A 72,089-nucleotide genomic window follows, 5' to 3' on the forward strand; every position below is an offset into this window, starting at 1 on the left:
ATCCGGGAGTTTCATCTCTAGGAGTTGAAGAGGAGATACTTTTCTTACTATTATAGTTACATGAGCACTTCTTTGGTTAAAGGTGCGCCAGAAAATAGGGCAAAATCCGAAGAGGGGCTTAAGTAATCAATAAGCAGTGCCCGAAGGTGTTTTGAGTGGGATGAGGAGTACTCAATGTGAATCCATGGAATAGCAGTGTCTCCAACCCACCACCCCAGAAAGAGATTGGTTTATATCGCCAAGTTCGGTAGCCCCAAGCCACCCCCATGTTTAGCTGTACATAATGATGCGGAGGAGAAGGCCTTGAGCCTTGATAAAAAAGTGAGAAGGGACCTTAATCGGACCAATATTCGAATTTGTGATATTTCGCGAATATTTGGGCGAATATTCGCCATATATTTGCGAATTCAAGAATTAGTTATCTCAGTCATTATTTTCTTGATTGTGTAAATCGGCAATTGAAAAATTTGCAATAAAATTCGCAGTACGAAAATTCGCAATCAACACTACTCCTAAAGTCAAAGATATTGCAGCCTTCTCATTGGCCCACAAGCTAGAAGCAGGGAAGTATCATGTGTACTGTTTAAAAAAAAATCTTGAATATTCGAAATGACGAATATATATCACTATATTCTAAATATTAGCGAATTCTCGAAGTTTCGATATTCGCGCTAAAAATGATCAATTTGAATATTCATGATCAACACAATCACCTACCCCTGTATGTTAGCAGCACAAGTGCAATGTACATCTGTGTAACATCATTTCAACTATAGCTTTGTTAGCTTTATCTACAATTTCAAATTTCAGAAAATACTGTGTGCAAATGAGTTCCAAAATGCCCAGCAGGGTGTCACCAACTTTTCCAAGAGCCCAGGACTGCCTACTCCATGTCCACCAGCCCGCCTCTCACAACAGCCCAGGACCGCCTCTTTATCTCTATTAGAGATTAGTGAAGTATTCAAAAATTCGATTTGGCTGCTTCACCGAATTACTTCATCACAAAGCCCATTTCTTTGTAAGTAGTATGTGCAATGACAGGGAGCGGTGATTGCGCCACTCCCCGTAATTGTACCCCTTAGATGCTGCATTCATTACTGATCGCGGCATCTGACAGTAATAAAACAGTGTAAAATTGAAAAAAAATTACTTAAATCATCATTAATTCATCCATTTGATTGCAGTTCGCCACCCGCTACCATCTTAATTAAAGATCTAGCGCCAAATCTCATGCGGCCAGTGATAACCGGCGTCCGGCCTCATGTGAGATCTTTGATCAAGAAGGCGGTGGCCGGCCCGTCGCGATCAAATGGATGAGGTGAGGGAAAATCGATTCGCTACCACGAAGCATGAGGAAATTCGGCTTTGTGGCGAATCGAATTTTCCCTGAAATTCAGATCGGACTTTAATTTGCTCAACACTAATCTCTATCATTGCCTCCTTGTGCTTTCCACTCCGCCCCTCTTTTCAGACATCACTATTTCCCTTCAACTTTGCCCACAACATCAGTCTGTGTCTAACTAAAAAACTCACTCAGACGTAAAGCGTGAATGTGCCTGCGCACTGCCTTCCCAGCAATGGGCATTGGACTCACTGTAGGTATAGGACATGCACAGCTCCTCTGAAATTGCGGGTGGACTTAAAGGGAATAGTGCCATCTAGGAAGAGGGACGGAGTGGAAAATATAAGGGGATATAATGCTAGAGATGAAGAGGCGGTGTTGGGCTCTGGTAAGAAGCGGGCTTTGGCTCTTGGAGTAGGCGGTCCTGAGACCTTGAAACTGTTGGTGACACCCTGCTGTCCACTTTGGACCTCATCTGCATACCAAAAAAAATGCATTTTCTGGAGTTTGAAAGTACAGAAAAATCTAACAAAATGATGGTTGAAATGACGTTAGACAGATGTACACGGCATTGGAGTCGCTTAAATATAGTATAAGTAGTTTACAGATTCCCTTTAATAATTTTCAACATGTTCAGAACCGTTACTGTTTCCTAGAAACCCCATGTAAGACTTAGGCCTCTTGCACATGAACGTATTTTCTTTCCATGTCCGTATACGGAACCATTCATTTCAATGGGTCCGCAAAAAAAACGGAAGTTACTCCGTGTGCATTCCGTTTCCGCATGTCCGTATTTTCGTTCCACATTACGGACAAGGATAGGACTGTTCTATTACGGGACAGCTGTTCCGTTTGGCAAAATACGAAATGCACACGGACGTCATCCGTATTTTTTGCGGATCCGTTTTTGTGGAGCGCAAAATACATACGGTCGTGTGCATGAGCCCTAAGGGCTCATGCACACAAACGTATTTTCTTTCCGTGTCCGTTCTGTTTTTTTGCGGACTGTATGAGGAACCATTCATTTCAATGGGTCTGCAAAAAAACGGAAGTGACTCCGTGTGCATTCCGTTTCCGTATGTCCATATTTCCGTTTGACAAAAAAATAGAACTTGTCCTATTAATTGCCGCATTACGGACAAGCATAGTACTGTTCTATTAGGGACCAGCTGTTCCGTTCCGCAAAATACGGAATGCACACGGACGTCATCCGTATTTTTTGTGGATCCGTTTTTTGTGAACCGCAAAATACATACGGTCGTGTGCACGAGCCCTAACCGTGAACCTCAGGTCAAGACTAAAACAAACATTTGTTCTCATATTTCACATAATTATTTTGTAGTAATCCATCTGCCTGTGAGTTTAACTTTTAGTTGAACTTATAATAGCATACTATCAGTCCCTATAATAGGTTGCATTCGGACAAGCTACTAGATAATAATCTTGCTCAAGCAATTGCTATTTATAAAGCAGAAGCCTGTGTGGTGACGCCTGATTCATCTATTTTCCATGGTATTGTTCTGGCTGTTGATACATTTCTTTACTATTCATGTCTCTGTATGGAAAACACCTGGCTTAGCAAATGTCTCTTATGGATTAGACACAAAACAGTGGCTTCAGGGATGAGATGAACATTGCCACTAACCCCAGGCTGTCCAAAAAAAAGCATTTGGCATCATCAGCAGCAGTGGGAGGTAACAGAGAAAGGATTGGGCAATGGGAGTGACAACCCACCGGATGCTGTTGTCTTAACACTGTCCTCCACTAGGAGAACTTCTGTAAAGAGTTTAAATAAGACTGATTGACAACACTGTGTATTTAGTAGGTCGACTCTCCAGCTGCTCATCTACTCTCCTTACATAGGCTGAAGAGTAGGTAGACACTGTGTCCAGTCCTACTTTACAAATCTAGTTGAATTATCTTAGAGGAAAGAATTGTTCTTACTCTGCACTCTGTTTATTCAAGAAGATGGCCAATGCAGGCTTACAACTGTTAGGATATGCTTTGGCTTGTGTAGGGTGGATTGGGTTTATAGTAGCAGTAGCTATTCCTCAATGGAAGATGTCTTCTTTCGCTGGAGATGCCATCATAACAGCACAAGTGACCTATGAAGGATTATGGATGTCCTGTGTCATGCAGAGCACAGGGCAAATGCAATGCAAATCATATGATTCTCTGCTGAAGTTGGGAAGTAAGTACAATTATGCTTCATTTGTATATGAATTATTCTGAATCTTTCTTTCTTTCTATCTAGGTCTATCTATATGTGTGTATATATCTATCTATTGCTATCTATCTTCTATCTCTATCTATCCATATCTGTCTATCTATCTATCTATCTATCTATCTACTTATCTCAATATCTAAATTCATATGATGCTCACGTGATATAAAATGTGAGTCCATAAAGTATGAGAAATCATGTATAATGTACCACTACCATTACTTGTTTAGTCCTAGGATTTGGCATGTGACCTACTAAAGAGTAGGCTTCAGGTTACTGACGGGCATTTATGAGTATCAGGACTATACAATGTATAATATGCATTATGGGTTTACATACGTTATGCAGACTTGTATATAACATAGTACACCAATAGCATCAACATTGATAGACTGTAAAGAATAGTAGGTCACCTAACGCTTCTTTGAGTTTTTAGAAGTTAATAGGTTAAAACTTTATTGGGGACTCTATGCATTTACCATAGACAGAAACAAGTTCTAAGCAAGACAATAGATTACATGGCATACTGCCACCTGAACCCAATCTTCGCTGTACTGGAGATTGTTTAGAGAGATGAAGGATCCTGTCTGTTGCTTTTTCTATAAGATGATAAGTGCATTTTTCCTGCATGATGTTTAGTTTGGATGACTTGATGACTGGAAGAACATTTTGAGACTGAGCTGTGTTACAGATGTAGAGTGCATTATTATTCAGTCACGGCTTGCTGGCTATTACAAGTTGACAGAACTGTCCCACTATGATCATATTGATCTCTGCAGCAGTAGTTCAGCTCCAATGAAAGCTGCTTTAGGGCTTTTTTATTTGATGTTATTTGACTGCTAGATTTGTATAAAAGTTATGTCTGGGCAACTTGTAAGTTAGAATTCATCTTGGTGCTGATCAGGTATCCACCACGACAGGAATGCTGATGTAAAGACAAGCAAGGGCAAGTCAAGACAAAGGGGGAAATGTAATGGCTGTGAGCTACAGGCAATGATGTGCTTAGCCCATAGGAACCAATCACTGGTGCACACAACTTGAAAAGTCTAATTCAGTGTTTCTTAGATGAATGCCTCCTAACTAAACTAATGTAATTAGTATATACTCTGTGCCATTTTAAGTACAGCATGAGCACACTGCGATTATCCAGCAAACTTGAGATACAGCATGCACCATATGTCCAAACACCGCAGGTCCAAGATCTCGTTGTAACATATTTATACTAAGGATTGCATCTAATGTAATCATGCAGTTTTACACTAAATTTATGCTTCTGTGTTATTAAAGAGTATTTTATTTAAAATTGATAAAACCATCCATTACTGAGTGAAATGTGCAAAATTCCACTCAGCCATATGATTATGGGAAAGCTGAGTAAGGAACAATATGGCCACCATTACAACTCCCACATAGGGTTTCCACAACTGCTGACTATCCGTTATGTAGTGATACATCCTCCGGTTCTCTATTAGTAGATAACTAGCCTTTCCCATGATCAGTCTGAGAAACCTGCATGCCAATCCTATTGGGAATTATTTAGATGTGTGGTGAAACACAATCCAAGTGATGACCACATTTCCCAGACCAACTGCAGCTCATAACAGCCTAACCCACTTCCCTCATCATGATTTAAGATGCCGTGAGTTCCAGTCTGGTCACATGTCTACTTACGTACATCATCATTCGAATACAGGACGGTAGACCTCCAGTCGGGCTGGAACTCACAGCATCATAAATGATTATAATTGCGTTGAGTTCGGCTCAACAGTCAGTCTGGGAAATGCGTCCATTAGACGGACTCTGTTTCACAGACTACACACAGCCACAACCTTTTGGTGATCATTTTACTTGTTTAGATACACAAATGATATAGAACAGATAGGAAGATATTAAGCTACAACTTGTTCATTTACTGGTGATTTATTTTAGTTGGGGGGGAGGGGGTCTGTTTTATACATGCCTTGTAGTGTGTACAGAAACATAGGACAATTTAATGCGAAGAAGGCCCGTGTCTTCGGTTTTGCACATGCTTTTTGGGGTGCTTTTGCTGGTGCTTATTCAAGCATCTTCTTTTCTATGGCCAGATGTTAGCTGTAAGTCAACAGGCATATGTTAAATGCACTACTAACTCAATATTTTGTGTCACTTATCTTCACTTTGAGAAATTTGCATGTGGAAAGTGTGACTAATAAAACGTCCCCCAAAATGATTGTAATGGGGGTGTCACACACACATTTGTCTTAGGAAGTGAGTTCAAAAGTAATGGGAAATTTAAAGTAACAACATATACATCTCCTTCCTGCTGGATACACTTTTGGTTCAAATAACTTCATCAGAAACTGCAGTGGCAGGTTTAAAAAACACTGACCCATATTTACTAATATTTTTTTTCGTACATTGCGTCAAAATGTGGAACAATTTGATGCAATTTGGAGCATCCAGGTTTAGAGAAATTATCTGCACCTAGTCCAAAAAGGGGTGTGAATTAATGGAAAGGGGTGTGGCTTTGTATATAATGGGAGTGGCATAACAAGGTGACATTTTTCACCAATTCAGACATAAATATCTACCTCAAATTAAGTCAACCAATAGTTGCTATAGAGTTGATAAAAGTGCCTAGCTCTGCATCACATTTATCATTTATTCAGCCTGAGCCACTATGATAAATGTTTTGCAGGTCTAAACAGCCTGTCTCAGCATGTCACCGTCTATAGGATTAGTAAATCTTAGCGTAAAACCACCCTAAAAACACATAAAATTCATGAAAGCAGAGACCAGAGTCATCTCTCTCACAGCTTGCCTATGATTCTTCATTCTTTTTACTAGGAGACTTGCTAAACAGGAAATATTACAGCAGCCACAGAAGCAGTTGGGCAATTATAAAAATCTTAGCAATAAAAGTGTCAGCCTAAAACACTCTCGTATGTATAATGATTTTATCAAAAAGGCTATTCAATTTTATCTGCACTCGCTTAGGAGACAATTGTCAAGTGTCTTTTATTCAGAAAATGAACAATTTGAGGCCTGAGACAAAAAACGTGAGTTATTTAACAGTTATTGATTTTGTTAAGGCTGCTTTCACACTGGCATATTTTTCATGGACATATTTCGCTCAGTATTTTGAATCAGTAGTTGTAGGTCAAAACCAGGATTTTTCATCTGTTTTTGGCCCAGTCCTGGTTTTGGCTGACCAATACAATCTACAAAATGTCGATAATCTAAGGCTTACACAACCAAGATGGCTAGTTCACATCCTTCTCTGCCTACATGAGGATCTGAACAATACTGAACATGTCTCCTTTTGAAGATTGAAGGCAAGATCAGACCTGTGAAAATAGTCACCCTGGAGAGCTGCATATTTTCTACAAAGCAACTCTCCTCCCAAACATAAAAGACAAGAATTAACAGAATACCCTACCTTCCCAGCAGAACATTCCACCTACAATATACCGAGTTAACTATTTCATTCCAAACTGCAGTACAGTGGTGGACACTGACAGAAAAGGTCCCCTTGCTCTCCAGAAGATCATCATGAAGCACCCTCCTTTGTCTCTCAATCTACTAGTTTTTTTTTTAAACTATGAAATGTATTAGCATTTCTCCCTTACATGCATCTAAGGAGATGCTAGTTGCTTTTTGGGTAGCAATGGCTCCCTTTACCTAAAGAGCGGTAGGTATCCTGTTGGCTTTGCACTTTGTATTGATGGCAGAAGCAAACTAGTGCTAATGGCGTCCAGCAGTCCACCAAGATTTTTTATTTTTGGTGCTTAAGAGGATAATAAAGTAGCATACATGAAAATCACAGGATTTAGGTTATAAGCAACACATTGTAGAGTGTTGTCATGGGTGTCATATCCACAGGAGTGGCAGAGTAAAGGATTGGTAGTGAAAAGAACAATTTGGCTAAACATAAACTCTGTGCTGTTCATAGTGCAGATTATACTGTATGTGGGCAGTGGATGGCACATTGGATGGCAGGTTTCGAAGAGCAGAAATATAGATGTAGCTGAGCTAAAATTTACTCTGATAACTCTGATAACACATGGCACAGTGTTATCTTTGTGATAAAAGCCATTTAAATACATTTTGCGCCTTAACTACCAAGTTTAGCTCTGTTGCATGTGTACCTGTGTAACATAATACCATCACAGGCCCTTCAATATGCCTTCTTTTAAAGTTTTTTTTTCTAGGATTTTGATATTGATAGCCTATCCTCAGGATAGGTCACCAATATCAGATCGGCAGGGGTCTGACTACCAGCACCTGTGCCAACAAGCTGACCTTCTCGAAGCTTACCACGCACTGTGCCATCCAATAGGTAGTGGCAGTGCTTAGTATTGCAGCTTAGGCCCATTTACTTGAATGGAACTGAGCTCTGCCTAGGCCATGCCACCAATGAAGGTGACGTCACGTGGTCTAAGAAAATGTCTAAGCACTCATGGATCACCATGGCCTCTTCATACAGCTGGTTGTCGGGGGTATCAAGAGACGGACCCCCACTAATCTGATATCCACCACCTATCCGGAGGATAGACCATCAATATAAAAATCCCAGAAAAAGCCTTTAATAGTTCCTTAAGGTCAGTATTTCTGCATATGGAATTGAGAATGTAAGCAATCTTCAGTTTCTTCCGTATATTACGGTCAAAGGAAAGGTTGTGTATAAACATGGCAAGGGCTACAAATAAATCTCTAAGAACAATATCAAACCACAGTGAAACTCAACCTCACAAGAGGAAACATAAAATAGTGTTGATGAACCCTCTCAGGAGTGGCTAGTCTGTAATTATTATCCCAAGGGGACCATAAGACCTCATGCTTAAAGTCACAAAATATCTTGGAGGACTATCCAAAGAACTGCTGGCTTCTATACATTAGCTAATGTCATTAATGTGACTCCAAAATAAGAAATATGCTTGGAGCATGAGACTTGTAATATTCTATAGACATATCAATAAAAAACTGAACAGAAAAGGTTTGGATATATCTGGCATTCCAATGTAAGAATGTACATACATAGTACAGACAAACATGGGGGTGTAGCGTGATCGTGTGGGAATGCTTTGCTGCCTTAGTAATATGAATTTAGCCCAGTAATGTGAAGGACTCATATGAAATTACAACTGGTTGCATAAAGTGAAGTATCACGCTATAAAGTTTATGGGGGCATAGGCTTTTTCTCATAAATATGGGAATAAGTATACAATATATGTTCTCTTGGCTACTAGCACAATTTTTTAAGGATCAGTAATTATTCAGTATGACAAAATATAATAATGAGGTATACCTGGGGGGACATAAAAAATAAGTGGCAGCCAGTAAGTACAGGGAGCCAAGGAAAAAGGGCGAGAAGAATGGGAGTTATAATTGTGGCCTTGAGAGTAGTAATAGGACTCTCACAGTGGCAATCTCCTCCTCTGGTGCTCCCTGGGGCTGTGCAGTCAATGGAGGGGGCATCCTGCCTGATGGTAGTTGGGGTGCCCCTGATGTTAGGTGTAGGTCTGGGTGCAAGGCAAGAGGGCAGGTGCAATGGTCAGCAAATCATGGAGTCAGTAACCAGGCCAGTTGGTAATAACCAATAACAAAGCACAGTTCCAAAGCAGTACAATCTTTCCCCAATAGCAGCAATAGGAAAGCAACAATGATAGAGGTTGTAGTACTCCTCCCTGTCTCTCTAAATTCTTGACACAGAACCGTAGGCATGCAATGAGGCTCTTGTTAAAAGCTGCTGCAAATTTCCAGGGTGAGGGTTGCAGATTTTAGATATGGCTTGCTAAGCCATCACAAAATGTGGCACAGGTGTGTTAGCAATGTCCCCTCTCACAGCATTCTCTCTGCCATAAAAGTGCACAATACCTTGCTAACTAACTCCAATGCACAAACTTGTACAGTCTTGATCTTTTGAACTTCCATCTCTCTGGAGTACTTTTGATAATAAAGTTGCTTTTTTGACTGTTGGACTCTCAGATATGAAGGTTTTATGAGTTCAGACCTAGCTCTGAGGAACTTGCACAAGTAGGTCCTCAATGTAGCACATCTAGAACCCAACTTTTGATAATAAAGTAGCTTTTTTGACTGTTGGACTCTCAGAAATGAAGGTTTTATGAGTTCAGACCTAGCTCTGAGGAACTTGCACAAGTAGGTCCTCAATGTAGCACATCTAGAACCCAACTCCCTACTGATTTACCAGGGGGTTGACCCAGGCCCATCTCCTAGCAACCTAACATGATGAGCCAAAGTGGTTTACTCTAAACTGTCCATACAATACTATTTAGCAGACAAATGCAACAAATCAGAACAATATAACAATAAGGAACAATATAACATCATATCAATTACCCTTGTACAGTAACCCTATTATGGAGTACTGCATAAGGGCCAAAGTGGTTGCCATTCCAGAGCAATTACTCTTTAAAATCAACACAACTTAAAACAACAGGTTGTTATGAATGTGATGATGACAAATATGCATTTTTTTGTCATTTTTAAAATTTTTGCAATATTAGTAGATTTTATTGTTTTTTTTCTTTAACATTTGTCAACTAAATAAATATTTACGGTAATTTGGTAGTCTGATTGTGTCAATGATACAATAAAATACTCCATTGCATTGTATTATTTCCAGTCAACGTTTTACTAGGCCTAATAGAGGCATACACATGGCAGATACGGGGACCTTTGCAAGGTCCCCAGCTGCTATAATAACTCATCACCACACACAATCCTAATCCAAGGAAAAAAGCCATGGGGTACAGAGGGAGCCCCCTCTCTCTGCTAAACTTCTTATATGTTGCATTTCTAATTGTATGTAAGTCATGATCTTTATTGTTGCGTAGGTACTTGAGCCTCTTAAAAAATTTCAAAAAGATCTGAAACAAAGGTCATGTCCCATAGGTTAGTCGTACAAGGGCTGTATAATAAACTGGAATATGAATGCTGGAAATTGATATATGTTTATTCTTTGATATACGTTACATCACCAGTAAAATATATTAAAACATACAAAACAAGATAAAACACAGATTTATAGACAGACAGGCACAGATAGATATATAGACAGACAGACAGACAGATAGATAGATAGATAGATAGATAGATAGATAGATAGATAGATAGATAGATAGATAGTCAGAAAGCAAGAATGTGACTAAGAATTTATGTTCCTTTTTTATTTTAGCATTGTAATCTAGTGGGGGGAAAAACTTCCATAGATACACAAAGAGTACATCAAGGCTGGGTTTCCGTGCTTCAGGAGGTAGAAGAATCTTTTGGATGAACTTACAAAGAAAACAGTCGGGTTTTAACTTGTTACATGTTAGAAATGTTGCTACTCTTCAAGTTTAAACTTGGCAGAGAATTAAAAACAGGAAGATTTTCAAAGATGTTGTTATACAGTCACCTAATCTGGGATGTGTAGAGACATAATAACATTGGCTGACTAGTAAAATAATACAGTGTCAGCCAAGCATAATAAATGACATGCAAAAAAAATGGAAAAAAAAGACATTCAATATGCACTGCTGTTTGACAATAACTATGGTTTTAGGTATTTACTTTGAGAACATGTAACCAGTTGAATATTTGCTAAACATTCTCTTACCAGCGGCTATGTTAGTCACAAGGTATTGCATATACTTTACTAGTCTCTTTCTGGGGTTAGAAAAACTCACGACAACCTTTTGTAAGCGGTCGTATCAATGATACAAAGGATATTATAATGTATATACCGATACGGAACTAAAGCCAGATCTGACATGTAGAGAAGACGCCAAAGCCCCATGTGACATGTACAGCAAAGCTATGAATTATGTATTTTAATTTATCATATTTAAAAGCACCCAAGGCTATATACTTTATGTATTGCTGATTACATTGTGCAATATAAATACTGGAGGAGCAAAAAAAACACATGGGGGAGTAATATGCAAGGAGCCTGTATAGAGTTTTTGCAGCTCCTTACTACAGCAAGATAGGCATATTGTATGCCACTGTATAGTGTCTCTCTACAGTGGTACATTATAGAGGTATTGTCCAATGGAAGCAATGTTCCTAGGGGAGAATACCTCCCTAATATAGCATACCCTGTTGGAGTCAATTTGGTAGTGTGCACCAGACCTTACTTTGCAGCTTAAAGGGACACTTCCATCAAAAAGGTTACTTTTCTAAACTCAATATTCATAGAAAGCAGTATTTTTTAGAATGTTTGGATGTTTTTCATTTCGGTAGTATACAGTACCACTGAAGATGAAGTACAGAATATTGTCCTTCTGTAACGGTCAGCACAGAGAGATAAAACTTCTATACAGATAGGTAATCCACTGTCTGTTTACTATTGCTGTGATGGGAATATGTTATCTGCAAGTATAATAGTAGATGTAGAATTGGGATGGCAAATCTATTGATAGGACTAGATAAGGATGCCCACAGAAAAGCATTGCACTTATCAGTTTAATGTGTGATGCTCTAATTGAGTCACTCACCCCATTCCCACTCTGGTCTCAGTAAATGGTCAGTAAATGCCCTACTAAAAGTCCAAACAAAGGAAGAAGGACAGGAAGTACAATACATGGAGTGATGTAAAATAAAAACATAGAATATTCACATATTTTCTCTTAATATGCAATAAAACAAATGTGATGGTAATGTCCCTTTAACTCTATTTGGGTTTCGACTGGAGTCTAGCATCCCATTCACTTTAAGCCATACTTACAGTATCTCAAGAAATGAGTTTTGGGTTGCTCTTCTGCACATTGCTTGCACTTAAAGGGCTTCTGTGAGCAGATTTGTGCCTATAAAATGGGCTGACCTGTTGCATGTACTCTTAGCAGCTGAAGGCATCTGTGTTGGTCCCATGTTCATTTGTGCCTGCATTGCTGAGAAAAATAATGTTTTAATATATGCAAATGAGCCTCTAGGAGCAACGGGGGCGTTGCCTCAGCTTTCTCTGAAATTGCCACACCCTCTCCACTTTGATTGACAAGGCCAGGCAGTGTAAATGTGATCACGCATGGCCGTCAATCAAAGTGTTAACAGATGCCTTTTAAGAGCTACTTTAGCTGCCATCTTGCTTGTGAAACTGACAAGTTTATGTTTTAAAGGGGTCTTCTCAAAGATTAATGATTGAAGAGTATAATGTAATTATGCACCTATCTAATATACAGTACTTTGAGATTCAATTCCACACAATTACTGACCATATTAGTCCTCATTGTAACAAGACCACAATTTGAGGTCTACATACAGCAGAAGAGCAGCCCAGAATCCAGCTCACTGCAGCCTTATTATAATCATCATGGCCAACGGTGTCATTCTGTATGTAACTAATGTCATTTCCTATCTCGTCTGTATTCTTTACTCAGGCACTATGCAGGCCACCCGGGCACTGATGATCTGTGGGATTCTCCTGGGGTTTTTTGCTGCTTGCATTGCTGCAGTCGGTATGAAATGTCTAACCTGTCTACAGGATGATGAGGTGAAGAAAGCCAAGGTTGGGATCGTAGGTGGCGCTCTCTTCATTATTGCTGGTAAGAATCCTTATTTTTCAGATGGTGCCCCCTATTCTAACAGAGTATACAACCATTTTCCACCTACTCATGTATTAATAGCATAGTAAATAGTTGTAACTATATATCTTCTTACAAACAAAATGTGAGATGTAGTTAAATGATGTAGTTTAATTATGTAGTCGATTTCTTAATTAAATGAACAGATCACTAACCGGAGCACACACTCATATAACCATATTTATTTATCAAAATTCCCCAAATAACGTTTAAATGTCCTAAGTCAAAACTAAATTATGTTTTTCTTCTGTTTCTTTAGGACTTTGTGTTCTTATTGCTACAGCATGGTATGGAAACCAAATTGCCAGAGATTTCTACAATGCATTTACACCACTCAACTCCAAGTAAGATCATAGTAATATGAATTTGAATACATTGCATTCTTTTCAAGCCAGTTATTTAGCTCAAATGTTAATTAATAGAATTCTTATCTGTCAGCGACCAGAGCTAAGGTCAGGATATGAGGTATTTCGACATGTACCACTTAAAGGGGTTGTCCGGGTTCAGAGCTGAACCCGGACATACCCATATTTTCACCCAGGCAGCACCCTGATTTTAGCATCAGAGCATCTCAGGCTCCAATGCGCTCCCTTGCCCTGCGCTAAATCGCACAGGGAAAGGGCTCTTTTGTTTACAATAACACACTGCCGGGCAGAGGCGTAACCGGCTCTGATGGGCGTGCTTTAGCGCTGCCCGAGCCATTTTACTGGCTAGGGCAGTGCTAAAGCCCGCTCATCAGTGTCGGTAATGTCACCGGGCTTCCTGGCAGCCCCATGGAGAGTCCAGTTCATCACTGGAACTCCTGAAAATGCCTTTGCCCTGCGCAATTTAGCACAGGGCAAAGGAGAGCATCGGAGCATGAACTGCTCCGATGCTCAAGTCAGGGGGGCTGCCTGGGTGAAAATGGAGGTATGTCCAGGTTCAGCTCTGAAACCGGACAACCCCTTAAGTTGATGTTAGAGTTGTTCCGTGCTAGGACTCACTTGGCCTTATGTATTAAAGGGGTTTTCTTGGTCTTTTACACTGATGATCTTTATATTAATATTAGGTTGACGAGGATGTATCTCCCACGACATGGCTTTGTACACTGTGTAGCACTCATGCAGCACTCTCCCCACTCACTTGTTTAGGACTGAGCTTCAATAACCCATTCAATTCACTGCACATTGTAGGGAGCTGTGCCTGGTTCCGGTGCGCTGCAGCATCTACAATCAGTTGATTAGTAGATGTACCGGGAGTCAGACCAGCACTGATCTGATACTGATGGCCTATCCTAAGGATAGCTTATCAATTTAAAATTATCGGAAAACTCCTTTAAAACTGTACTAGAAAAAAAGTTAAAATGGTCTTGTTACCCATAGCAGTCAGTTCAGCTATCATTTTTTCTGACTATTCACTATGGAAAATTAAAAACCCTGACAGCTTTAAAGAGGACCTTACACAGGTCAGAACATTATCATATAACTAGAGGTTTGTGTAGGGTGTACTGATGGCATGTTACAGCACTTACTATTTCCTCTGTGCGCTGCTCTGTTCACCTGCTATCCCCCCCCATATTGGTTTCCTGCCTGGTATGTAAATTCAGAAACAGGGCCATCTCCTCCATGTACCAATGGTATGAATTTACATACCAGGTGGAAAACAACTACAGGAGACACAGCGGGCGAACGAAGCACATAGAGAAAATAGTATATAGCTCTGTAACATGCTATCAGTATGCCCTACACAACCCGCTAGTTATATGATAATGTCCAGACCTGTGAAAGGTCCTCTTTAATAAAAGAGGCTCAAGGCGTACTAAACAGCAGATACAATAAGAGTTGTATCACAATCCTAAAATAAGGTAATGAAATACGTTGACAGAGAAGGACATGTGGTTTCAACAGCTGTCCAAGTTGCATGATACAATTTTCCATCCAGGTCTACAGTACCTAAAAATTACATTCTATAAATGCCAATACTGCAGAAAATGATATTTCTTTTTTATGTTTTTTTCCCCAGGTATGAGTTTGGTCCAGCTTTATTTATTGGTTGGGCTGGTGCTGCACTGGCCATTTTGGGAGGTGCTCTTCTGTGCTGCTCTTGCCCCAAACGAGAAACGTCTTACCCACCACCAAGAAGCTACAACAAAAACGCACCTTCTACAGGAAAGGACTACGTGTAATTCAGAGTGATACTGAATATTTCACTGGGACTTGACAATCTTTTCTCTTACTGCCACCAGAAAAACAAAACCACTTGCCAGAATTACCTGCTACTTTACCAGCAACACAATCCATTAGTCTAATAATTGGATGAAAGTGGTTCAAAACCTCTTGGCCAGAAAGTAAAGCGATGACGGTTGTGAACTTATTAATTGAGCTGCGGTTAAAGGGTCAAAATGCAACTATTAGTGAAGTCAAAAACAAAACAGCAATTCCATTGATTTTGTCTTTATAATGTGTTGCATACACTAGAGCATAAGAGTAGATAGGCTTATATATGGAAATGTATGCATCAGTCATGATAAAGTACATTGCAAATCCTGCTAAATAGCCATTAAAATGTATTTCTATATGAATAACATACACACCATCACTAATTACTCTCCTATACACACATTAGTAAGTATTAAGTACTATTACATATCAGAATCTCAAAGGTTATTTTTTGCATAATGAGGAATTACGGGATGTACAGCTCATTTGTCATAGTTAAATGGAGCTAAGCAACTATTTATTGCATTTAATGAACCACTATGTAGACCAGCAGCACTATATCTTGGACTTCATGAACTGGGGCCAACAAAAACGGCATAGTGTGAGACCATGGCATTTTATGCAGTAGTTTTCTTGGAATTAAATTTTGCATGGATTTTGATAAGGTACTCCCTTCATTAGTCTACACAGTACATGCACCAGAGCAACAATTAACATTGGGACACTTTTTGGTGCATTAATCACACCCTTATGAACAGGAGGCAGGAAGAACTGTTACTTGTTAGCCCCATTTCCTTGGTCCTTTGGTTACTTCTCCATACTCGTGATTTCTAATGATGCAGAACCTGTGAAGAGGAGATTCAGTCAAGCTGGCTGCACCTCTCTCCCCAGGGGCCCCATACTTGCTTCATAGACCTATTCTATGGTACGTACACTGTTGACTCTCTTAAAGCAATGCTACACAATAGAAAATGCACAAACAATACATTAGCACTTCCCATACTTCCTTGTTGTGATCCTGATGATCAAGAAGATCATCTATGTCCCTTGTCTTCTTCCTCATTGCCTAACATTGGGTGAACCCATAGGAACATTGATGTAGAAGACCACCCAAATGTAAGAGACCTGCAGCTCTCTATTCATTGTGGATGGACAATAGAGTCTGTGGTACAAAAACCAATGTAGAAACTTCCTCTGCCATCTTCAAAGAGGATCAATGCCACTACATAAGTACATAGACACTTTGTAACCTATTTATGCCACTTTTGTGGCACAAATACAGCCGGTTTCATATTTTGTTGCTCGCTATTTGTGTGGCAAAATGTGCGATATTTCCCCTTTCACGCCACTTTTCAGAAGTGGTGAGAAAAAGGGCCCTTCTGTGGGCAGGCAGCGGACAGCACTGCAGGCCTGCCACATTTATCCTTCTTCAAGCCACGTGAAAACTTAAATCTACGACAGCTAGGAGGCTGCCTTAGATTTAAGTGTGTCTCACGACACAGCCGGAAAATGCCCCAAATATATGAGAGACGTGTGCCTCTGCATAAATTTGGCCCATCCTCCAGCAGCACAAAGGGAATTAAGACTGGCTTACTGATAAATGTCCAACATAATCCTTAAAACTACGGTGTTTATATCAGTGACATTTGCCTTACATTTTTTTGGAGTATTAGAAATATGTATTGTCTAGAGTCAGCATGAAAATTTCAAGGCCCGAAATGCCCAAGATATCCAAATATAAATGGGCTTTGGAGTCTGTGCATACTTTAGTATAATAAACCTGATTTAATTGATTTTGTGATTTTTTAATAAATAACTTTTTTGTAATAGCTGAATTGTATATTATTTATTCGCTGGGGTATTGTCATATCTGTGAAAAAAGATAACACATAAAAGTGCCACTTTGTCCTCTGCATGGCCTTTTTATAGAGATCGCATGGTAAAGACAGTGGCTGACTATGTCACCTCTGGAAAAATCCAAGAGGAAAAGAGAGGAGATGAAGAAGCACAGCTGTTTCCTAGATCAGTGGGGGACACAGCTCAGACATTGAGGGCATATCCTGTCAAAATACCTGGTCTGCCTAGAGACCATTTTTATGGTTTCTATATGTATAAAAACCTGGACTTAAAATGCTCAGTGTTTTCAATGGGACAACATCTAATATGAATGGTCCCTGATATGGATGGTCCCTTTTTAACTCTTTGCTAAAGATTAGACCACCACCTTAAGGCCCTAATACATGGGCAGATTATTGTTAAGATGAATGATGGTATGAAAGCTCGTTAGCGATCATATGGCAGTGTAATACTGTCACCGATTACCCGATGAACCGGCAAACGCTCGTTCATTGGGTAATCAAGATCGTTTAACATGTTAAAAAATTCTGCTTTGCCAGCAGCAGATTGCGCCATGGACTAGGGGTTTTCCTGCTGGCAAACAATGAGACAGTATAGGGACGAGCAATCGCCAATGCATTGAGGAAGAGAACGCTGCATGTAATAGCATCGGTCTCCTCCAGCGAGAAGGCGATTGACAGGAGTGAACGCTTCCCTCCCGACAATCGTCTGCTTTATCTGTGAATGTAATAGGGCCATTAGTCTAGGAAGGCCTCTTCAAGCAGCTGATCAGTGGGGATACTGGGAGTTGAACCCCCACCGATGGCTTGGAGAGCATTACTGCGACATGTCTTTGTGTAAGGATCATTAACTTTGCCTTAATATTTTTCTTATTTGCCAACCCTGTTGTCAGGTCAACTTCCTAAGAGTTTTTAGATGGCACATGGGTTGAATAAAAATGATGTGTTGAGAAAGGTTTCGGGATCAATAATCTCTAGATGCCGAGAGCCGTAAGATCAAACAATGCCTGCAACAAAATAAATGAATGCCATTTTTCCTCTACAGTTCTGTACCAGCGAGTGACACTGAATGAGATAAAATGAGTGAGATTAAATGACCCCCACATTCGGCTATGTGCAGGCTGGCCTCATGCATGCTATTCTTTCTAATCAATATTTCCTATGGCTTTTCGGGTGGATATTGTTTTTCTTTTTTTGACACATATAACAGCAGCGGAGGAAGATGCATGGAGAACACTACTGCGCACAAACCATTACCGTGTAGAAATATTGCCTGTGGTTTCTTTACTTTCCAGTAATAGATTCTGCAGTTTGTTACTGTCTGCAGTCTGGCCTAATAAGTACAGTAAGTAGAATCATCAGACCTACAGCCATTTCCAAGAATATCAGTGAATTCACATAACATAATCTGTAATATATCTGTAATGGTACGGCCACACGGTCAGGTTTCCTGAGTTTCGGAAGCTAAAATCAGGAGTGGGTCATAAAAAAAAGAGAAAGTATAAAGGACAGATACCACTTTTCCTGTTTTTTTAATTCACTCCTGGTTTTGGCTTCCAAAGCTGCATGAAGAAACCTGACTGTGTGGACCCTAATACACCAGCACCCGGGACCCCGGTGGATCAGCTGTCTGAGAAGACAGCAGCACTCCAGTGTCATGGCCTCCTCACAGCTTCCCAAGCATAGTGCTGTCCATTGGATAGCGGTTGTGCTTGGTATGGCAGCTCAGAGAATGGGACTTAGCTACTCCTTGGCCATGTGACGAGTACATGGCACTCACTGGAGCTCTGTGCTTCTTCGAGCAGCTGATTGGTGGGGGAACTGGGAGTTGGACCCCCACAGATCAGATACTGATGACCTATCCTACTCCTATAACACAATGTTTAATATAATCATTGTACAATTAACTATGAATCTCATTAGAAATTATGATAAGAGGTGGTAGAATGGATTTCCCAGTTTTGAGATTTGTGTAGGGCACATAGCTGGTCCTCCAGTTCCCTTCAATGGGAACAGTGCTGTAGTAACCAGCTGCGTCTACTGCACACAATGGATGAAGTAGTGCTGATGCTGAATTTCAGGGCCCAAACTACTTTGGAACATCTGATCAATGGGTGTGCAAGGTATTGGACCCCTCCTACTTTTAAGATATTTCTGGTCTATCTCATGGAAAACCCCTCTAAGGCAGTGTATTTGTCTAACTCTAGCAATGTCTGCTGTGACATAGCAAGGGGATTTGTTTGGGAAGGCAGATATTTTCCTCCCAACATGGGCGGCTGGGCTGATTTCCAGCCAGGTGAGATCAACTACCGGACCGGACTTTAAGTGCCAGTCCGGGTTTTGGCAGCACCTGGCTGTCCTTTAAATAGGCAGCTGGGCTCAGTAGCTGAGTCTCTGTATTGGGATCTGAAGCATGGTGCTGTGCTGGAGGGCTGAGAGCCGCATGAGGGCTGTATGCTGAGAAACAAGCCCCCTAAAGCCTGCTGTGAACTGCCGGGGATAAAACGGCTAGAAAGGGGACGTGACTGTTCTATGGACTTTGCATTGTGTGAATTTAACACCAAGACTGTAATAAGTAGTGTTTCTTTTGCCTTTTGTGTGAAATAAACACAGACGTTTTGATTTACGAACTTGTTTTGCCTCTGTACTGCGTCCACTTACCCTGCCTACCAGAGCAAATCCTCACACTGTGTATCTATAGATGGATATTTCCCGGACCTGCTGTCCAGCTAGTCCATCAATTTCAGATCAGTGAGGGCCTGACTCCATGATCAGCTGATTAACAGGGCCGCCAGGCACCAGTAAGCACCGCCAGGCAAACCGCCATACATTTTAGGCTACTTTCACACTGGCGTTTTGGCTTTCCGTTTGTGAGATCCGTTTTAGGGCTCTCACAAGCGGTCCAAAACGGATCAGTTTTGCCCTAATGCATTCTGAATGGAAAAGGATCCGCTCAGAATGCATCAGTTTGCCTCCGATCAGTCTCCATTCCGCTCTGGAGGCGGACACTAAAATGCTGCTTGCAGCGTTTTAGTGTCCGTCTGACGAAATTGAGCCCAACGGATCCATTCTGACACACAATGGAAGTCAATGGGGACGGATTTTTATGACACAATCTCGCACAATAGAAAACGGATCCGTCCTCCATTGACTTTCAATGGTGTTCAAAACGGATCTTGGCTATGTTAAAGATAATACAAACTGATCCGTTCTGAATAGATGCAGACGGTTGTATTATCTGAACGGATCCGTCTGTGCAGATCCATGACTGATCCGCACCAAACGCGAGTGGGAAAGTAGCCTTAGTGGCTGTACCCGGAGCTGCAGTACAAGGCATATCCTGTAGGCCATGGGAAAAATACACTGGAATGATCATTCAGCCTAGAGTGATCAGGCCAAACGTCGCCTCTATATGCACATTGAGATGAGAGAAGAAGTTGCCAGACGTGCCTGGCACCACTTATCACAAGAGACAATGCATGAATTAGATATAACCTATTAAAGCTAATAGATTCATCCAGCAGTCTGTAGTCTCTGCAGACAATAGATTGTTGGTCCATCATGAAAAAGACTAAAAAACAATAGTAACCTAGATATGGTACTTTAAGGAGCTGTTCACACAGTCACTAGTTTCTCTTCAGGTTTCTGGCATTTCTGAAAGCAAGAATAGCGCAGCATATTCTATTTCAAAACCGATCAGTCAAAGCTGTCATTAATAACAAAAGCCTTAGAAATTATGTGAACAGATAACTTTGGATCTTCGTTCCTTGGCCATTAGTCTTGTGAGTTATCAAATTTGTATGTAAGTCAGTCCTTTAAAAAAAATGCCAGACTAATGTGATTTTCTGTTCTATGCCGTGCCTAATTAAATTGGTTGTCTCATGAAAAATATTCAGCATTTCTCAAAACTACCTCTAAAACTACCTCTAAAACTACCTCCTGAGCTGTATTAGGAAGATTGCTGCAGCAGAAATGGCATGCCCCTCAGCTGCAGCAGAAAGGACTTACCCCCTGAGCTGCCAGCAGGGGTGGATTGGCCATAGACCTTACAGGGAAATTTCCTGGTGGGCCGATATTCAGGGGGTCGTTTGGACCCCCCATTCCCCCGGCCAGCCAATGGAAGTTTTTGGGGATGTATTTTGTGCTGCTGGCAGTCATTTGTGATGGGCTGTGGTCTTTGGCTCTGTTGGGGTGGTATTATGTGCCATAATATGGTATTGCTGGCCCTGCCTTCCATCAATTTGGACCCGACTACAAAACGGGGCCACTTATAATATTTATTCCAGGGCCACTTTCGGCCCCAAGTTTCCGGCCCGCTCCTGGCTCCCAGCTTGAGATAAATCTAGCAGAGTAATTGGAACAATGAATGGTGAGATCTTTAGATCCATGTGAGATACAGGGCGGGTTCTGGCTTTGTTAGAGATTATCATGCTCTATATGATGTCTGATTTTTATTTTTTTACATTAATCATGGGATAACCCCTGTAAAGACAAACTCTTACTGTACTATATGGCAAAAAGTAGGCAGTATATCCTCAGTGCAAATGTTATACAATTACAGTAACCCATGTAATAATCTGTCTTGTGATGGCTCCATGCTCACTTGCAGTAGATATCACTAGAAATCTAATTTTCTGGCATATTACAGTATTGATCATGCTTATATACATTCTCTTCCACAAATAGTTCTAGGCGATCCTCATCAGTCTGTGACACTCACATGATGATTATGTAAAGTATAAATCAAACATTAAGAACCATTTATCAGTATTAGTATGACAAAGATTATGAAGATTATGAAATGCAAGTAATGATATATCCTTACCCTGAATTTATTAAAGTGAATAATTTTGAACTTGTTTTCTATTTATCTATACCAGGGATGGCCAACCTGAGGCTCTCCAGCTGTTGCAAAACTACAACTCCCAGCATGCCTAGACTGCTTACAGCTATCAGCCTACAGCAGGGCATGGTGGGAAATGTAGTTTTACAACAGCTGGAGAGCCGCAGGTTGGCCAGCCCTGAATTCTAAACTATGACAGTATTATGATACTGTACAGTAAAGCTCTGTTCACACCTTGTTAGGCCCTGCATTTAGCATATGCAGTGGGAGGGCGTCCAGCACATGCTCCCAGATTATCCATTGGGCTTTATTATTGACGCAAAGGATGCCAAAAAGACACCCATTTGGCCACATGTTGGGTCAATATACATCAGTATTTCGTTTTAAAGTGGTTTTTTGAGTGTTTAATACTGAAGACTTATTGTCAAGATATATTATCAGTGGTGGTCCGACTCCTGGCACCCCCACCAATCAGTCGTTTGAAGAGGCCATCGTGCTCTGGCGAGTGCCGTGATCTCTTCCTTAGTCAGTAATGTCACATTTATTGGTCATATGTGAATGGGGCTGAGCTGCAATACCAAGCACAGCTGCTATCCAATGGACAGGGCTGTGCTTGGTAAGCTGCAAGGAGGCCACAACGCTCACCGTAGACCCGCTGTCTCTTTAAACAGCTGATCGGCGTGGATTCTGGAAGTTGAACCCTGACCTCTCCTGAGGATAGGCCATCAGTATTTGACCCTCAGAAAACCCCTTTAAGAACTATATACAAAAGCATAGTTCTTCAAACAGCTGATCGGCGTGGATTCTGGAGGTCAAACTCTGACCTCTCCCGAGGATAGGCCATCAATATTTGACACTCAGATAACCCCTTTAAGAACTATATAGAAAAGCATAGTTCTTCAAACAGCTGATTGGCATGGATTCTGGAAGTCGAATTCTGACCTCTCCTGAGGATAGGCCATCAGTATTTAAAGTGGACCTTTCACCGGATTTTATTAATTGAGATAAGTACCTGTACTTGCGGGGTACCCCCTGCTGATGCTGCCACCTTGCCTGTTTTGTTAAAATAGCGCTCCTACGCTGCGCTGTGCCCCCCGGTATTTTGACCACTCAGGAGCAATGGGGAGGAGACGCCGTCTTTCTCTGTGGGTATCTCCTTCTCCCCTGGCTGTAGCGCTGTCGGAGAGCGTCACAGCCAGAGAGGTTTTTTTCTCCCTGGCTGTGACGGTCTGCGCTGCGATTGGAGAGCGCTACAGCCAGGGAAGAAGGAGACACCCATAGAGAAAGACTGCGTCTCCTCCCCATTGCTTCTGAGCGGGCAAAATACTGGGGGGCACAGCGTGACGTAGGATCGCTATTTTAACGAAACAGGCAAGGTGGCAGCATTAGCAGGGGGTACCCCGCAAGTACAGGTACTTATCTCAATTAATAAAATCCGGTGAAAGGTCCTCTTTAACACTCAGAAACCCCCTTTAAGAACTATATAGAAAAGCATAGTTCAAATCACTACCCTTTCTTATACAGAGACTAAATTATGGCATCACTGTATGACAGGCTGGACTTGTTCTGGCTTTTCTCCAGGTCTGGGTGCAAAAAAATGTCAATGTCAAATAAAATCTGCCTGAATATGCTTCTCATTCAGAGGCATCACACCTGAAACAAATGCATTGTAAGAACAACGCTATTGATACATGACCCCCATTATGTTTAAGATTTTCTTTTGCTGTCAAGTCAACCAGAAGCAGGGAATATATGCCAGTATCTGTAACACTTATCAATTCTCCCCGAGGTTCAACTGGAGCCTGATGAAACATTCAATCTTCCACACTGGAGTCACTGTGCGTGACAGATTTCAGAATGCCTTTCTCTGATGATTTAGACTTACAAGGTCTAAACTCTGAACAAGAATCACACAAAAACATTCACATATAAAATAACGTCTTATTTATTCCTTACCATCAGTCATCTTAGGCATGATCACATGTCTTTAACCAGAAAATGTTTTAAAAAGATGTATTTCATTTTCATCTGTGGTTATCAAATTTAGGATATCATAATTTATCTTTGCAGTCATTTTCAACCTTCCTCAGGTGAGGTCCATCAGGTACAGTACGCAGCATGGTATAGAGATGTTATATTTCCGGAACTGGTTACTATTTAAAGCGACACTTTCTTCAGAAAGGGATATTTTTTTAACTCCTCATTCATAGAAAATATTTTTAAGGAATGTCTGGCTATTTCATTTTAGCAGTAAAATTGAACTGAAAATTAAATACAAAATACCATCTTTTGTAGCAGGCATCACAAATGACAACACCTTATACATAGCTGCTGTGAGAGGGAGATGTTATCTGCAATGCAATCCTCATATAATATAATAGTAGGTGTAGAACTGGTAGCATAGTATTATGCATTTATTGTTCTCTTGATAGGCCTAAATAAGGATGCCTAAAGAAGAGCATTGCACTGCTCAGTGTAATGTGTGATGGTTTAATTGAGTCATTCATCACCTGTCTCCTTCTGGACACAGTGAATGATCTGAGTGAGAAAGTTAAGCGAGGCTGTTTGTCGTACTAAAAGTCCAAACTAAGGAGCAAGTTTAGAGACAGGACAAAAGGTAGAATACATGGAGTGACTTTAAAAAATGATATCCAGAAAACCATCCACCTATTTTTTTTTTATAAAAAAAACAACAAAAAAACAGTAGAATATTCACATATAGGCTGTTAATATGTAATTACAATTGTTGATAGAAGTGTCCCTTTAAATACTTTTAATTACTGCCTTGAAGTAACTCGTCACTAATTTTTCCTATAATTATTATTAGAACTAATTATTACACCACGCAACAAAAAAAAACTTTTCGTCTGCTACTGGGCAAAAACCATTTGTCCTATACTAAATCAAGTGTGCGGATTACAAATCCAAAGTCAAATGAATTAAGCACTTGGAAAGCATTCAATAATTTTGAACAGAGCGAGTTTTACGCCAACAATTACCTGATCTACAAAGTTTGCGTATTAAACATTGTATGAAAATGGAATGGAATAACAAAATTACAAAAAGCCTAGTTTTTTCTGTTTAAAAGTCTTACTTGGGAAATGCCCAGTACTGTTCAAAGTGCTTCAGGCATCTGCTTTTGTGTTTGTGAGCAGTCATTTTTTCCCGTTGCAAAAACCAGCAGTGGTCCCCCATCATGTTGGGATTCCAGCGGCCTTGATACCTGTTCTCCATTGTAGAAATATCTTTATGGAACCGCTCTCCATGTTCATCACTTACATGTCCCAAATTGGGTGGGAAAAAGTCAAGATGAGAATGTAAGAAATGCACTTTCAATGACATTCGGCAGCCAAGTTGTCATATGCTGTAAGCATGTTGTCTACTAATTCAGCATAGTTTGCAACTCGTCTGTTCCCAAGGAAGTTCTGCACTACTAGCACAAATGCATCCCAAGCTGCAAGTTCCAGAGGGTTGAGTTTTGTTCTGAATGTGTCATCATGCATTAGTTTGTTGATTGCAGGGCAAATAAAAATTCTGGCCTTTATTTTAGCATAAGTTTTCAGTGTGCTAAACTTCTCCTTCAAATACTGGAAACGATCAAGTGCAATTACAAAATTTTTAATTAAACCAAGTTTAATATGAAGTGATGGAAGATAAACTTGAAGTGGATCGACCAGTGATTTGTGTTGTACATTGTACTGACCAACTGTGTGATCGACTCTGAGAGGCCACTGTCTCATTTTGAAATGATTGTTGTCATCACGACTGTTCCATAGGCACAAGAAACACATATGCTTTGTGTGCCCTAACTGTAGGCCAAGCAGCAGTGCTACCACTTTCAGATCAGCACAAATTTTCCCTTTATTTTCTGAGTATTTGATCATTTTCAAAATTAACTCCATAGAAGCATAGGTCTCTTTCATTCCAACCGCATGAGCCAATGGAACAGATGGTTTTTCATTACCATTGTGCAACAAGACAGCTTTCAAACTTGTTTTGCTAGAGTCTATGAATAGCCTCTATTCATCGGGAACATGTGTACCATCTAACTCCACCATAACACCATTTACATCAGTACAGAATCAGACATTGCTTTCCATTGCATAGTATGCAGCTAATTTGGTGCGTCGATGAAAGTGTGGAATTGTGGTGCCTCGTTGTAGCAAATTCCATTCCTGAAGTCTAGAAGCTAGCAGTTCTGACTTTTCTTTAGATAATGATAGATTTCTTACCAAATCATCAAAATCTGATTAGCTCAGCAAGTGCGGCTGACCCTCTAGTTGTTCTGGATCAGGAAATACATTGTGACAATCAACATCTTCTTCTTCATCAGGTTTAGAACCGTCTGTTTCAATTTCCATTCCTGCTGTGAGAGGGGCAGGCACTGGATTCTCTACATCGTGTGGTCCTGGTTTAAGAGCAGGCTCAGTCAGGATACACAATTTGTGACTTGTTTCTCTTTGAATATCCGGCGATTTTAGTCATGCAAAAGTAACAGTCTGAATGGTGATTTTTCTGCTCACGTCAAACCTTAGGCATTGCAAAAGCCATTCTTTTCCTTTTACCAATCAACCACTGCGTTAGCCCAGAGTAACACACAGTGCAACAAACATGAGGTGCCATCTTTTGTCTTGATCTCCAATTTTACAGTCAAAGGGTTCATTCACACGTACGCAATTTTGTTCCGCATTTTGCGGAACGGAATTGCGGACCCATTCATTTCTATGGGGCCGCACGATGTGCTCCGGAAACTTCCGGGTCTGTATTTCCGTTCCCGAAAAAAATAGAACATGTCCTATTCTTGTCCACAATTGAGGACAAGAATAGGCATATTCTATTAGTGCCGGCGATGTGCGGTTCACAAAATGTGGAACGCACATTGCCGGTGTCCGTGTTTTGCAGATCCGCAAAACACACTACGGACGTGTGAATGGAGATAAAGTAATACTTGTAAGCGAGATGCACTTGCTTTGACAGATTCTTGCGCTGATCATAAGTAGTGTATTTGCCACATATGTAGCAGAAATTGTCTGGATCATTACCACATTTGCATTTATCCATCTTGTTTCAAAACTGATAGCACCATAACAGATCACATTATCAAAATCTGTCCATCTTGCCTTATATACTTACTGCTGACATCAGCCTGAGTGCGTCCGAACAGGTCTGGACATGTCCATTGGAATATCTCCAATATAATGCATTAATATTATAACTGAATAGGCTTTGCATGTATAACTTCAAATCTAGATGTGTCAGGCAAATTCCGAGTTCATATTTGGAATCAGCACGCTCATTTTAGTATAAATCACATGTTTTTCTCTCAGTAGCAAAATCATTGCTGCGAGGGTGTTATAATTACGAATAAATGTATTAAAACTGGTCACTGACTCCCCCAGCCCCCTCTGATATACAGTCCAATGTAAATAACATCACTCCCTCCCACAGCCGCCTCCAACATACAGTCACATGTAAACAACATAATCCCCTCCCACAGCCGCCTTCAACATACAGTCCCATGTAAATAACATCACCCAGCCCCCTCCAACATTCAGTCCCATGTAAGTAACATCACTCCCTCCCACAGCCCCCTCCAACATACAGTCCCATGTAAATAACATTACCCCTCCCCAGCCACCTCCAACACACAGTTCTATTTAAATAACATCACCCCTTCAGTCCTAACATACAGTTCCAGCTAAATAACCACAACTCCCAACATTGCTTTGCCTCTCCCTTCACTTACCTCTCCTCATGTATCAGACATCACCACAGCTTCTTCCCCAGGACTTCTCACCTTCACTGCCGTCCTCTCCTGCACTGGTCACATGATGGTGACATCATTGCAGGTCCTTCTCAACCACTGCCTGTTTTACTGGTCATAAGACCTGTGATGTCAAGACAGGTCCTTCAGCTCTTCCAGTGCATTAGATTCAATTGTATTGCCATCCTAAGGACAGCAGGAGATTCGGGGCCTGGGCCAAAACATCAGGGGCACAGGTCCTGAATGTTTTACCCTAGCAACGCCCCTGTTTTCAAGGTTACTAGGGGCCTCTTCCTCGGGTGCTCTCAGAGGAAGAGGCCCAAGTAGTCTCAAAAGCTTGTGCTGTTCCTTTCATATTGAATTTCTGCACTGTATTATTTCTTGTTTTTACCTATGTTGTTTAAATCTATTGTTCTCTGCTGCCATCTGCTGGCCGGAATTTGTATGCTGCACGCTTCGTTCGTTGTCTATAAAGTTTTCTCTGGGCGTGGTTTTAGCAGCCTTGGGCCTGGTCACTTCCTGTAGCCTTTTTCAGTGCTGCATCCTTTGTGACTGGAGACACACACCTCGGCTTGTGAAGGCATCAGTTTTTGACCAGCAGTTGCCTCAGCAGTTGCCTCAGCAGTTGCCTCAGCAGTTAGCCTCAGCAAAGACATCCACATCACAGCATCTACTGCATTCCTGTATTGTATCACTGTATGTCACTGCTCTGGATCAAATAAACCCACGTTTGATTGCATCCTCATGTCTACGTCTGGATCCATCTAACCTGAGCATCTGCCGGTCCGGTCTGCTCCACTGCTTGGATACGAAGGTAGGCCAGTCACAAAGTCATTATCAGTTACACCTTCAATCGCCTTCATGTGGGGACAGAACAGTCAAAAACTGCCTTAAAGCCTTATACCCCAGTCAATATCCGTCTGAATGTCCAATGCCCGGCTGCAGGTTCCCTCAGAGCCCAGTGCCACACTCAGGAACCTCCCCTGCAACAGGCCCACTCCCAGCAAATCTGCCCGGCAACAGTGCACGTCCCATAAGCCTAAGGGGGAGCACGGCGTGTCCGCAGTAGATATAGTCTCGCCTGGAAGTCCTCCACTACTCGCCAAGCCACTTTCTACATCCTATATTAACCCTTGCTCGCATGATATAAGAACTGTTCACGCACGCGGGGCCTCCCTCAAACCAAAACCCCGCAATTCACTCAAAACACCTTGGGAAACTCATCGGGGTGCCTCATCTGAGCCGCACAGCAATTTTCAGCCCCCAATTCAAAAGTTCATTTTCTTAAAGAGACAGCGCACCTTAAATAAAAATGGCCGAAAAGGACCTCGTACAGTTCCCCAGTGATGAAACAAAACAAATGCAACCTGATACTGATCATTATGAAGAGCTCGAGGTAGAAACCACACTTCCAGCAGACCAAGTCACGCGACCAAGGCGCTCTCTCAAACCAACTATAAAGATCACAGAAAACTATCACACCAGGAAAGATGAGCTATGTGACAACCTGGAAGAGCTATGGGAACGAGTTTCCTCCCTCATATCAGGATTTAAGTCCTCCTCAGGCGATGCCACCAGTTTACAAGTTGCCGTCGGGCGGCTGAACGCAGCCCATGAAAGATACAAGAGACTGTCCACAAGGTATATAACCTTTCTAAAAGACTCTAATATTGAAGAAGCCCCGTCAGAATTGTGCAAGGCAGAATCAATAGACAGACAAAGAGACGCCATGGTGCTGGATGCTAAAGATAAAGTGGAACTCCGTATCTCTCATTTGCAAGAAACTAGATCACACAGATCGCATTCATCCAAACATTCCTCGCGGTCCTACAGATCATCATGCTCTAGAAGCTCCACCCTGAGCGAAAGATTACTAGAGGCCCGCATAAATGCAGAGCAATCCAAAGTGAGGCGTTCCTTCACCGAAAAAGAAGTCCTTGCGAGGGCAGAGGCACAGACGGCGGCCAAGAGGGCTGAAGCGGAGGCAGAAGCCAAGAGGGCAGAAGCAGAGGCGGCGGCCAAGAGGGCTGAAGCGGAGGCAGAAGCCAAGAGGGCTGAAGCGGAGGCGGCGGCCAAGAGGGCTGAAGCGGAGGCAGAAGCCAAGAGGGCAGAAGCAGAAGCCAAGAGGGCAGAAGCACAGATGGCGGCCAAGAGGGCTGAAGCAGAGGCGGCGGCCAAGAGGGCTGAAGCGGAGGCAGAAGCCAAGAGGGCAGAAGCAGAGGCAGAAGCCAAGAGGGCAGAAGCAGAGGCTCGAATAAAGATCCTTGAATCAGAGAGGGAAGAGGAAATTGCATTAGCAAAAGTAAGACTACTTGAGCAAGCATTGAGCCAAGGCCTTGATTCAGTCTGCTTACCACCAGAGGAGATAGACGATCCAGCTGATCGCACCAGCGACTACATACTGAAACAGTTATCTGCACCACCCCCAGTGTGCAGTACTGTCCAAGCCAACAACACTGAAACCTCCAAGTCAGCTCTACCTGCAGTGGCAGCGATACCCACAGCACCCGAGCAATCCAATAACAGTTGCCCAGACGCGCCCTCTCAAGGGCAGTTATTACAGCAAGATGGCTACCAGGTGTTTCCTGGCCTACGTCCACAGCTCAAGCAGCAGTTATCAAAATCTACAGAGGCTAGACCACAGCTCAACCCTGCAGCAACATCATTCTACCCGGAAGCATCTCACCCTTTCACGCCACGCAGCCTATACGCCCCAGGGGCATCACAAGTTGTCATGGCAACAAGCAGTGAGAAATCAGATATGTCTGAGTTTGCCAGGTTTATGGTGAGCAGAGAGCTAATTAACACCAGTCTCTCAAAATTTGATGACCGTGCGGAGAGCTACAGAGCCTGGAAGGCAACCTTCAAAGCTGCCATCGCCAACCTCAACCTAACCGTAGAGCAGGAGCTCGACCTCTTGATCAACTGGCTGGGCCCAGGCTCCACAAATCGCATCAAGAGCCTTAGAACTGTCTATGTGGGACAAGCAGAAGCAGGTCTCGCTGCAGCCTGGCAGAGACTCGAACGCACCTTTGGCAGTGCAGAAGCAATAGAGAAGGCACTATTCAGGAGACTGCAGAACGTCCCCAAGATCAGTCTCAAGGATGTCCACAAGCTTCAGGATTTAAGTGATTTGCTCATGGAACTGGAGCTTGCCAAAAGAGACCCTCGTCTGTCTGGGCTGTGCTACCTGGATACAGCCCATGGGGTGAACCCAATTGTCGTGAAGCTACCATACAGCCTGCAAGAGAAGTGGGCGGCATCAGTCTCAAGGTACAAAAGAGTGCATGACGTCACCTTTCCCCCATTTATTCATTTCTGTAGATTCATCGATGAACAGTCCCAGATGAGGAATGACCCCAGCCTCGACTTCCTGGAGTTCAATACTACAGCCTCAGTGACACCATCATCAAGGTATGAAAGTATTGTACATAAACACAGAGACTTTAAGAGCAGCGTGAATGTTAGAAAGACTAACCTACCATCATCTGCAGTACCCACTGGTAGACAGTACACTACCTCATCAGGAGACAAGGCCTTCAATCGTGAATGTCCCATTCATAAAAAACCACACTCACTGAACAAATGCAGAGGATTTAGATCCAAAACCATACAGGAGCGCAAGAAAGTCCTGACCGAGCTTGGGGTATGTTTCAAGTGCTGCGCTTCATTGGAGCACATGGCTAAGGACTGCAAATCCATTATCAAGTGTGAGGAGTGTCATAGTGATAGACATGCCTCAGCTATGCACCCAACTCCACTCACAAGGGATTCACCTGCTGCCGTCACCACCAGTCCTGCTCAAAGTCATGGCGGGGAGCCCCAGAACCACGCTAACACAGCCACTGCTGTTTCCTGCTCATGCTTGGACGTATGTGGGGAGGGCCAGAGTGAGAAATGTTGTGCCCGCATATGCCTAATCAAGGTCTACCCGGAGGGGCTACCAGAAAAGGCAGTAAAAATGTATGCCATCATTGATGACCAAAGCAACCGCTCCCTAGCAGGACCTAAATTCTTTGAAGCCTTTGGAATAAAGGGACCGTCAGAACCCTACATCTTAAACACCTGCTCGGGTCGCATAGAGACTAGCGGCAGGAGGGCACAAGGATTCATCGCTTGTTCCGTCAGTGGAAATACAGAAATACCTCTACCGACGCTGATCGAATGCGATCAAATACCCAACCATAGGGATGAAATTCCTACCCCGGAAGCTGCATTTCACCATCCACACCTAAGGCACCTAGCCAACGTTATCCCACCTATGGACAACAACGCCGAGATTCTACTCCTGCTTGGCAGAGACAATCTAAGGGTACACAAGGTGCGTCAACAGTGTAATGGTCCCGACTATGCACCATACGCCCAGAGACTGGACTTGGGATGGGTAGTCATAGGAAATGTATGCTTGGATCAACCAAAAATCCGCTCATTCAAAACGTACGTGCGTGGAGATGGACGCACAACTTGCATTAAGCCTTGCCCTCATCACTATGAGGTGAAAGAGAAGCCTCCAGACCTCATACAACCACCTGACGACATTCCTCCCTTTGCTGACAACTTGGGAAGATTAGTCTTTCACACAAGCAAGGACGATGATAAAGTAGCTTTGTCAGTAGAGGACAGAGAATTTATCAAGATAATGGACAATGAGTTCCTTAAAGACGAAACCAATCACTGGGTTTCTCCATTACCCTTCCGAGCTACCAGGGTGAGACTCCCGAACAATAGGGAACAAGCTCTGTCTAGATTTAACTCTCTTCAGCGTACCATGAACAGTAAGCCTGAGATGAGAGAACACATCGTTGCCTTTATCGACAAAATATTCCGCAACAACCATGCAGAACCAGCTCCATCCTTAGGGAAGAACGACGAGTGCTGGTACTTGCCTTCATTTGGAGTGTATCACCCACGGAAACCTAATCAAATTAGGGTTGTTTTCGACTCAAGTGCCAAACATCAAGGTGTATCTCTTAATGATGTCCTTCTCACAGGTCCTAATCTGACGAATAACCTAGTTGGAGTGCTGATGAGGTTCAGAAAAGAGCTCGTTGCCATCACCGCTGACATTGAACAGATGTTCCACTGTTTCGTAGTCAGAGAGGACCACCGGAATTTCCTCAGGTTTCTGTGGTACAAGAATAACGACACCAACGCAGAGATGGCAGAATATCGTATGAGGGTACACGTATTTGGAAACAGCCCTTCACCTGCCGTGGCAACTTACGGCCTTCGGCGAACTGCCTTAGAGGGAGAATCCGAGTACGGTAAAGACGCCAGAGACTTTGTAGAAAAGGACTTCTACGTAGACGATGGACTCAAATCACTACCCACTGAAGAAGCGGCTATCGATCTGCTCAAAAGGACTCAAAGTATGTTGTACCAAGCTAAACTTAGACTACACAAAATTGCTTCAAACAGCCTGGCCGTTATGAGGGCCTTCGAATCAGGCGATCATGCACCAGGATTCAAGGACATTAACTTGGGACTGGACAGTCCACCTGTGCAGAGGAGCTTGGGCCTCAGATGGGATCTCTCGGCTGACTCCTTCGGTTTTCAGATAAGTTGTGCAGACAAGCCATTCACAAAACGAGGCGTCCTATCAGTGGTAAACAGCCTATTTGATCCGCTGGGATTTGTAGCGCCCATCACCATACAAGGTAAATCTTTACTGAGACAGTTTTCTGAAACAGTCAAGGATTGGGATACCCCACTTCCCTCCGTGAAAGAGCAACAAACCGAAAGGATTGACTGGCCTATCGGACTAATTTCAAAGGTTTTCCCTAGCAAGGATGGCAAGGTCCGGAAGGTGGAGTTGAAGATCTTCAGGAAAGGCGAGCTCAAAACGTTCTCAAGACCAATCAACGAACTCATTTTAATATTGCCCATCGAGAACGTCCCTGCAGGGTGAACAGGACTGTATCAAGCTTCGCAGATCTTCTCCATTCCAAGTTGGAAAACAGGACTAATCTTTTTTGCATTCTAACATGTTTTTCTTTTACAGGTTGTTTATATTTTATGGACATTCGTCATAGTGAAATCCCCAAAGTGAATTTCAGACGGGGAGTGTGCTGTTCCTTTCATATTGAATTTCTGCACTGTATTATTTCTTGTTTTTACCTATGTTGTTTAAATCTATTGTTCTCTGCTGCCATCTGCTGGCCGGAATTTGTATGCTGCACGCTTCGTTCGTTGTCTATAAAGTTTTCTCTGGGCGTGGTTTTAGCAGCCTTGGGCCTGGTCACTTCCTGTAGCCTTTTTCAGTGCTGCATCCTTTGTGACTGGAGACACACACCTCGGCTTGTGAAGGCATCAGTTTTTGACCAGCAGTTGCCTCAGCAGTTGCCTCAGCAGTTGCCTCAGCAGTTAGCCTCAGCAAAGACATCCACATCACAGCATCTACTGCATTCCTGTATTGTATCACTGTATGTCACTGCTCTGGATCAAATAAACCCACGTTTGATTGCATCCTCATGTCTACGTCTGGATCCATCTAACCTGAGCATCTGCCGGTCCGGTCTGCTCCACTGCTTGGATACGAAGGTAGGCCAGTCACAAAGTCATTATCAGTTACACCTTCAATCGCCTTCATGTGGGGACAGAACAAAGCTTACAATTGTGTCATCATCCTTTTAGTTAGCCATTAAAAGGTATTAACCACTGAGAAATCTCAGTCTTTTTTTATCTTCTATTTACTGGCTAACATGGTACAAATATATTTTTTATTTTAGTATATAGCATGATGTTCACACATTGGTCCATATTTATGAAGTGTTTTATGCCATGTCTGTCATCTTCTAAACTGCTATGGTGTTTTCCCTTAAAATAGCCTTTTAACTAATGAAACTGCTACTTTTACTAGAGTTAAAGGGGTTCTACAGGAATAAAGAAAATGAAAATACTTAAATATTACTTTATTATGAATATATTCTCAAATACCTTTCATTATTTATAATGGCTTGTTTTGTCTGGGGTGCAATCATCAGGGGAAACAAAATGGCCACTGTCTCATTAGTTCACACAAAACCTGTCCTGATCACACAGCAGGACGAGTTACCTTACAACACTGAGGTAAAGAGCTGCCTCGTCCTCCCTGCTCTATTTGTCAGGAATTATGATCCTGAATTCAGATGATAAGAACTTTAGCTGAATCTCTGGGGAATTTAGTTTATGAAGAGACACGAAGTACAAAGAGGACGGACAGGACAGGTTGTGGTAATGTGTTGCTGTGGTAATGGAGACTGCATACAAGTGCTGTTTCTCATTACCCCCACCCCATCCTCCTCTCATGTCTCCTCATCTTCTCCATTTCCACAGAGATTCACCTGTATTCAGTATCATGATTCCTGACAAGCAGAGCAGAGAGGAGGATGAGGCAGCTCTTTAGCTCAGTGTTGTGAAGTAACTTGTCCTCCTGTGTGATTAGGACAGGTTTTGTGTGTACTTATAGGACGTTGGCTATTTTATTTCTCCTAATCATTGCTCCCTAGACAAAACGAGCCATTATAAGTAATGAAAGGTATTTGGGAATTTATTTATTATAAGATTATACTAGCTGATAACCCGGCGTTGCTTGGGTATTTATTTATTGCAATTTTATATTAAATAACAGTGACTTTCACAATGGTCGCCCCTTTAACGCTGACTGTCCTTTTAACAGTGACTTTCACAGTGGCCACCTCTTTAATGGTGACCGCCCCTTTAACAGTGACTTTCACAGTGGCCGCCCCTTCAGCTGATGACCCGGCGTTGCTCGGGTATTTATTTATTGCAATTTTATTAACAGTGAACTCCACAGCACCCGTCCGTTTAATAGTAGCCCCTGCCCCCCATGCATGTAGCAGTGTAGTTGTGCCGTCATACGTCATATGACTGAATATTTCAAGACCTGCGAACTGCTAAAACCTGTGATCAGTTGTTATGGCAACCTGTAGTAGGAGTATGACCTGCGAACTTCTATTGGCTGATAAGGGACATGTGACCGTGTGTATGGCAGTTAGGATCTAAGTTAGAGGCTGGCAGGCTTGTATTGGCTAATGCAGGTAATTTTTTGGCAATATCTCGGGAACGGTATGTGCTAGAGAGCTGAGACCCCCGCATGATTTCTTTCCAGGTAGCAAGGGATGTGTATACCAAGTTTTGTTGAAATGGATGGTTGTGTTTTTGAGTTTTCGCGGAACATACACGGATACATACATACATACATACATACACACATACATACATACATACATACACACATACATACATACATACATACACACATACATACATACATACACACATGCATACACACACATACATACATACACACATACATACATACATACACACATGCATACACATACATACATACATACATACATACACACATGCATACACACACATACATACATACACACATACATACATACATACATACACACATACATACATCCACACATACATACACACATACATACATACATACATACACACATATATATATACACACATGCATACATACATACACACATATATATATACACACATGCATACATACATACACACACACATACATACATACATACATACACACATACATACATACATACACACATGCATACACACACATACATACATACATACATACATGCACACATACATACATGCACACATACATACACACATACATACATACATACATACATACACACATATATATATACACACATGCATACATACATACACACACACACACATACATACATACATACAGTGCAGTTTCTAGGTAAAAATTATGTCAGGGCGAGTGTCAAAAAAACTCCCCCCCCCCCCCCCCCCCCCCGCCACCAAAACTGCTCCATGAAATCATATCAGAAGGGTACTTGCAACTGTCTCACCATATATATATATATTTTTTTTTTTCTGCTTAACACAAGATTTATTGAGAGAAAAAAAAATCATAAATTACTGCTTAAACTGCTAAAAGTCGCAGGCAGAGTGGTACAGGAGAACTGCAGTATAAATGAAGGCCATACCCTTAGAAGGGTAGTCATGAAATATAATCATCAATAATGTGCAAAACCAAAAAACTGTCATGTTAGCATTTAATAAATAACTAAACCCCAATCACAGCAGGTCTCAACTAGCACACGCAAGTAAATGTACAAAAACCAAGTAACATATAAAACCAGATTTAAAGCATAGATGGCAAGGCGGATTACTGTATACTGTACATAAAATGTATGAAGGTTACACCATGCCGGACAATATAACCTCTGTGCCATGCTGTACTATAAACAGTATAACCCCTACACAGTGTAGTGGTATACTGTATATTGTGTGGCACAGTGTAGGCTATATGTGTATAACATAAACATACTCCACATGAAAACTTACAATTACTTGGCTTGGCCCTTGGGGATCTCGGACACCACTTCAACACTTTGGCCGCAGGCTCGGTGGAGCTGATGTTGTGCTTTATCCTAATGAGAAAGATTTCATAATAAGGATTTGGAGAAGGGGCAGAGGGATAGCAGAGCAGAGAGAGGCTGGTGCTGCTACTAGGGGCTCATACCATGGGGGAGTAATAAAGCCCACCATAATGCCCCCCCCCCCAGTAGAAATAATTCTCCTTATAATGTGCAAAACATACACCCCTGTAATGCCCCCAGTTGAGCTAATGTTCCCATAATGTGCCAATATAAAATACCCCTTCTCAGTGCCCCCGTAGATGACCCCATAGTGCTCCTTTCCCCCCTTCCCCATAGTATCCACCATAATGTGTCCCAGTATAAAATGCCCCTATACAGAGCCCCCCATATAAAATACCCCTTCTTTTTAGCCTCAGTAGATGCCCCTATAGTGCCACCAAATAATTGCCAGTAATAAGTGCCCCAATAGATGCCCCCAATCATGTGCCAGTAAGATGTGCCCCCATAGATGCGCCCCATAGATGCCCCCAATCATGTGCCAGTAATAAGAGCCTCCCCACAATCATGTGCGAGTAGCCAGAGTGCCCCCCTATCATGTGCTAGTCACCCCCCCTATCATGTGCCAGTAGCCCCCCTATCAAGTGCTAGTAGCCCCCCTTATGCGCCAGTAGCCCCCCTATCAAGTGCCAGTAGCCCCCCTTATGTGCCAGTTGCCCCCCTTATGTGCCAGTAGCCCCCCCTTATGTGCCAGTAGCCTCCTATCATGTGACAGTAGCCCCCCCCTTATGTGCCAGTAGCCCCCATTATGTGCCAGTAGCCCCCCTTATGTGCCAGTAGCCCCCCTTATGTGCCTGTAGTTCCCCTTATGTGCCAGTAGTCTCCTATCATGTGGCAGTAGCCCCCCTTATGTGCCAGTAGCCTCCTATCATGTGCCAGTAGCTCCCCTTATGTGCCAGTAGCCCCCCTTATGTGCCAGTAGCCCCCTCATGTGCAAGTAGCTCTCCTTATGTGCCAGTAGCCTCCTATCATGTGTCAGTACCACCACTTATGTGCCAGTAGCCCCCCTTATTTGCCAGTAGCTCCCCTTATCTGCCAGTAGCCCCCCTTATGTGCCAGTAGTCTCCTATCATGTGCCAGTAGCCCCCCTTATGTGCCAGTAGCCCCCCTTATGGGCCAGTAGTCCCCCTTATGTGCCAGTAGCCTCCTATCATGTGCCAGTATCCCCCCTTATGTGCCAGTAGCTACCCGTATGTGCCAGTAGCCCCTTATGTGCCAGTAGCCCCCCTCATGTGCCAGTAGTCACCCTTATGTGCCAGTAGCCTCCTATCATGTGACAGTAGCCCCCCCCAATGTGCCAGTATCAAGTGCCTCTCTCCTTCCCCCCATGTGCCAGTATCATAGTGCCAACCCCCCCATGTGCCAGTATCAGGTGCCAACCCCCCTCCCCCATGTGCCAGTATCAAGTGCCTCCCGCTCCCCCATGTGGCAGTAACAGTCGGGTATTTAAAAAAAAACAAAACACTTATACTTACCTCCATGTCAGCGATGCGATGCAGGCCTCTTCCTGTGTCCCGCGCTGTATGTCCATATAGGGAGTCAGTGCTTGTGTATTCTAATTTAGCTGGTATTTCAGAAAAGTTTCTGCTGGGACTTAAGCCCACGACCTTCTGTATCAGAGGCAAGGCACTTAACGACACAGCTATAAGAGCTGCATAGCCACTGACTGAAAAAATATGAGACTTCTACTGTAGACTCGTTTATAGCTTTGATAGCTAGTGTACATCCATACACATGACAGCTGCCCCAGCGCACTCAGCTCTGCTATATCTCTATATATGATAGCTGCCCCAGCACACCCAGCTCTGCTACATCTATACACATGACAGCTGCCCCAGCACACCCAGCTCTACTATATCTCTATATATGACAGCTGCCCCAGTCCACCCAGTCTGCTACATCTATACACACGACAGCTGCCCCAGCACACTCAGCTCTGCTATATCTTTATATATCTATCTACTGTATAGTAATACTTAGAGATATATAGATATAGCAGAGCTGAGTGTGCAGGGGCAGCTGTCATGTGTATAGATGTAGCAGAGCTGGGTGTGCTGGGGCAGCTGTCATATATAGAGATATAGTAGAGCTGAGTGTGCTGGGCAGCTGTCATGTGTATTAGATATAGCAAAGCTGGGTGTGCTGGGGCAGCTATCATATATAGAGATATAGCAGAGCTGAGTGTGCTGGGACAGCTGTCATATAGAGATATAGCAGTGCTGGGTGTGTTGGGGCAGCTGTCATGTGTATAGATGTATGTATAACAGCTATAGCAGAGTCTACAGTAGAAGTCTCATATTTTTTCAGTCAATTGCAATGCAGCTCTTATAGCTGTGTGGGTAAGTGCTTTGCCTCTGATACAGAAGGTCGTGGGTTCGAATCCCAGCAGACACATTTCTCCCTCTCCTGAGGATGGCAATACAGATGACTATGCCTGGGATTCGCCAGATTCAAATCTCGTAAATGAGAAGTGTGCAAGTTGTGACACAGGCAGAGCGTCTATAAAGTAGTAAAGGTGCTGCCGGGAGGTGAGGAGAGAAGGCCGCCGCCGTCCTGCATGTCATTACAGTGTGTGGTGTTTGTGGCAGTCGCTACACCGGCCAAGGAGCCTCCTCGCTGCCGGCGCCCCCCTTCTGACAGCGCCCCGGGCGGCCGCCTGGTCCAAGAAATGGCCCTGCATACATACACACACAAATATATACATCCTTTTTTATTTAAGTATTTTCATTTTTTTTATTCCTGGAGAATCCCTTTAAATCCGCAGAGCTCACGGCTTGTTTTCATGGCTAGTCCTGGTTCACAAGTTATTGAATATAATTAGGTACTATAATTGTGGGATGGAAACTTTTGTAGCAATCACAAAAATGTCAGCATCTGGCACCAAAACTCAGACATGTTAGAAGAGAAAACAGTGCAGATACCAGCTCACTCTAATCTGCAGAACGGATATACCCGCGTGCACGGTGCCCGGTTTTTCAACCTCCTTTGAAGGGTACAGCAAATAAATAACAGAATGTAGGCTCCAGCACTCACTTTTGTTGAATTGTCTTTTTTTCTCCGTACTTTATTGGCAAAAATTGACAGACATGTAGGACACAATAACTCTCCGGTGTATTGGCTGTTGACGCGTTTCGAAAACTTCTTATTCGTAACAGTGGTGTGCGTCTGATGTTCTCAGGTATAAATAGCCATATGAATGTGTGTAATTGGATGTTAGTTCACTCCCACTCCAAAAACATGGGAAGGGGGAGGAGAGGAGGGAGGTGGGTCAGTTTAACCACTTCCCAAAACACTGATTGCTATTAATCATCACCTGGAACATCAGACTCATTCCAGCTCAATATCTGACATACAAAAGTTAGCATTAAAAACATTATAGTAGGGTTGCATCGAAATAATTATTTCGCCGCTTACCCATTGTTTCTCATATTGTTAGCATAAAAACTAAGGAACATACAGATAAAAGAAAGAGGACCTCTGCTATGTGCCTCCTGCGTTTTGTAGATACCTATTCACATTGGGATTCAGGGAAAAACCACACCCCGCTTTCCTATGCTCTCCTAATAGAAATGCATGATTTCCCTTCTCATATTCAAACCCTTTGGATACCTTGTCTCCAATTTGAATATCCAGAAAGCCTCTCTGAGATTTACTAAGTGCCTGATATCTCCTCCTCTAATAGGGGTTTTAACATGTTCTATCGCATATGATTTGAAATGCTTTGCACTGCGATTGTGTTTGTCTATAAAATGTCTTGCGGCATTTGATATGTTGGTGTATGAGGGGTTGTCTATATAATTTAAGTGTTCCAGAATTCTATTTTTAAATTTTCTTATAGTACACCCTACATCCGACAAGGTGTTTTACCTACAATCATGGGTCCAGGGAGGGTTTCTTGAGTATGGGTGTAATGGTGGCATGTCTAAAAGAGGAAAAGAAGATACCAGTGGCTAATGATAGGTTGAAGAGGTGGGTTAGGGCGGGGCAAAATCAAGGGAACAGGGGTGAAATGTAACATAGTTTATAAGGCTGAAAAAAGACATTTGTCCATCCAGTTAAGCCTGTTATCCAACAAGTTGATCCAGAAGAAGGCAAAAAAATCCTGTGAGGAAGAAGCCAATTATCCCCACTTAAGGGGAAAAAATTCCTTCCCGACTCCAATCAGAATAACTCCCTGGATCAACAACCCCTCTCTAGTAGCTATAGCCTGTAATATTATTACGCTCCAGAAATACATCCAGGCCCCTCTTGAATTCCTTTATTGTACTCACCATCACCACCTCCTCAGGCAGAGAGTTCCATAGTCTCACTGCTCTTACCGTAAAGAATCCTCTTCTATGTTTGTGTACAAACCTTCTTTCCTCCAGATGCAGAGGATGTCCCCTCGTCACATTCACAGTCCTGGGGATAAATAGATGATGGGATAGATCTCTGTACTGACCCCTGATATATTTATACATAGTAATTAGATCTCCCCTCAGTCGTCTTTTTTTTAAAGTGAATAACCCTAATTTTGATAATCTTTCAGGGTACTGTAGTTGTCCCATTCCAGTTATTACTTTAGTTGCCCTTCTCTGAACCCTCTCCAGCTCTGCTATGTCTGCCTTGTTCACAGGAGCCCAGAACTGTACACAGTACTCCATGTGTGGTCTGACTAGTGATTTGTAAAGTGGTAGGACTATGTTCTCATCACGGGCATCTATGCTCCTTTTTACGCATTATCTTATAGTGTTCGGCAGCAGCTGCCTGACACTAGTTTCTACAGCTTAGTTTGCTGTTTATTAAAATTCCTAGATCCTTTTCCATGTCAATGTTACCCAGTGTTTTACCATTTAGTATGTACGGGTGACTTGCATTATTCCTTTCCATGTGCATAACCTTACATTTGTCAGTGTTAAACCTCATCTGCCACTTATCTGCCCAAGCCTCCAATCTATCCAGATCCCTGTGTAGCAGTATACTGTCCTCTTCCGTGTTAATTACTTTACACAGTTTAGAGTCATCTGCAAAAATTTATATTTTACTGTGCAAGCTTTCTACAAGATCATTAATAAATATATTAAAGAGAATAGGGCCCAATACTGACCCCTGAGGTTCCCCACTAGTGACAGTGACCCAGTCTGAGTGTGTACCGATAATAACCACCCTCTGTTTTCTATTACTGAGCCAGTTACTTAACAAAAATGCATACATTTTCTCCCAGTCCAAGAATTCTCACATTCAAATGTGATTTCAAGATTAGGATGGAAAGTTTATTCTCAGTTATAGTGGTAAATTGGGTTAAGTGGGCAAAGCACTGAGTAGTTGTGAAAGGGGGGTTGCAGTGATTATTACTTAAGGCTTTCTTAGATTTTGTCAGTTTAATGTTTGAAATATCAGGCAAAGCCTTCAGCCAAAATGAGGGGTGTGGGAGGAGGCACCCGTGGACGGAGTAGGAAGTATTAAACAATTGTTTGTGGTTTTAGGGAAAGAAACAATATGAGAGTATAGAAGTATGTATTGCTGTTTAGAAGAGGTGAGTGCAGTCTTGGAGTTGAGAACAGTTTGTTTGTAAGTGATGAAGCCTTCCTTGGAGTGAGTGTTCTTCCAATGTTGTTGTTTTTGTGTGTGGAGTATGCCAGGATTGTGGATTGGTTTGACGGGTTCTTCGGGTGTGTGTGAGTCAAGAGCTGAAGTAATTGTGATGTTGTAGAAAGCAGTGGCTGTCAGTGCTATGAAGGGAAGATATGGTGGACAGCAGTGAGAGAGAGTTAGGCCTCTTTCACACGGGCGAGATTTCCGCGCGGGTGCAATGCGTGACGTGAACGCATTGCACCCGCACTGAATCCAGACCCATTAATTTCTATTGGGCTGTGCACATGAGTGGTGATTTTCACGCATCACTTGTGCGTTGCGTGAAAATCGCAGCATGTTCTATATTCTGCGTTTTTCACGCAATGCAGGGCCCATAAAAGTGAATGGGGCTGCGTGAAAATCGCAAGCATCCGCAAGCAAGTGCGGATGCGGTGTGATTTTCACGCACGGTTGCTAGGAGACGGGAAAATAATAGCATTCTGAATACAGAATGCATAGTACAATAGGGCTGGAGGGGTTAAAAAAAAAATTTAACTCACCTTAATCCACTTGTTCGCGCAGCCGGCATCTCTTCTGTCTTCATCTGTGAGGAATAGGACCTTTGATGATGGCACTAAGCTCATCACATGGTCCATCACATGATCCATCACCATGTGTGAAAAACGCAGAATATAGAACATGCTGCGATTTTCACATAACACACAAGTGATGCGTTAAAATCACCGCTCATGTGCACAGCCCCATAGAAATGAATAGGTCCGGATTCAGTGCGGGTGCAATGCGTTCATGTCACGCATTGCACCCGTGCGGAAATCTCGCCCGTGTGAAAGAGGCCTAACTCTCTCTCACTGCTGTCCACCATATCTTCCCTTCATAGCACTGACAGCCACTGCTTTCTACAACATCACAATTGGTGATGGATGATGATGGATCATGTGATGGACCATGTGATGAACGCAGTGACGTCATCAAAGGTCCTATTCCTCACAGATGAAGACAGAAGAGATGCCGGCTGCGCGAACAGGTGGATTAAGGTGAGTTAAAAAAAAATATTATTTTTTTTAACCCCTCCAGCCCTATTGTACTATGCATTCTGTATTCAGAATGCTATTATTTTCCCTTATAACCATGTTATAAGGGAAAATAATACAATCTACACAACCTTGAACCCAAACCTGAACTTCAGTGAAGAAGTTCGGGTCTGGGTACCACATTCAGTTTTTTATCACGCGCGTGCAAAACGCATTGCACCTGCGCGATAGAAACTGAACAACGGAACGCAATCGCAGTCAAAACTGACTGAAATTGCGTACCTACTCGCGCGGGTTTGCCGCAACGCATCCGGACCTTATCCGGACATGCTCGTGTGAAAGAGGCCTTAGAGCGAGTGTGAGTAAAGAGATGTTAATGTTTATTGGCATCCTGGTTTTTAACTGCTTGATCTTTTTGTTCTTGAGGAGATAAGCTGCCACCAGATTTGTCTGATGATGGCTTTCTCTCTTTGTCCCATTCAAAACACATTCATGTTCAGCTGAGCATGCATCCATATGGAGGAGTCAGGAGTGTCAGTTGTTGGCTGACCGCTATCTAATGTGTTTGTCCCTATGTCCAGCCTTAGGCTACTTTCACACTCGCATTTTGTGCGGATCCTTCATGGACGGATCTGTTCAGATAATACAACCGTCTGCATCCGTTCAGAACTGATCCGTTTGTATTATCTTTAACATAGCCAAGACGGATCCGTCTTGAACACCATTGAAAGTCAATGGAGGACGGGTCCGTTTTCTATTGTGCCAGATTGTGTCATAAAAATCCGTCAGTGAAAACGGATCCGTCCCCATTGACTTACATTGTGTGTCAGAACTGATCCGTTTGGCTCAGTTTCATCAGACGGACAAGCAGCGTTTTGGTGTCCGCCTCCAGAGCGGAATGGGGACTGAACTGATGCAAACTGAGCGGATTCTTTTCCATTCAGAATGCATTCGAATGCAAACTGATCCGTTTTGGACCGCTAGTGAGAGCCCTGAACGGATCTCACAAACGGAAAGCCAAAACGCCAGTGTGAAAGTAGACTTAGTTAAAGGGAAAGCAGTCTGATCATCCACGGTCTCAAGTAAACCCAAGTGGGGAAGCATCTGTGAAGCATGACAGCATCACCTATCTAGTATGGATGAGACCATACCTTTATTTAGCGACTGCGTAGAATGACACTGATGGATGAATTCCCACAAGAAGTTTTATTTTTATTTTAGAACTTTATTCTGTGGTAAAATATCAGCATATTTGTAATACATAGCCCTAGCCAGCCTTTTTATGTTAACATGAAGCCCCCAGCCTCATGAAAGGTTTCTGTACCTAACATTTCAAATTAAATGTAGCATTGTTCAGTAGTGTGTTCCATATTTCTGATAGGTGAAGGACAGATGTGTCCTTCCTTATCTTTTCTCTTGGCTCACCATATCCTGATATGAAACAGCATGATGGAATACTCTGTCACACGATGTCTGTGCTATATCTGTCTATGTTGTTCATTTAAAAGAGTTTCAGTAGAATGGTTTTATTTATATGGAAAAAAAAGGCTTTCCTCATTATTTGTCACGTCACTTACTCCCTTGTCTAGACATATCAATTAACACTTAATGTGTCCAAACTCAATAAATAAAGAAATCAATAAAGATCTCCTGAAGGATGAGTTTTCATGTTCAGGTTTTTTATTCCGTTTTTGATGCCAAAGACAGGAGTGCATTCAAAAAGAGAAGATGATTGAGTCTATTTTTTAAATGTATCCTCCGTTTATTCTCCGTTTCTGGCTTCGGCTTCAAAAACTGCATCATAAAATGTGAATGTGGAAACCCAGCTTTACACAATGTCACGTTTAGTTGTCTTTGGTATTTTTTAGTGAATGGAACACATTGTTCTATGTGTTCAGTGATGACATGACCTGTGAATGGGTGGTCTGCTTCCGTTCTGTTCTTTTATAACCACCTGCATTTAAGCATTGCCCAGATCCATCACAGGGGTGTAATTGAATGCAGAGAGAGGTCCAGACACAGCAGTTTTTCTGAGCATCACCCTGCATCTATCTTTAGGGTTATAGTCAGGTCAGAGTAAACAGATGCTAAATCCAGATATTAAGTCTACTAAAGGCACTCCTCGAATTTTAATCTATGAAGAAAAAATATAGCAAGCCTTGAGGTGAAACCTTGACCAACCCAATCCGCAAAAGGAAAACATAACTGTAGGAAAATAACCCCCCTCTAGAGAGACTTTGATGTTATTATTGTAGTAAAATCTGGTGGTATGAAGAAGAAAAACAGCGCAGACAGTGATCATATCACAAATCGGCTAAACTGAATGTCCCTGAAGCTTACATTTTTCTTTTAACCCCCAAGATAATTGGGTCTAACAGAGACATTGGCTACAGAGCCTAGGGTGGAGGCAAAAACAATTCATAAATTAGAAACACACATCTGGTTGTTTTTTTGCCCCTCTTTTAGAGAATACATGCTATGCTGCTATAACTATGACCACAGTGGTTTATGTTTAAATTCATTAATCCAATTATATTAGGACATTTCTACTCCACAGGGCTGTATCAGACCTGCAGATCAGTATTTCAGTTGTTGAGATGGAAGCATTCCTTCCCGACAATTGCCTGCTCGTCAGTAGAGGAGACCACTGCTATTACATCCTCGCTAATGCCATCGCTTGTCCCCATACAAAATCATTGCCGGCAGCAGACCGTGATTAGACAGCATGATCTGTCCCCATGAATGAGCGTTTGCTCGTTCATACGGTAATCAGAGGTACTTTTGCACAGGCAGATCATCACTAACTAGCCTTCCTACAAACATTTGTTAGTGATGATCTGGTAGACTATCTGCATGTCTAATACATCCCTTACTCTGCTAGATCTCAGGTCAATATATTATTAGATACAGAGCTCACAAATTGTATTAAAAAGTATGTATGCTCAAAAGTTGAAAATCCCCTTCATTGCTAAGCAGTCTATAATTAGTATTTTTGACTAAATAATTTTTATTATAATTTTTTTGTTAATTTCCTTACACTCAGTTCTTCTTTTCCAATGTGACACTTTGGACTCCAAGTGCATCTCGGCCGGTGTGCAACAGTGTGAAATCTATGCCAGCTAGGATCTGGTATAATGTTCAGGCATTATTTGTGCCAGAAAACTGAGGTAATGGTAAATATTGTGGATACACGAGGGTCAGTGGGTGCTCTTGCAACATGCCAAGGCTCCCTATAGAGGATGCGCGCGTGAGCGTACTAGTGATACGGTGCTGAGGATAGTAGTACTCAAGGTTTAGTTGTCGCTTGAGGCCGGCAGTGCAGTGTATGGGAAGACAACATGAAATCTTCTGGGGTACTCTCGGTTGCAGAAAACACCAGCCAGATGTTGGTTGAGGTGCCCTTGATGGTAATTGGTGTAAGGTGCTTTTGCGGCTGGGCCCCTGGTTCGTGACACCAGCACCATTAGGTGCAATGAAGAGGAGAAGTGGATTGATGAGAGGCAGTAGTTGAACCAGGCAGAAACTTTACTTGTCAGATGTAGTAAGGCTTCCAATAACATCACTTTTTCTTTCATACACTTGGCAAAAAGGGTAAAGCTGCAAAATCCAAATCAGCAGGCTTATGGTGAAGTGCATAGGTTACCTCCAGCCCACTTCAGAGAAGGTGATGTTCTTACTTGTGCTTGGTTCCTGGTCTTGCTCAACCTTCCGCTATTAGTTTAGATCCTCTGTAAATTAGTATTCTGACAGATGGCCTTTCTGTCCTTGATTATGGTGGAGCTGCCGGAAGCTTCGAATCTCTCCACCTGATGCAAAGGAGTCTGGAGTCTGATAAATGACAGTTACCTTCCTTCGCCTATAGTCTTTAGTTCAATGATCCAACAACCCAAGGGCGATCTCCCTCATGGCAGGCAAACACTCTGCTTCATTATTTGAAATGGTTGTGGTCTTCAGAGTAAATAATCCACTTGATACCCCGGAAGGGTACTCTACAATGTAGGATCCTACAGTCCTGATCTTTGGACTCAATGGTTGAAACCAGTTGGTTCCCCTGGGCAAGGCCAAGGAGGATAGAGACAAGACTGTCTCCTCTCCTGCCTCCTAACTCCTTCACTGCTATTCTCTACTCCCCTCTCACTTCCTGTGTCTGCACTATATAAGTAGTGTTTTAGAGACCTCTAGTGGTGAAAAGTATGTAGTGCAAGTTACCAGCCTGAAATATGGATTTAGCAGAATATACAAAGAAATAGTGTAAAATAACATCATATTACACAACAATTTGGAGTGGACCATACACACGGTAGTGGGACACTACACTCTCGTCCACCGGCCTGGGTATCTTTATAAAGATCACGCAGGGCCAGGGCTGATACCACCGAATGAGTGGAAAACTATTCAGACAACACATGGTGAGGGTACAATGCTCCAGGAAGACTTTATTGGATAACCAGCAGTCCGCAGCAGATAATACAGACCCAGCAAGGACACAGGAAGGCACATGTTACAGCGATTCACCTTTCCGCTGACTCGCCAGGGATTTAACCTCCACGACTTCGGGGAACCTAGGACCAACTACCCCAGCCAGTAGCACCCCACTTTGGGCAGGCACCCACCCAGAGGAGATAGGGGCAGGCTTAGGGAGCCAGCTGTGCACAGCAAGGCATGTGACCAGGTGATCCGATCGTCCCAACCTGGACTCTCCTACTGAATTCGTAGGCTCATGGTTGGGCACAAGAGCAGTTCTGAAGTCCACCAGCTGCAATCGTAGTCCCTAGACTGGTGTCCTTTAGAATAGCCGCTGATGAAAGGGGCAGCCTCTCCCACCAATCCTATGGGGGCCAATGACTGAAATGGTGGCTGAGGGAAATAACCCTCAGCCACCATTTCAGTCATTGGCCCCCATAGGATTGGTGGGAGATAATCGTGGCTGTTTCATCATTGGTAGTCAGTTCAATCCGACTGCATAATGTCATTCCAATGACACAGCTTTTCCACTTCAGCCAGACAGACTGAACGGCTCCTAATACACAGCAGCAGCTAATGCAATCCAGAGGTGATGTCATTAGCAGGTCCTTTCCCATACATCTGCTGGCTTGTTAGTCAGACCAAAAGGCACCGCATAGTTGATTCAAGTTGCTGTGGAAGTCAGACAGACACATTAAACAATAGCTCATGTCCTAAAAAGATGGACAAAGAAACAGTACACCTGGCGCAAATTAAAAACAATCCACCCCACAAGTGGTCATCAGTAGTCATGATGTCGGCACAAATATGTCAGTCCGCTTAGGCTCCTCTCCCATGCCCCAACCCACTTTTAACAAAAGTGGCAAACATGACAGAGAATGGTAAATAGTATCAAACTTTTGAACAACCCCAACTTTGAGCAAAGAGACAACAATAAAATGTGGTAAAATTATGGCTGCAGTCCTTTATTAAGGGTTAAATTAACCAACATACTGTACATTAGACAAAATTAAACTCACCATAAAATATATCAACCAGTTCACTAAATAATCAACAAAAACACCAGTTAATAAATAACTATCCTCCCCACCAAAGATGGATGACTATACCCCCTCTAATACAGGACTGCAACAAAATTACTGGGAGGGTGGGCAGGACGAGCTCCTCTTCTCCAGGTGTTCAGCGGCAGACAAGTTCCTGATCCATAGACAGCTCCTTTTATAGGTTTGATTCCCAACACTGCATATTCTTTAACCGAAGACACGCCACGGTAGAATAACCAGGTAGGGGCCCAGCCACAGGTTAGATACTGCACACTTCAATCAGAGCTGCTGACCGAGAGTTGAAGCCTTATGTGTTAAACTGAAAAACACAATTGAGAAACCAGGGGGGGGGAAAAAGGAAACGTGGACCAAACCACTGCTTAACAACACCATGGTGGGACTGCGCCACATGACTTCGTGATCACTTACATCACATAAGTTGACAAGTGGGAACTGGATAGCAGGGAATGCGGTGGTGGACCAAAGGAGCTATAACTAAGCATTGGGGGCAGGTAAATATGTTCCCTTTACAGGTCCAGTGGGGGGTTGGCGTGACCACAAAACTGTTAAAAAGCTTGGAAATACTTTTAATTTCCTTCAACATACTTTATTCCTCAAGACATGTATAGTGCTGAGTAAATGTTCCAATCTCTGAACTAGTACAATCTATTTATCCAGTTACGGGTATAGCTTGTCAAATCTGATGCCAAAGTGGTGAGCAGAATGAAATAGCCACACAGGCTGCATAGATGATTCCAATTAACACAGTTTTCCAAATATTGTGCTTCCCTGTACAAGGCGAATCATTGAAGGTCCCAGACAAACCGCTGAATTGCCCCCGAAGCATAACGGTACAGCCACAGGATGTGGCAGTGATGCAGTTGGGATGCAGCAGCTTTGCAGCCTAGTACTATGCAGTTATACACGCCTCAACAGCACTGTATTAACAAAGTAGAACCAAATTGTTTTTTTCGGGGTGCATTGGTAATGCCCTTAATAATGAACACCATAGCAGAAAGAAATACCATGACGCTTTCTTGGTACTGCTGTAACTTTGTTCTAACAATTGTCGGGAGGTGCTCCTGCAATATCCCAGTGCAGGGGGTATCTCTCAGGAGGAGCACGAGTAGGCTGGAGTAGGCTGGTCCTACTTCCTGACTGAAGGGAGAGAGTAGACTACAATGTGTAATGAGAAAGGAAGCAAGTCTATGTTTTCCTTCTCCTTACGCCTCAAGATCCAGAGACTAACCAATCTCTTTGAAAGTTACTGCTTCTGCTACAGCAAGAAAGAGAGAAAGAAAGAAGAACTTAGAATCTGCATTGCCAAGCAGAGGAGCCAGCACCTGCGACTACAGCTAACCAGAATTTGCCGTTTGTGAGGGATTACAGTTAAGACACCCGTCACACTTAACCACATGCTTGTCAGACGTGCCTCTAAAGACCTGTGAACACTACAGCTATAATTACCAGAGTAAAGTTACCAGCCAGATATTGTACTGAGAGATACTTTAGCAAGATAACATACTGAGAGTGCCATTATTTGTCACTTTGCCAGCCTCCATACCTCATTATGTAGAGAAAGAATTTGCACTCTGTCCAAATTGTTGTTGGATGCAATACAACCCCTATTTTGCACACCTAACATCAAGGGCACCCCAGTTAGCATCAGGCAGGAACCCCAGAATCAGGGTGTGTCCTGAAAGAAGGAAGGGTGCCCCCTCCTTTCACAGCATAGCCCTAAAGGAGCAATGGTTTGAGGACAGCCATCATGATTGACTGTGACAGCCAGAGCCACTGCTACTCCCATCCTCCATTCCGGCTCCTCACGGGTCACCATACACCAGATGGGCCTGTGGACACTGGTTGCAGGTCCAAGCGATATGAGACAACCCTTTTAAGGTAGACAATGCTAAAGTCACATGTGCGTGTTAATAGGGACGTTAGCAGTTTTTCATTTTTGACTCAAGAATATCTCATGTCCACTTTTTCAGCTTGTTTGTTCTATGCAGCTTTCTTCAGTATTCATTATACCATGCATTTCCCTTATGAAGTCTCTCATTTCCAATTCACTTTATTGTAAGTTTTTTCCATTCTCCTCAAGACAGCCTGTATGAGCAGCCACTGTCAATGCCTATAAGAACTTAAATAAAAAGAGACATTAGAGGAAAACAGTGCAAATGCTTCGCTGTATAAAGGTGTTGAAAAAATAAAATCATTCTTGAAACTTAAATAATTAAAAAGATTTGGTTTAAACAGATTCTTTTCAAAATCAAATAATGGAAGCAGCGTTGTATACCTGGCCCTCTTTAAGTAGCACTTCTGCAGCACTCATATACCATTAGCGTATGTAAGACTTACCCTCCTTGTGACATGTAAGCATTTGTTTCCTGAAAAATATATCACTTCTGACGCTTGAGTACGTTGGCTGCTGCCTCCTGTACATCTTGATGCTTTGTTTGTGCATAAATAATACTTAGATTCTTGGAAACTCCTATCGACATACTCAAACTGCATAAATAATGTTACAGCTAAGCAGTCTCCAACTATATGTATATAGAGAGGTTAACCAGAGCGAATCCATTAAAATTATTGAGTGTGCTTTCCGCTGGTATAGTCAACCACCACTTTTAGTGCCACAACAACATCACATAGAAAGCTCACACTTTGTTAGAAAAATGAGAACAACTTGTTTCTTCAAGACCATATTGTAAATACTGTAAATAGTATTGTATTGTGTAGTATTGTACTCTTTTTAGCACTGAGAGCACACAGTGTTTCTTTGCTTGCGAGGACACACACATTGGTAGTTAGGGTAATCTTGCTGATTCAGCAGTCCTGCTATTGGTGTTCCTCTGTGTGGCATTTTTAGTGGTTCTTTCCTTTTAATTCCTTGTAATGTAGTTGGTTGGTGGAACTAGGTGCTAGAACGCGCTCCTAAGGTCTGAAGTAACTATACATGTGTACTGCACACTGAAGATCTTTAGGAGGGGCCAGGAAGTTGGAAACATCTAGATATGTAACAAAGAGCTCCAGCTAAAGTGATGATATCATCAGGGTAAAGGGTGTATTAGACACCCTGATGCTGCTAGCGATTGTTGGGAGGGAAGCGTTCCCCCCAGTAATTGGCAGATAGTTAGCAGAGGTCACCACTGCTATTACATCGCTCATCCCCACACAGGACAGTGGTGTGTTGGCGGCAGATCGTTATTAGACAGAGCGACCTGCCGCCGGCAAATCCAGATCTTTGAGCATGCTGAGGTGGTATTAGACTAACGAGTGTTCATAGGAAAATCTGGCAGTCTAATATACCCTTAAGATGTGTCTTGTGATTACCACCTCTCTTTGTATCATATGGAGGTCAGCCAGATGCCATGTAAGAAATTGCTTGATGAGGGGCTCGCTCATTTGTTGATGGTCTAAGGCAGGGGTGGGCCGCATGCGGCCCCCAGAGCCATGGTTTGCAGCCCCCGCCCTGCTGGGCAGAAACACAGCTGATCCTGCATTCAGCTGTGTTTCTGCACAGAGCGCCGCACAGCAGATGGATCACAGTTTTTGCACTTTAGCAGGAGTGAAAAGGGTCCCCGGCTATTAGTGAGAGCGGGGAAGCCAAGGAGAAGACAGAAGCGCTTTATTTGCGCTTCTGCCTTCTCCTCTATGAGCGCTCTCAGTGTGGAACCGGCGATCACGTGATCGCTGGGTGTCTCGGGAACAGAGGAGCGCTGCCCTCGTACAAAGCCTCCACAGCAGGCTGGTTTCGCTGTAACTGGGGCTTCTTTTGGATGCTCCAGTTACAGTGGAAATAGTACAAAAAAAAGTCACTTATTGTCTCCCAAAGGTCTTTCAGTGACCTCTTGGGGACAAATTGTGGTAAAAATATATTTAAAAAAAAGCTACAATGATTTAAAAAAATTTGAAAACGAAATAAAAAATATAATAAAATATAAATAAAAGAAAAGAGAAATAAAATATTATGTGGCACAAAAAAATAGAAAATTATTTAAAAAAATTAATTAATAAAATACAATAGAAAGGAAAAAGTGCTTAATAAGAGTGTTCACTGTCCCACAACAGTCCTTTTATGACCCCTTGGGGGACATATTATGTGGAAAAAATATATTTTAAAAAAATTATAGAAAATTTAAAAAAATTATAAAAAAGAATACAATAAAATATTAATACATTTCAAATAGAAGTAAAAAAATTTAAGGAAAAAGTGCAAAATTTAAAAAAGTGACAGTGTCCCCCAAGGTCTTTTTATGACCTCTTGGGGGACATATTATGTAGCAGAAATATATTAAGTAAAAAAAAAAATAATAATACATAAAAGAAAAAACACCCACACCAATCAAAACGGTGACCATTACCGCCCTATTCACGTGAAACTTTTCATATTATATAGCAAAACGACCTACATGAAATAGGAAACTAATTATAATAATTTATTTTGGTGTCAGTTTGCATATTTAAAGAATACGGAGCTATAGTTTGAAAAAAAATATACTTTTTAAAAATGTTTTGTACAGTTTCCCCCAAATAAAAATTGTTGCAAAAATGATTTTGGTAGTCCAACAAATAAGATAGTTACAACCATTTGAACCACCACGCGCGCTAAATGGTCTGGTCATTAAGGCCTTTTCGGGCCTGGTCATTCAAGTGTTATCCAATAGCAAGGTAATGTTTGAGATTGGCAGGAAATGGTAATAACCAGTGAGATCCGTCCTCTGCAGTGAAGGAAAATGATGATTTATAAATAGGAGGCAGGATGGAAGGAAATGTCGCCACTTTTCTGATAAAAATGATTTTTAACAGCAACTGCAGCATGGCCTCTGAAATAGAAGATTCATAATTACCTGCTCCACTCCGCTCTGGTCCTCTGCGCTGCCGCCGCTGCCTCCATCTTCCGATTCCTGCTCTGTTTACACCTGACAGTGCATGGCCATGGTCACTTGCACGGCTCCAGTCAATGACTGGCTTCAGCAGTGACACGTTGCTTGTGGCCACATCACCGCGTAAGCCAGTCATTGGCGGGAGTGGTGTATGACCATGTCCATGCACTGCCAGGTGTAAACAGCGGGGGCAGTTCGAAGGACCGGAGTGGCGGGGAACAGGTAAGTATAACTCTTCCGTTTCAGGGGCTAGGCTGCAGCACGATATTTGGGACAATTACTGGGAACAAGTGTTCATAGGAGCGCTTATATCTGGCCAGTATAATCGTCCAGCTGATCAGTCAATAACAAGGAATCGCTCATTTGTCGGCTGATTTGCATATTTTATCAGGATGAAAGATGTCCGATTATCTGCAACACATCTCCCTGTGTAATCTAAATGAAGATGGAACGACTGTGGCAGTGATCACTCCTCCCCAGTCACTTTGCACTGGCTTGTGTAATAGGCAGATGAGCGCCGATCAACATTTTTTATTTGCGGCCCCTTGAAATAGAGCGATGTGACAATGCGGCCCCCAGAACAAAAAAGGTTGTGCACCCCTGGTCTAAGGTGATTGTTACTTACTTCACTTAAATTTTGAGGCATCTAAGCCATGTCAAGCTTATTTTTTTCCCGGATCTCAGAATTCATGGTAAAACATCCTCCTATTGAAAATCAGCATCGACAGTGCAGGTGAGCTAATCAGCATCTAGTATGTTCAAAGATCTGGTCTGGCCACCATAATTATTATTTTTTTTATAGCTCCACCCATTTTTTATGTATTATTAATAAAATATACATTTTAATAATAAGTGGATATTCATTTATGGTTTCAGGGTTATCATATGGGGTTTTGTTTGCTTAGAGACTTTTAATGATAAATGTAAATTTCCATGTATAATCCAAATTTCCATGTTTTCCAACCCTTTTGAATCTATAGCCGTTTCTACCATTTTGTGTCTTTAGCAAACAAACCCTGTGTAATTTGATCCAACAGCAGCTGCACCAGGATGGTCATTTATTGTGCCATATAGACCATATAAGCCAGAATGCAGAGGTCTATCAAAAGCGGCTGTTGGATGTATTCAACACCTGAAGAAGAGATAACTCAGATCCTGAGTTTAACCCCTCAGATACCACAGTCTATAGTGATCACAGCATCTAAGCAGTTAGAAAGAAGTAGATGGCTCACTCTGTCACCTCAACAACATGAAATGTATATTTAGAGGTGGACAGGGTAAGGCTGTGTTCACATGAGCGTAAGAAAGAGGAGAAAAGTCCAGCTCTCTGTGAGGATCAGATAAAACCTTTCAAACTTTATTTAGGAAGTCAACAAGTAAAATTCAATTTCTACTAATGTCTACTTATGCATTTTGATCAATAAATCTTAATTATACCATACTATGATTAAGATCTATTGGTAAAGATAAGCAGATGTTAGTAGAGATGACTTTTACTTGTTGACCGCCTAAATGTTTTCACTTGATCCTCACAGGGTGCTGGACGTTTGTGCCTTGGGTTCATCAGTGAGCTCACAATTTTGTGCACTTAGGTAGATTTGACCAGCTAACATAGTAAACGGATATATTTGAGTTTTCTGCTTCAGAAACAGAGGGGGTCATTTATTAACCCTTTCATGACCAAAGGTCATTGATGCCCCAGTGTCCAGGTCAAAATTTACAAAGCTGACATGCGTCACTTTAAGTGGTAATAGCTTTGGAACACTTTTACTTATCCACGCCATTCTGAGATTGTTTTCTCGTGACACATTGTACTTCATGACAGTCATAAATTTGAGTCAATATATATCTCCTTTTTTTTAAAAAAAAAGTAAAAATTTGCAATTTTCTAAATTTCAATTTCTCTGCTTCTAAAACAGAAAGTGATACCTCATAAAATATTTATTACATAACATTCCCCATATGTCTACTTTATGTTGGCATCATTTTGGAAATGTTATTTTATTTTTTTAGGACGTTAGAAGGCTTAGAAGTTTAGAAGCAATTCTTAAAATTTTTAAGAAAATTTCCAAAACCCACTTTTTAAGAACTAGTTCAGGTCTGAAGTCACTTTGTGGGGCCTACATAGTGGATAACCCCATAAATGACCCCATTGTAGAAACTACACCCCTCAAGGTATTCAAAACCAATTTTACAAACATTATTAACCCTTTAGGTGTTCCACAAGAATTAAAGGAAAATGGAGATGAAATTTCAAAATTTCACTTTTTTAGCAGATTTTCTATTTTATTACATTTTTTTCTTTAACACATTAAGGGTTAACAGCCAAACAAAACTCAATATTTATTACTCTGATTCTGCGGTTTACAGAAACACCCCACATGTGGTCGTAAACTGATGTAAGGGCGCACGGCAGGGCGCAGAATGGAAGGAGCGCCGCATGGTTTTTGGAAGGCAGATTTTGCTGGATTGGTTTTCTGAACGCCATATGTTTTTTATTTTTCTACCGATCGTCTTGTGCAGGGGCTCATTTTTTGCAGAAAGAGTTGAGGTTTTTTATTGGTACCATTTTTGGGTACATAGGATTTTTTGATCATTCATTATTACACTTTATGGGACAAGGTGGCCAAAAAATTGGCTGTTTTGGAACATTTTTTTTTTTTTTTTTTACAGCGTTCATCTGAGGGGTTAGGTCATGTGACAGTTTTATAGAGCAGATCGTTACGGATGTGGCAATACCTAATATGTATACTTTTTCTTATTTATTTAAGTTTTACACAATAATAGCATTTCTGAAACCAAAAAAATGATGTTTTAGTGTCTCCATAGTCTGAGAGCCATAGCTTATTTATTTTTTGGGCGATTGTCTTAAATATGGGCTCATTTTTTGCGGGATGAGGTAACGGTTTGATTGGTACTATTTTGGGGTATATTCGCCTTTTTTGATCGCTTGGTGTTGCACTTTTTTATGATGTAAGGTGACAAAAATGGCTTATTTTTTTACACCGTTTTTATTTTTTATTTTTTATGGTGTTTATTGGACGGGGTTGATGATGTGATATATTTATAGAGATGGTCGTTACGGACGCGGTGACACCTAATATGTGTGGTTTTCTGTTTGTTTGTTTTTTTTTTTATAGGAAAAGGAAATTTATTTTTTACATTTTTATTTATTTATTTTTACTTTTATTATTTTCACATTTTTTTTTATCAGTTCCCTCTTGGATCTTGAAGATCCAGTGGGGCTGATGGTTGTACTATACTTTGCAATGCTCTTGCATTGCAAAGTATAATACAATCAGATGCCTGTAGGTGGCAGCACTGGACGCCTATACCATGGCAACCGGACGCCTTTGCAAAGCGTCCGGTTGCCATGGCAACCATCGGGCGCTGCGATCGCAGCAGCCCTGATGGTTGAGAGAGAGGGGGCCCCCTCCCTCTATTACCCCCATGGATGCCGCTACTGCGGCATCTATGGGGTTACAGCAGTGTCAGCATAGAGCTGACACACGCTGCTGATGGCGGCGGCTCAGGAATGGAGCCGTCGCCATCACACACACACAAGGGGGACCGCATCGGGGGCAGCGCTGGAAACGGGGGAGGGGGGGCAGCATTTTACTTACAGATCGGGGCAGGAGGGGGCGGACCGCTTCGGGGGGGGGCAGGATAAGATGATCGACACGAAGGAGGCACAGATCGGTGCAGGAGGGGGCGGACCGCATCGGGGGCAGGACAAGAACATGGAGGGGGCACAGATCGGGGCAGGACCGCATCGGGGGCAGGACATGAACAAGGAGGGGGCACAGAGGGGGCTTCAGGACACATTACCGATTTCAGGCTGTGATCTGGAGAGCGCAGATCAGAGCCTGAAACCGGCATTTTAACACTGCCGCGATCCGATTGGTTAGTCTGCACAGACTAACCAATCGGATCGATTGCCGGCAAGGGGCCACTCTGATTGGCCCCTTGCCGGCATTACCGCACTGTATGCTGTCCGTGACAGCAGCAGGACAGGGGCAGAAGCTTAAATCCAAGCGCTTTGCAGCGCTTGGATTAAAGAGCTGCCAGAACGTGTATATACGTGGTAGCTGCACGGGGCATGTGCAGCTATCACGTATATATACAGATTGCAGTCGTGAAAGGGTTAAGGACCGGTGTGTGCTAGCCCATGCGCCATGGCAGGATGTGCTCAATTTATGATGAGGCACAGGATTGAGATCATCCTCCACAAGTTCATATGTCTAGGTTGAAATCTACGCCAGATCATAGCTGGTATAGATTTCAGTCATCATTTACACAAGGAAACGGACGTAAATGATAATAAATGGGTCAGGGTCCAACTCACACCCCACCATCACCACTCCCCTTTTCTGAAAGTGGCATGGGGGCATAGAAATAGCAATTGCAACAAAATTTAAATGGTGTCATGTTGTGCTTTTCATTATAAACGGGGGTTTTGGGGATGTATTTTGCACTGATGGGACAGTATTTTGTGATGCACTGCAGTATTTGGCTCTGTCAGGGTGGTATAATGTGCACAATATGGTATTGCTGGCCCTGTCTACTTGTGTTGGCCATGTATTCTGGGACTTTGGACCTGACTACAGCATGGAGAGACTTTTTTTTTTTTTTTTTTCATCGGCCACTTTAACCACTTCCAGACCGGGCCATTTGCCCCGTCCAGACCAGGCCTAATTTTGCAAATCTGACATGTGTCACTTTATGTGGTAATAACTTTGAAATGCTTTTACTTATCCAAGCCATTTAGAGACTGTTTTCTCTTGACAGATTGTACATCATGTTAATGGAAAATTTAAGTCAATATGTTTTACCTTTATTTATAAAAAATTCTAAAGTTAACAAAAATGTGAAAAAAATTGCTGTTTTCTAAATTTGAATCTCTCTGCTTTTAAGACAGATAGTGATACCTCATAAAATACTCATTAATTAATATTCACCATATGTCTACTTTACTATGGCATCATTTTGGTAATGTAATTTTATTTTTTAAGACGTTAGAAGGTTTAGAATTTTAGAAGCAATTTTGGAAATTTTTAAGAAAATTTCCAAAATCTACTTTTTTAAGGACCAGTTCGGTTATAAAGTCACTTTGTGGGGCTTACATAATAGAAACCACGCATAAATGACCCCATTTCAGAAACTACACCCCTCAAACTATTCAAAACTGGTTGTAGAAATGTTAACCCTTTAAGTATTTCACTTTTTTTGCAAATTTTCCATTTTAATAAATTTTTTCCATTTTTAATAAAATTTTAAGAAATTTTCTATTTCATAGAATTTATAATACTTGGCTGTGAAAATGAAAAATAAAATTTTAATTTTTTTACAAGAAAAGATAACAGGAGAGTATCTCCCCACAATTTGCTATCCATTTTCTTCTGAATACAGTAACACCCCAATTGTTGTCATAAACTGTTATTTGGGGATACGCCAGGGCTCAGAAGGGAAGGAACGACATCTGGATTTAGTAACATGGAATTTTCTGTCATGGTTTTTAAGAGCGATAACTTTAAAAAAAAATTGTTGACTGAGATGCGTGAGGGCTTATTTTGTGCGGAACAAGCTGTAGTTTTCATTGGCACCATTTTGGGGTACATTTGGCTTTCTGGTCGCTTTTAATCTCATTTTTTGTGAGGTGAAGTCATAAAAAGATGTTTGGTGTCATCTTATGTCTATCTATATATTTTTTTTACACTGTTCACTTGATGGGGTAGATTATGTGATATTTTTATAGATCCGGTCGGTGCAGACACAACAATACCAAATATGTCTAGTATTTTATTTTTTTACACAATAAGAACATTTTTAGAAAAAAAAAATCATGCTTTTGTGTTGCCATTTTCTTAGAGTCATATTTTTAAAATTTTTCTGGCTATTGTCTTGTGCAGGCATGGCCAAGCTGCAGCTCTCCAGCTGCTGTAAAACGACAACTTTCAGCATGCCCTGCTGTAGGCTGATAGCTGTAGGCAGTCTGGGCATGCTGGTAGTTGTAGTTTTGCAACAGCTGGAGAGCGTCAGGTTAGCCATCCCTGGTCTTGTTTTTTGCGGGATGAGGTGATGTTTTTATTGCTACCATTTTGGGGTACATACAACTTTTTGATTGATTGATATTATGTGTTTTGGGAGGTGAGGTATTTGTTTGTTTTTTAAACTGTTCACTTGATGGGGTAGATAATGTGATATTTTTGTAGAGCCAATTGTTACGGACGTGTCAATACCAAATACGTCTATTTTTTATTTATTTTTAACGGTTTACACAATACGAGCATTTTTTGAAAAAAATATCATGTTTTTGTGTTGCAATTTCCTTAGAGCCATATTTTTTTAAATTTTTCTGGCTATGGTCTTGTGTGGGGGCTAATTTTTTGAGGGATAAAGTGACGTTTTTATTGCTACCATTTTGGGGTACATACGACTTTTTGATCGATTAACACAGTTTTTTGGGAGGTCAGGTAACTAAAAAATCTGTTTTGACAAAAGGTTTATTTTATTTATTTATATTTTTACGGCGTTCATCTAATAGGGTAGATCATGTGATATTTTTATAGAGCCGGTCGTTACGGACACGGTGATACCAAATATGTCTATTTAATATTTATTTTTCTATTTTTAACATTTTTTAAATGGCTTAATTGGGGGCAAAAAATGTTTACATGTGAAACTTTATTTTTTTTTATAAAACACTATTATATATTCTTTTTTTTATTTTACACTTTGTCCCCTGGTGGACATTTAACTTTTTTTTTCACTATAGATTTCTCCTGTAACTGAGGCTGAGTAGCATAGTAGCCCCAGTTACAGTGGAACCTCAGTGCAGGGCTGATCGAGGTCTATGGAAGACCCGACATCTCCTGCACTCCCCCGGCATATCACTTCCTGATCTGTATACACAGCGCTCATTCAACGCTGTGTATACAACGATCTAGAAGGCAGGGACACCCAGGCATGGTCCCTGCCTTCTCTCTGGGGTGCCCTGCTGTCACTGACAGTGGACCCCCCCGCTCTGTAGCTGCACGATTAGCGGTCGATAAAACCGACCGCCCTGGACGTTTATAGTCAATGGGCGGTCGGTAAGTGGTTAAGTTCCCTGTCATAACAACATATCAAAGGTTTTGATCGCTAGAACAAGGAGAGAAAAGTGCTCACATAGCATGCTCTCTCTCCTGACTACAGGAGAGGGGATCAAGATGGGCCCATAGACTTTATGTTGAGCCCTTCTTCTGTATTGAGGAGAGAGGGCTGTCTAGTTGAGTGGTTCTCTCTCCATGTTCTAGTGATTGGTGAGGGTCTCAGCACTCAGATCCCCACTGATCAATAGCTTTGATAAGTCGCTATGACATATCAAAAGTTTTCTAAAAGTTCAGTGACACTTCAAGTGCCAATATCACACTGGGGTTAACTGCATTGGCCCAAAGCCCATCACTTCTCTTTCATGCATCTCTGTGATATGGCTGCCTCATCTTCTCCTTGCTCCAGCCGTGTCCTCCTACTGCTGCCTTTTTTGTTCTCAGTAACAAAGATTAAGCCGTCACACTTGTCTTCACTGACTGAAATCTGGCTGCTGCACTCTGCGGAAAGCTCTAGGATGGGGGAAGACAGCAGGGATATGCTTGCTGTGAGGGGGAAGCCACACCAGGAGGTGGGCCCATGGTGGGAGAAGACAGGTCACTCCACTGCACCGACACAGGGCACAAGTGGCAACATGTCATATCGTCTTGCTAACCCTCACAGGATGATAAAACAATACTTTTAACTGTGCCACACTGCCACTGCTCCTTGGTCTGGGGTGCCTGTGAATGCATTGGTTGCATTTGTGGGTGTAGTGACAATAGGGTCAGAACTTCTTTGCTCAGGGGCCCACCTGGTGGGTCAGTCCAAGTCTGGAAAACTGCAGCACATCCTGCCCAAAACATATGGTGCAAGATGGGAAGTGGTAATGGGCAGCATGGATGGGAGGAAGGGGGGGGGGGGGTCAGATGATTTGACTGTATGGGATCCTGAAAATTCTGATGGCAACCCTTCATACGATAATACAGTAAAGGTCTCATTCACTAATGCGAAAGCTTTATCAAAGCCCTGTACAAAATGGGGCATAACATGGCTATGTATATAAGGCCAGAAACACACTTTTTTTTTATTATGTACTTAAATGAAATTCGTAAAGTAAATATTAAAAGGAAATACCATTTTAAAGTAGTAAAAATAAACCTCACTACTGAATTTAATTAATGAATAATGTAAGAAAGACAGAGGTCTAACTGCAGGAGCCAAAAGCTGCAATTAACATACAGATCGAAAGTGAACTCCACTGATTTCACACGGCTAGGGTACGGCCTTGTGTCAGGTTTCTGCATGCAGTTTCTGACGCCAAAAACCAGGAGTGAATTCAAACAGAAAGAGAAGCCGTATCCGTCATCGATGCTTTCTCTTCTTTTACGATCCACTCCTGATTTTTGGATTCAAAAACTGCAGCATAAACCTGACTGTGTGATCATATCCTAAAGCAACAGAGTATTCATTTCAAATAAATATCCCTGTGGCAGCAGGAATCTGCACTGAACACCACCTGGCCACTTTCAATACAAATGACTCATAGTAATGGCACAAATAGCACCAGTAGAATAAATCACTGAAAATAACTCAAAAGGAAAACTCAACAGGAATACAGCTGTGCTGTTCCTGACAGGATGTCTATAGCAAGTTACAAAGCTTAAAACGAAACTGTATGCTCCGCTATATGTTTTAGGGCTCATGCACACTGCCGTAGCCATACGGGCATTTTGCTTAAAGAGAACCTGTCACCTGCAAAACGCATATTAAACCGACCACAGTACCTTACAGTATCCCCCAGTGTGTTGCTAATCATGTTTTTCTTTGCGCTAGAAGAGCGCGATCACGGCATCACGGCAGCATGTCCATCTAATTGTAGAGAGGAGGGGTAAGGGCCGGGCTTAGCTTTACTTGAAGCAATTAGGCTGCTGCCCCCTTGACTTCAAGCCTGACTCGGAGACAGCGCCAACCAACATTAAAACTGCGTTTTTAACAAGTATGAAGAAACACAAAAAGGAAAGAAAAACATGATTAGCAACACACTATGGGGATACTGTAAGGTATTATCATGGGGAGAAAAACAGAACTGGATCGCACATCCACAATGCTATGCTTTGATCTAATTCGCTTATCAGCGCTATATAGAAGTGTACAGCCCCCCATACTGCATGCTGTACCAGAGGCATTAGTGTACATTTTGATCAAAAGGCATAAGCCCACTCACCACGCCAAGGTCGCCTCTTTGAGTGGGACCTACTCTGACAAATGGGTGCAGTGCAGTGTGGTGACAAAGCGGCACTGTCCTAGTAGGCGGCAGGACCCAGGAGTCAAACAGCAACCCTGCTGTCCGACAATGCCACCCATGGCACTGGGTCCCACCAACCCACCAGAACAGCGCCACAAAAACAAAGGCCACCATGCAGTACTGCACCATGTGAACAGTTGTCTAACACAACATGTCCACTACTATCAGGAGATGCAGGTCAATGAACACTTTGTGGTCTGCATATAAGTAGTCATTGACCTGTAGCTCCTGATAGCAATGGACATGTTGTGTTAGACAACTGTTCACATGGTGCAGTACTGCGTGGTGGCCTTTGTTTTTGTGGCGCTGTGCTGGCGGGATCCAGTGCCAGGGGTGGCATTGTCGGACAGCAGGGTTGCTGTTTGACTCCTTGGTCCTGCCGCCTACTAGGGCAGTGCCGCTTTGTCACCGCATTGTCGCTGCGCCTTTTTGTCAAAGTAGGTCCCACTCAAAGAGGTAACCTTGGTGTGGTGAGTGGGCTTATGCCTTTTGATCAAAATGTACACTAATGCCTCTTGTACAGCATGCAGTATAGGGGGCTGTACACTTTAATATTGCGATGAGAAGCGAGGTCAATTAGATCAAAGCATAGCATTATGGATGTGAAATTCAGTTCTGTTTTCTCCCCCTGATAATGGATACTGTAAGGTACTGTGGTCGGTTTAATATGCGTTTTGCAGGTGACAGTTTCCCTTTAACGTCCTGTCATCTATAGAACAGTTTTATCCTTGTCCGTAAGAATGACAAGTAAAGGACACTTTCTATTTTTTTGTGGGTGCTGTGGAACAGACATACAGACTTTTGCGGCCCCATTGAAGTGAATGGGTCAGCATCTGACCCCCAAAAAATGCGATCGGATGGTCGTGTGCAGGGGTTATCTGAAACCAATGGCAGGCAGGGACGGGGACAAGCCTCCCTAGTGTCACCAGCGATGCTAGGGAGGCTGGATCCCGTCCCGCCTGCCATTGGTCATTTTCTATTGTGCCAGATTGTGTCAGAGAAAACGTTTGGCTCTGCTTCGTCAGATGGACAGCAAAATGCTGCAAGCAGTGTTTTGGTGTCCGCCTCCAGAGCGGAATGGAGATGGAACAGAGGCAAACTGATGCATTCTGAGCAGATCCTTTTTCCATTCAGAATGCATTAGAGAAAAACTGATCAGTTTTGGACCGCTTGTGAGAGCCCTGAACAGATCTCACAAACGGAAAGCCAAAACGCCAGAGTGAAAGTAGCCTTACATGGACAAGGAGAGGATGGTAATTTCAAGCCATGCAAATACCATAAGGGCTAAGCCCCAGCAGTGACTCAGAATCTCACTCACAGGCCCATAGAAAAACATGCCAGAGACAAATGTCCTTGATGGACAGCCCCTTTAATATGCAACCTTTTTGTCCCAGTTTATGCCAAAATGTGGTATAAACTGCATAATAAATGTAGGCTATTGATGTAGAAGCAGTGATGGCTAACCTCCGGAACTCCAGCTGTGGTGAAACTATGACTCCCATCATGCTCCATTTATTTCGATGGAGTTCTGAGAACAGCCAAGCAAGTGTGCATCTTGGGAGTTGTATTTTTACCACAGCTGGAGTGCCGGAGGTTAGCCATCACAGATGTAGAGGATTTACAAAATTACACGCTTTCTAATATTACCGAGAAATGTGTGGGTGGCAGTGGCTGGGCAAAATCAGCTGCCAGATGTGCCAGGAACTGGACTCGCCGTGATAGAGAAAGGGTTGTCTGTGGTGGGAGAACTCCTTCAATATGATTTCTGTAAAATATTGTATTTATTCCATCCACATTAACAACATTAGTCATCAGAGATTAAAATGTTGCAAAGCATTGCTTCATAATAGTTTGCTCAGTGACCGAACGGGGGATTCCACTGTACTCCTGTGGGCCAGTCCGAGCCTGATCATGATTAAGATCTTCTAGATCGAAAACATGTTGGTTGCATTACCACATTGTCTGTGGAGATGCATCTTTTATACTATTTTAATTAAAATAAAGACTGAAGATTTTTTACTGTTGTGCTGGACATCGACCTCTTTTCCTGGATTATTCACGTACTGGAACGGGGTCCTTGCATGATATCATGCTATTTGCACTTTTACATATGACTACTAAATTACTACAACACACAAAATGAACAGTTTAATGACAAATTCAACTCTGCTACTTTGCAGATGGCTAATAAAACGGCTGCTTGTCTTCTTCAAGGTGCTGGTCAGGTTGTGTTAAGGAAGCAGCAATCTATTGTTAGGAGACTTTCCTTTAGCACCACCTGCTGGTGAAGTCGGTAACCACAGGCCAGCCACATCTAACTAAGAAAAAAGGCTTTTAAAAAGAAAGCAGAAGGGTTAACATACTCAGCATTTTATGTTCACTATGAATTATAAATTAGCATTATAATCTATGACAACCTGTAATTAGCCAAACCAATATTTTTTATATATATATATATATATATATATATATACACTGCTCAAAAAAATAAAGGGAACACTTAAACAACACAATGTAACTCCAAGTCAATCACACTTCTGTGAAATCAAACTGTCCACTTAGGAAGCAACACTGAGTGACAATCAATTTCACATGCTGTTGTGCAAATGGGATAGACAACGGGTGGAAATTATAGGCAATTAGCAAGACACCCCAATAAAGGAGTAGTTCTGCAGGTGGTGACCACAGACCACTTCTCAGTTCCTATGCTTCCTGACTGATGTTTTGGTCACTTTTGAATGCTGCCGGTGCTTTCACTCTAGTGGTAGCATGAGACGGAGTCTACAACCCACACAAGTTGCTCAGGTAGTGCAGCTTATCCAGGATGGCACATCAATGCAAGCTGTGGCAAGAAGGCTTGCTGTGTCTGTCAGCGTAGTGTCCAGAGCATGGAGGCACTACCAGGAGACAGGCCAGTACATCAGGAGACGTGGAGGAGGCCGTAGGAGGGCAACAACCCAGCTGCAGGACCGCTACCTCCGCCTTTGTGCAAGGAGGAACAGGAGGAGCACTGCCAGAGCCTTGCAAAATGACCTCCAACAGGCCACAAATGTGCATGTGTCTGCTCAAACGGTCAGAAACAGACTCCATGAGGGTGATATGAGGGCCCGACGTCCACAGGTGGGGGTTGAGCTTACAGCCCAACACCGTGCAGGATGTTTGGCATTTACCAGAAAACACCAAGATTGGCAAATTCGCCACTGGCGCCCTGTGCTCTTCACAGATGAAAGCAGGTTCACACTGAGCACATGTGACAGACGTGACAGAGTCTGGAGACGCCGTGGAGAACGTTCTGCTGCCTGCAACATCCTCCAGAATGACCGGTTTGGCATTGGGTCAGTAATGGTGTGGGGTGGCATTTCTTTGGAGGGCCGCACAGCCCTCCATGTGCTCGCCAGAGGTAGCCTGACTGCCATTAGGTACCGAGATGAGATCCTCAGACCCCTTGTGAGACCATATGCTGGTGCGGTTGGCCCCGGGTTCCTCCTAATGCAAGACAATGCTAGACCTCATGTGGCTGGAGTGTGTCAGCAGTTCCTGAAAGACGAAGGCATTGATGCTATGGACTGGCCCGCCCGTTCTCCAGACCTGAATCCAATTGAGCACATCTGGGACATCATGTCTCGCTCTATCCACCAACGTCACGTTGCACCACAGACAGTCCAGGAGTTGGCAGATGCTTTAGTCCAGGTCTGGGAGGAGATCCCTCAGGAGACCGTCCGCCACCTCATCAGGAGCATGTACAGGCGTTGTAGGGAGGTCATACAGGCACGTGGAGGCCACACACACTACTGAGCCTCATTTTCACTTGTTTTAAGGACATTACATCAAAGTTGGATCAGCCTGTAGTGTGTTTTTCCACTTTAATTTTGAGGGTGACTCCAAATCCAGACCTCCATGGGTTAAAAAATTTGATTTCCATATTTTTGTTTTGTGTGATTTTGTTGTCAGCACATTCAACTATGTAAAGAACAAAATATTTCAGAAGAATATTTAATTCATTCAGATCTAGGATGTGTTATTTTTGTGTTCCCTTTATTTTTTTGAGCAGTGTATATATATATATATATATACACAGTACAGACCAAAAGTTTGGACACACCTTCTCATTCAAAGAGTTTTCTTTATTTTCATGACTATGAAAATTGTAGATTCACACTGAAGGCATCAAAACTATGAATTAACACATGTGGAATTATATACAGTGGGATGCGAAAGTTTGGGCAACCTTGTTAATCGTCATGATTTTCCTGTATAAATCGTTGGTTGTTATGATAAAAAATTTCAGTTAAATATATTATATAGGAGACACACACAGTGATATTTGAGAAGTGAAATGAAGTTTATTGGATTTACAGAAAGTGTGCTATAATTGTTTAAACAAAATTAGGCAGGTGCACACATTTCGGTACTGTCGTCATTATATTGATTCCAAAACCTTTAGAACTAATTATTGGACCTCAAATTGGCTTGGTAAGCTCAGTGACCCCTGACCTACATACACAGGTGAATCCAATTATGAGAAAGACTATTTAAGGGGGTCAATTGTAAGTTTCCCTCCTCTTTTAATTTTCTCTGAAGAGTAGCAACATGGGGGTCTCAAAACAACTCTCAAATGACCTGAAGACAAAGATTGTTCACCATCATGGTTTAGGAGAAGGATACAGAAAGCTGTCTCAGAGATTTCAGCTGTCTGTTTCCACAGTTAGGAACAAATTGAGGAAATGGAAGACCACAGGCTCAGTTCAAGTTAAGGCTCGAAGTGGCAGACCAAGAAAAATCTCGGATAGACAGAAGCGACGAATGATGAGAACAGTCAGAGTCAACCTACAGACCAGCACCAAAGACCTACAACATCATCTTGCTGCAGATGGAGTCACTGTGCATCGTTCAACCATTCGGCGCACTTTACACAAGGAGATGCTGTATGCGAGAGTGATGCAGAGGAAGCCTTTTCTACGCCCACAGCACAAAAAGTGCCGCTTGAGGTGGGCTAAAGCACATTTGGACAAGCCAGCTTCATTGTGGAATAAGGTGCTGTGGACTGATGAAACTAAAATTGAGTTATTTGGCCATAACAAGGGGCGTTATGCATGGAGGAAAAAGAACACAGCATTCCAAGAAAAACACCTTCTACCTACAGTAAAATATGGTGGTGGTTCCATCATGCTGTGGGGCTGTGTGGCCAGTGCAGGGACTGGGAATCTTGTCAAAGTTGAGGGACGCATGGATTCCACTCAGTATCAGCAGATTCTGGAGACCAATGTCCAGGAATCAGTGACAAAGCTGAAGCTGCGCCGGGGCTGGATCTTTCAACAAGACAACGACCCTAAACACTGCTCAAAATCCACTAAGGCATTTATGCAGAGGAACAAGTACAACGTTCTGGAATGGCCATCTCAGTCCCCAGACCTGAATATAATTGAAAATCTGTGGTGTGACTTAAAGAGAGCTGTCCATGCTCGGAAGCCATCAAACCTGAATAAACTAAAGATGTTTTGTAAAGAGGAATGGTCCAAAATACCTTCAACCAGAATCCAGACTCTCATTGGAACCTACAGGAAGCGTTTAGAGGCTGTCATTTCTGCAAAAGGAGGATCTACTAAATATTGATTTCATTTCTTTTTTGTGGTGCCCAAATTTATGCACCAGCCTAATTTGGTTTAAACAATTATAGCACACTTTCTGTAAATCCAATAAACTTAATTTCACTTTTCAAATATCACTGTGTGTGTCTCCTATATGATATATTTAACTGACATTTTAAATCATAACAACCAAAGATTAATACAGGAAAATCATGACGATTAACAAGGTTGCCCAAACTTTCGCATCCCACTGTACATAAAAAATAAGTGTGAAACAACTGAAAATATGTCATATTCTAGGTTCTTCAAAGTAGCCACCTTTTGCTTTGATTACTGCTTTGCACACTCTTGGCATTCTCTTGATGAGCTTCAAGAGGTAGTCCCCTGAAATGGTTTTCACTTCACAGGTGTGCCCTGTCAGGTTTAATAAGTGGGATTTCTTGCCTTATAAATGGGGTTGGGACCATCAGTTGCGTTGAGGAGAAGTCAGGTGGATACACAGCTGATAGTCCTACTGAATACAGGGAGTGCAGAATTATTAGGCAAGTTGTATTTTTGAGGATTAATTTTATTATTGAACAACAACCATGTTCTCAATGAACCCAAAAAACTCATTAATATCAAAGCTGAATATTTTTGGAAGTAGTTTTTAGTTTGTTTTTAGTTTTAGCTATTTTAGGGGGATATCTGTGTGTGCAGGTGACTATTACTGTGCATAATTATTAGGCAACTTAACAAAAAACAAATATATACCCATTTCAATTATTTATTTTTACCAGTGAAACCAATATAACATCTCAACATTCACAAATATACATTTCTGACATTCAAAAACAAAACAAAAACAAATCAGTGACCAATATAGCCACCTTTCTTTGCAAGGACACTCAAAAGCCTGCCATCCATGGATTCTGTCAGTGTTTTGATCTGTTCACCATCAACATTGCGTGCAGCAGCAACCACATCCTCCCAGACACTGTTCAGAGAGGTGTACTGTTTTCCCTCCTTGTAAATCTCACATTTGATGATGGACCACAGGTTCTCAATGGGGTTCAGATCAGGTGAACAAGGAGGCCATGTCATTAGATTTTCTTCTTTTATACCCTTTCTTGCCAGCCACGCTGTGGAGTACTTGGACGCGTGTGATGGAGCATTGTCCTGCATGAAAATTATGTTTTTCTTGAAGGATGCAGACTTCTTCCTGTACCACTGCTTGAAGAAGGTGTCTTCCAGAAACTGGCAGTAGGACTGGGAGTTGAGCTTGACTCCATCCTCAACCCGAAAAGGCCCCACAAGCTCATCTTTGATGATACCAGCCCAAACCAGTACTCCACCTCCACCTTGCTGGCGTCTGAGTCGGACTGGAGCTCTCTGCCCTTTACCAATCCAGCCACGGGCCCATCCATCTGGCCCATCAAGACTCACTCTCATTTCATCAGTCCATAAAACCTTAGAAAAATCAGTCTTGAGATATTTCTTGGCCCAGTCTTGACGTTTCAGCTTGTGTGTCTTGTTCAGTGGTGGTCGTCTTTCAGCCTTTCTTACCTTGGCCATGTCTGTGAGTATTGCACACCTTGTGCTTTTGGGCACTCCAGTGATGTTGCAGCTCTGAAATATGGCCAAACTGGTGGCAAGTGGCATCTTGGCAGCTGCACGCTTGACTTTTCTCAGTTCATGGGCAGTTATTTTGCGCCTTGGTTTTTCCACACGCTTCTTGCGACCCTGTTGACTATTTTGAATGAAACGCTTGATTGTTCGATGATCACGCTTCAGAAGCTTTGCAATTTTAAGAGTGTTGCATCCCTCTGCAAGATATCTCACTATTTTTGACTTTTCTGAGCCTGTCAAGTCCTTCTTTTGACCCATTTTGCCAAAGGAAAGGAAGTTGCCTAATAATTATGCACACCTAATATAGGGTGTTGATGTCATTAGACCACACCCCTTCTCATTACAGAGATGCACATCACCTAATATGCTTATTTGGTAGTAGGCTTTCGAGCCTATACAGCTTGGAGTAAGACAACATGCATAAAGAGGATGATGTGGTCAAAATACTAATTTGCCTAATAATTCTGCACTCCCTGTAGACTGTTAGAATTTGTATTATGGCAAGAAAAAAGCAGCTAAGTAAAGAAAAACGAGTGGCCATCATTACTTTAAGAAATGAAGGTCAGTCAGTCAGACGAAAAATTGGGAAAACTTTGAAAGTAAGGGCTATTTGACCATGAAGGAGAGTGATGGGGTGCTGCGCCAGATGACCTGGCCTCCACAGTCACCGGACCTGAACCCAATCGAGATAGTTTGGGGTGAGCTGGACCGCAAAGTGAAGGCAAAAGGGCCAACAAGTGCTAAGCATCTCTGGGAACTCCTTCAAGACTGTTGGAAGACCATTTCAGGGGACTACCTCTTGAAGCTCATCAAGAGAATGCCAAGAGTGTGCAAAGCAGTAATCAAAGCAAAAGGTGGCTACTTTGAAAAACCTAGAATATGACATATTTTCAGTTGTTTCACACTTGTTTGTTATGTATATAATTCCACATGTGTTAATTCATAGTTTTGATGCCTTCATAGTCATGAAAATAAAGAAAACTCTTTGAATGAGAAAGTGTGTCCAAACTTTTGGTCTGTACTGTATATATATATATATATATATATATATATATATATATATATATATTAATTAATTAGACAGAGAGTGTTAGCTGCATGATAACATAAAAGCAAGATTTCGCTTTGTAGGTTGGGAATATGCTTAAAGGAGTTTTCCCAGCTCATAAAGTGATGGTATATTGCTAGAATACTGTATGTCATCAGGAACCCACCTTTTCTGAGAATAAAGGGGACGAAGCGTTGGTGTAGCATTGCCT

General features: G+C 42.3%; 1 protein-coding gene across 1 annotated transcript; it reads left to right on the top strand.

Annotated features, from left to right (window-relative positions):
- The first annotated feature begins 3,126 nt into the window (after positions 1–3,126).
- Positions 3,127–17,120, top strand: CLDN1 (claudin 1). The gene is made up of 4 exons (XM_040428370.1): positions 3,127–3,533; positions 12,926–13,090; positions 13,389–13,473; positions 15,131–17,120. Exons 1-4 carry the CDS (start codon positions 3,311–3,313, stop codon positions 15,291–15,293), a joined length of 636 nt encoding a protein of 211 aa, XP_040284304.1. The 5' UTR covers positions 3,127–3,310; the 3' UTR covers positions 15,294–17,120.
- The last annotated feature ends 54,969 nt before the right edge of the window (positions 17,121–72,089 follow it).

Source organism: Bufo bufo, chromosome 4 (assembly GCF_905171765.1).
Source record: "Bufo bufo chromosome 4, aBufBuf1.1, whole genome shotgun sequence".
In the NCBI taxonomy this organism is placed as follows: Eukaryota; Metazoa; Chordata; class Amphibia; order Anura; family Bufonidae; genus Bufo; species Bufo bufo.

What these genes read in the sequence shown, in the direction of transcription:
- CLDN1 (XM_040428370.1), top strand. Translation starts at nt 3,311, where the DNA reads ATGGCCAATGCAGGCTTACAACTGTTAGGATATGCTTTGGCTTGTGTA. An exon ending in TTCTCTGCTGAAGTTGGGAA is followed by an intron (nt 3,534 to 12,925) that starts GTAAGTACAATT and finishes TTCTTTACTCAG; the next exon opens with GCACTATGCAGGCCACCCGG. An exon ending in CGCTCTCTTCATTATTGCTG is followed by an intron (nt 13,091 to 13,388) that starts GTAAGAATCCTT and finishes CTGTTTCTTTAG; the next exon opens with GACTTTGTGTTCTTATTGCT.